This window comes from Trichosurus vulpecula, chromosome 8 (assembly GCF_011100635.1).
Source record: "Trichosurus vulpecula isolate mTriVul1 chromosome 8, mTriVul1.pri, whole genome shotgun sequence".
Classification (NCBI taxonomy): domain Eukaryota; kingdom Metazoa; phylum Chordata; class Mammalia; order Diprotodontia; family Phalangeridae; genus Trichosurus; species Trichosurus vulpecula.
In genome coordinates, this window is record NC_050580.1 from 132,476,673 (window position 1) to 132,548,761 (window position 72,089).

The window sequence follows — 72,089 nt, forward strand, 5'->3', positions numbered from 1 at the left end:
TCCAATCTGGTTTGCCCCTCCTTAGGCAGCCTGTTGGCCCTCTGTGCCCAAGAATTCACCGTATAAGTTCTGGATTTAATGTAATCCACCAGCCTCAGTCTCCCTAGCAGCAGGGATTACCTGTGTGCACTACCACACTCAAACAAATAATTTGAAAAGTAGAGAAGAGTAGTACAAGGCCAATTTTTAAATTTTTGTGTATGTCATGGACCCAATCTGGTGAATACTATGGACCACTTCTTAGAACAATGTTTTTAAATTCATGAAATTGTAAAAAAAAAACAAAAACAAAAAACAAAACAACACATAGGATTACCAAGAAAACCAATTATTTTGAAATATAATCATCATTTTTTTTGAGTATTCAGATTAAGAACCCCTGGCCTAGGGCATAATGGATCATGTAGCAGTTTTAACTACATTCCATTCAGAACATCTTCTGTATATTCCTCTTCAAACAAAACTTTACGGTATGAGATGAATATCCATAGAGTTCTAATAAAGGAGAAGATAATAAACCTAAAATATAGTCCTTGTCATGACTATATTATCAGGGCTTCTTAAACTTTTTGGTCTCTTTACACTATTGACCCCTTTATATCTGTAAAATTTTCTTAGGAACTTCCCCCCATCTCCCATGAAGATCTCTTTTTTTTTTTTAAATGAGTCATATCTATCAGTTTTTTTCTTTATCAGAATGTAAAATGTCTTATTCTCATTATGAAAATAGTTTTCACCTTAAGAACCCCTTGAAAGGGTCTCAGTGACCCCTTAGGATCCCCAGACCATAGTTGGAAAACCACTTAAGTTACTTGACATCATTTTTAGATTGGTTATGACTATGAAGATGCTATCATAAAGCAGACTGGCATATAAGTTCAAAAGGAAAGGACTGAAAAAATTAGAATATGTAAAACACTAGATTACCTGGAACCTATATTCATCCATTATGCCTTCTAAATCCTTCATTTTTAATTTTATTTTATGTTAAATGTCAAGATGTTGATACATTTTGTTGTCTGAATTGTGAACAGCATTACAGGTAATCATTTAGGCCTCACTTGATGTATAAAAAGCAAACAAAATTGCAAATCACAGTAATGCTCCACCCAGCCAGCCCAACACCCATAACCACCACCAATAAAATCATTTCCCACAATGACAGATACCCTGCCAGTGTTTGTTTCCCAACCAAGCTGAGCAAAAAAAGAAAAAAAAAACCCTCTCTTGTGTAATTCCCTACAATGCTAATGAAATCCAGACAAGCAACTTGAAACTTGAAACAGAAAAGAAAACAACAACAAACAACAACAAAACAACTGTCCAATGGAAATCTTTCATTAAAAGTTCTTGGTTCACTGAAATTAGCAAAAATTAGCAAAAAATAGAGAAACATGCCCTGAATGTGTCATTGGTGATAGTAATCGCATATCTATATAATGCGTCTCTCTAGACCTTTCCAAAACATTTTATAAAGTGTCCTGAGATGTGACAAACAACTAGTTGTCTTCTACTACAGTTTAGTAATCCCTTTAAACAAGGTAATTGTTGTAAAAATACCTATCTATCCTGCCAACAATTTTATAGAAGTGACTAGAAATTGTTTAAGTAATGAAGCAAGATAGATTCTAAATACTCTCCTTGCTTGGACAAGTTTCACATTAGACTTGCTCTCACCCTCAAACATAACATGCAAGGACGTCACCTTTTAAAATATTACTATTGTTTTGAAGTCCGGGTCATGTTTGATTAAATAGCTTTTCACTTCTGATTTTATTCCAGCACTTAACCTGTGGGCATTAAAGTCCCACAAAATGAATCATATTTTGCATGAAACAAATACTGATGATGTGGAACTTTCCTAAACTTGGTCTATTGCCAATATACATTGCTCCATCTTCACCCCTTATCCCAATCACAACAAGAGAAGATTAGGATCAGTGAAGATTAATGAGAGGCTTAGTAAATATTTGTTGTATTGATGTCTTTAATTCATCAAAAGATCTGTGATGCGATCAATCCCAGTACTTCTTGCAGCGATACAGCTCACAGCCCATCCATACTTTTTTGAACTATGCCAGTTTTATCCATGTCCTGGTTGCCTTTTTAAAGGACTCAACACCATGAGGGAACCAAAACAGTGTCATGGAGGATATTCATCTATTATATCATATTTCTGTTTCACTTACCTGCCATTTCACCAGTCCTCATGTTGCCCAGAGCTGTAACTAGATGTCGTCTCTTTTATACTCAGAACTCCCATCCTGAGAAGTGAGTGCTGATTAATCATCAGCCATCCTTTACTTTAGAACCAGTTCAAGATATGATTTACTTACTAGCTAATATATCAGCCACAATGCTGTCATGTGTGTACCTTCTGTCTCTAGCCCCTCCCTTCTTTCCAGTTTTGAAATCGTAATCAAGCCGACTCTAGTGGTTGCTTCTGGAAAGAGTAAGTCAATCTATGCCCTTAGGGATCATTCACTACACCTAAGATTTTTTGAGGCAAATATATACCTCCTTGTCTACCACTCTATTGTATGTATTGTTTCACCATGAGAATGTAAACTTGAAAGCAAATCTGTCTTTGCTTTTGGATTTATATTCATGACACTTAACATAGTGCTTGTCATACCATAAGTGCTTAATAAATATTTTTTTTCCATTCACTTAGTCATACCTATTAGATGAATATCCCCCAAACACCCTCAACCCCTATGTTGTTCTGTTGGTTTACCTCTTTTATGGTATCTTTTAAGTCTCTCACCTTCTACCTTTACGATATGCTTTATGACACTTTTCAGTCCTACAATTGTTCATTGGTGGTAGGACAAGACCTATTTATGTCCACCACTGTTTTTAGATGGTCCCCAAATTATGATCACTTAGAGATTGAACTAATTGAGCCATTCCATGAATCATAGAAAAGCAGAATCACCAGAAGAATGTTCCAATGGATGTGTGATATCATTGATGTTTCTATTACTTCAAATAATGCAGAGTGCAGTCAGTCCATGCTTGCCTGCCCAGTGTAATTCCTTGTCATGCCCTTCCATATGGCCACCAAAGGGGTCTGTTTAACCTACTGGGGGCCCTCCTTGCTTTTTCTTGACATGGTGAGGATATCAAAGGAATAAATGCTGTATTGGTAGTGATGGAATAATAAAACACATGGAGAAAGGCCTCCAGTACATTGGATAAATTCTTTATGGAAGGTTTATGGTAGGTTATTGACAAAAATTGCACGGGATGAAAAGGTTTTCATTTGTATTGCTGGAAGAAGTACCCACATCAGTGAGATCACAGACGCATTGGCATCTTATCACTGATTTCACTGATTAATGTTTTTTTTTTCCTCTTTCATAGCTAACTGTAATGAGACAGTAAAAAGCAGAAATGTTTTGATGGAAGGAAAGGGAGTAAAGAATTTTGGAGCAGGACACTGCCAATGGATACAGGCTCAGGAAGGGCCTTGCAGCAGTGGGCAACATGAAAAGAGATTTGGAAACTAATAGCAGCATGACGGCACTAGATCCTTGGGAGTGGGTGGAGAGGAGCAAAAGAAACATAAAGGGAACAGAAATAGGAAGTGGGAGGATGCTGGATGCAAACTTCACCTATTTCATAATCTTCCTCAGGAGAATTCCTGGAAAGAGAATAAATTATATAATCATAAAATTGGAAGCAAATCATTTCATTCATCTGTCTTTTCATAAGCCATCCAGTCCTGAGTGGTTCATCCTATTCTAAAACATCTCCTGGGAAAGAGTCTAAGCCTCCCTCTGCAACCTGTTTCTGGAGTCTAACCTTTACACTCCGATTACCAGGTTTCTGACTAGATGCATTCATTTATTAATTATTAGATTTTAAAAAGTTGAACTCTTTGAAAAAAAGCCTTAGGGCATAGCACAATAAAATCATTCATTAAAGTCGAAGCTAACAGCTGTAATAATAACAAAATGAGGATTATCCACATAAAACAGCATGCTTCACTTACTATTTCTTCTGGGCAGACCAGTTTTAAAAAGTCAAGTTTAGCCACTTGCTCCTAAAAAGTAATATTCTGGGGTTCTGTTTGGCATGCAGTTAATTGGATACGGATCTTACATTCTTGTCATATAACATTTACTGTTGCATCATCTTTTATTTGTTCCTCAAAAATTCCAAATTAATTTCCCCTTTTCATTTCATATTTATTTAGTTCTCACTGGGGCAAGTTGATTGTGGAATTTAGAGATGGCGTGACCCTTGCTCCATGTGGTCTTACAATCAGGCCTCTATGTTACAAAGTATTCAATGATTAGACCACACTTTTTTCATATGCAAAAACCTTCCAGAAATAATTAGTTTCAGACACAAAACAATTAGGTGGTTGAAGTCTCATAAAATGTAGTTGTTGGTTAATTGGCTCATATTCACATAAAAATATTTGCATCTACAACCTTTGCACCTGCAAAATTTCAGCTCACAAAAATGTAATACAAATAGGCAGTAAGACCCAGATTTTTCCATGGGCACCCTTTATTGTACTAAAAAATATTGAACCATATGGTAGTATAAATGCTATTATTCTGACCACAAATTCTTTGGTGTATGGATAATTCATACCTGCAACCTAAAGCAACACCAGCACCTTACCCTGCGTCTGTCCAAACCTTTATTCTTCAAATGGTATAATCATTTCAGTACTTGCCAGAATGGAGGAATAAGATTATTTCCTTTTAAATTTTGTCCTTGATGTGGAAAACTCATCTTCTAGGGTCCTTGAACTATATTATTCCCTTAGGAAATTCCTCATATCCTCATTAAAAGAAGTGTGCTGTCCTTATAGGAATATGAGTATGTTAGTCACCAGAGCCATAACTAATGCAGGGCACTTGGGGCTTTGCCCTAGGGCACCAGAATTTAGAGGGTACTCATAACAGTTGAAGTCCTTCAACAGCTTAGAAACAATCCAGTTTAGCACCTAGTTAGCAATAATAATTAGTTACAACCAGAAGTAACCAGATTTCAGGCTGTTGCCTGTAACTGAGGTCAGATCTTTTCATGACTAGCAGCTGCTCCAGATCTCCAATATTTGAGGGTAATATTTATATTGTTTGTCCTGAACACAAGAATTGATTGTTAAGCTTTGCAAGTAGCCCATCAGTAACACATTTTTGTTATATTTTTTTCAGTTTATGGTGATACTTTGCTTCCAAACTAGCCATACTCTCTCTGGTGACCAAATGCACACATTTGCTGGTGAGGGTTAATTTGTAGCTACAGAACACTGTTCTTCTGTGTTATCTTAACTGACTCATACAGGAATCAAATCCCTATACCTTAAATCCTTAACATCTTGCTTTAAATAGTTGAGGCTATCAAGCCAAGCTCATCAAATGGTAATTTAACTGGCTTTAAACAAACTATTTTATTCTGAAAACTGTGAAGCAAGTAAAACTGAGATGATGCTGTATCATCTCGTTTAGAATCTACTTCACAAGGTTGCAGCAAAGGTATAAATTAATATATAGAAATGCTTTGCAAATCTTAAAATACTTTGTAAATGATGAATTATCTCTTCTCTTCTCCCTATTCCTCCATCTCCTTCTCTTCTTTCTCCTTCTTCATTTTCTCCTCCTCTTTTTCCATGGTAGTAGCGGTGGTAGTAGTAGTAGTGGTGGTGGTAGTAGTAGTAATAGTAGAAGCATTGTTATTATTTTTATAATTATTACCTAGACTAACCATGAATTAAAGTACTCAAATCCATGTGTAATAGTGGATTGAGCATCGGCCTTGATAGTCGGATGACCTAAATTATAGTCTAGGTTGTAGGCCTTGACAGCTATATGACTTTGGAAAAGTCTGTTTTCCTGTCTGGTTTTTGGTCCCTTAACCAATAAAACAAAGATAATAGCACCTATCTCCCAGGCCAGTTGTAAGGGAGGCACTTTGTAAATACTAGAAAGTATTATCATTATTCATAAGGTAAAAAGACCTTGAAATCCCCAGTTCTGAAATCACAACATTCCAAAAATGGCATGATTTTCTTGTAAAATATTTGCCTTTTAAATAATGTACACTGGAAGAGTGCTCAATCCTCCTTCCTTCCCCCGCACTGGAGCTGTTGTGTCCCTCTGTGGCTACTCCATAATACTACTTACAAAGCACTTGAACTGTTACTAGAATACTATGGCAGATGTTATTTTGATCAGGGACTCCTTGACTCCTAGCCTCAGCTTTTGCTGGGGGTGATAACATCATATTACAGCTATGCTGGATTGAGAACTAAGACAGCTTATCAGAAATCCAGGCAGTGTATGCAAGGCCTTGAAGGTACACAAGGAAAGGATGTTTCTAAAAAATAAACAGGACTCCCCTACCCTCTTGCTCACAGCTGTTCCCCTAAACCCTGATGAAGCATAAAGCAACCATAGTGCAGATTGCACTCTATGGCAAACATGGGTTTCTTGTTGAAGTTTGGGCAATTGTCCATAGCCTGTAAGTGCAGCTCACCATTATGGGTATCTACAAAGTGATGTGTTTAAAAAAGGGCCCTTTGAATATCAGAGAATGCCAATATGGCCTGAGTCAGATGCAGAAGGGAAGAGATGAAAGCCCAGAGCAGAGAGATGTGCCACAGCTGGTGGGGATGTGGGGCTGAGGGGAAAGGAATTCAGAGGTGGTTACCTGGACAGCTGCTCTAAACTCTAACTAAAAGTTCTATTTACCCTTTACTGACCAGAGTGCACTATGTTTTAATGTGGAGGAACATTGTTTTGGTGATTTGAAAACCCAAGAAATCTTCTTTTGATCCAGGAAGATCCTTTAAAAAGGTTGAAGTTTTGGCGGGATTGTAAATCTGTTATTTTTTAGAGGATGAGAAGGACTGAAAAATGCACCTGTGTTCCATTGGGGTGAAGGGGAGAAAAATCTGGTACTTTTCTTCTCTTAACTTCTAATTATTTCCAGAAAAGGAAACGGCAGCAATCTCTTTGCCAAAAACACTGAAAACTTAATTTGACAAAGGGGAAAAATATGCCATTTAAAAGTGTTGCTAATATGGCTCGAGTTTTAAATTAGATAAGATTGTGAACCTGACAGATACATCTTATTGAACAAAAAAGAATGGGAATTTTAATATCATCTACTATCCATATTTCTAGTTAAGCCTTTCAAAAAATTAAAGTAACCATATTTCTGACCAGTTAACACAAGATGGGGGTGATGGTGGTGAGGGGACATAGGAAAGATGAAATCAGTAACTAATAAGAGAGAAACCTTACATATTTATTCCCTTATGATGTTTAAGACAAGTCTCCTCTGGGAAAGCGATCCCAGGCTCTAATGTGTAAGCAAAATGTTAAACATGATGAGTTACTTTGTGAATAGTCTTTTCACCAGCTTACTTAAATTTTCAAATATTCTTTATTTCGTGGGTTGCAATGGCCATGAATTCTTCAGCAAGAAGCCAACTTACCATTATAAGACCTTTCATATTTAGCTATGCAGGTTCTTCAAAAGCAGATTGAGTCTGTTTCTATAACCATAATTGAAGACTTTTCAGGATAGTAGAACCTCTGAAAACTTCTCCCAGAATACCCTTCAAGAACACAGGACTGCTTCCAAGGCATAATAAAGATTCAGATAGCTCTTGGTATTTTTATATATACCATGTAAACTGTAAATAGGCATATGCATACATTTGTACAGATATGTGTATTCACACATCCACAATTTATTTATGTGTCTCTCTATCTCTCTAGATATTCCAAATATATATGCTAATTTACAATTTGCCTGGTTTTTCTGGTAATTTGAAGAGAAACTGGAAAAAAGTCACAATTTGTCTATATACAAAGGGACCAGAATAGTCTGCCCTCGCTCATTTCCTGAGACAGCAATGTTTCTGCTACTGATTATCCAAAATCTGTCCAACCAATCAACGTTTCTGATGTTTGCCTATGTGACCTTAGTGTTATTCATTTATCCTCCCCAGATATCAGTTTCTTTATCTGTAAAATGAACACATGGACTAGATGATCTCTAAAGACCCTTCTAGCTTTTAATAAAATCCTATTAGTAGAGTAGCTGGCCTCTGAGGTCCTTTCTAACTCTAGAGCTATGACCAAAAGATTTCATTTTCAAAAAATCAAATGGAATTTAGTACTGGCAGCTAAGTGGCAAAGTGGAGAAGTCCTGAGTTTGAATCTTTCCTCAGAACACTTAATAGTTTTTTGACCATGCACAAGTCACTTAACCCCTCTCACCCTCAGGGCTGTCATATGTTGAATGGGGATGATAATAATCCTTGCCTTACAGAGTTGTTTCAAAGATCAAGTGAGATAATATTTGCAAAGCACTTTGCAAACAATAAAGCATTACATAAGTGTAATCTGTTATTACAAAGATTTGTCAAAGTTCCTGAGTTCTGACTAGCTACTTTAAGAATCTTCCAGAAAATTGAGGTGTGACTCCAGCTCCTTTTTAATTCTTTTGTTCTCATCACATTGTATGCAGAAAAGAATTCAACCAAAAGGTGATTTTTCTTACCTCCCTAATTTAATCATCTTCATTTCACTTTCAAGACAGAGAACAGCTTTCATCCAAACCCTTCCATAATTCTTCTCCTGCCATGCTCTTCACTACATGATAGGAAAGTACTCCATGGAATGCCCCAGTTGCTCAACTCATTCCCCTCTAACTGAGTTTGGTGTCATAACAACTATGTGAATAATACATGTCATTCTTCTCTGAGGGGCTTAGTGACATATTTGTTCATTTCACACCACAGGTAGTACAGAAAAAAGTCTCTAACGCAATGTTTGCAATACTCTGGAGTCTAATAGAACATGGAAATGGCAGTGTTTCATCAGGATAGGTGCTGTTATGTAGTATTTAGTGAGCATTATGTGTTGTTAGTGATATCTTTGCTATATTTATGGGACACAAGTGAGGCAGAATAGCCCAAAATAGAATACTGAAGAGTCTGTTCACCTTAATGGCTGATATTACAGTGCTTTGCTGACTGATTTGTTGCACAGGAGAAATCTAAGTGGTTGTACAATTTAATTTTTGAGATGAGGACAAACAGGATGTGATCCTGGGGAGAAGGCTTTTGGTGGTCAATGCATAGATTTTGATAACTGGGACACTTAAGGCCCATTGAAGTGGCTACTTAAGTTCTGGCCCTATTTACATGCTTACTAAGTGTAAAGGTGAGGGCCAGTCCATTCTAATAGAGAACAGAAAACTTGGACTTCTCCAGTCTGTGAATTGGTCACCCCAATGCAGCTATCAATGTATTTTACTGCATGATGACTCTATCAGGCAAAAATACCCCTTCCATTGAGTTACACAATCCTTCCATGCTGTAAAACAGGTGTGAGTGATTCCACAGACACTTTAAGTCAATCAAAGGCATAAATTAAGTATGGAAAAAGTCCTTAATCATATTAGGGAAGTAAAATTCTTCTAGCTATTGGTTGACATAAGATGAGAATGTATAGGAAGTATGTTGGATTGTTTGAAGAGAATCAGTCATTCCCTGTGGAACACAGTTACTTTAGAATCTAGCATTCCAATAGCAGGCTGATTAGCAGTGCAGCAGTTCCAGCAAAACCCCTGAGAGGGAATCACTTGAGGTGAGGAGGAAAGGTAATCTATTTCCTCTTCTCACCATGACCAGAGGAAAACCTTACAAATTCGAATAGTCAGAAGATTTGACTCTCCCATCAGTGTTATGAATGATGTCCCCAGCAAAGCAGTTGCTGATGACAATATCTTCATAGGAGGCAGAGGACAGACGAGAAACACTATGGAAAGGCATTTTCAGGACTCTCCAGGAGAACTCAAATGTCAGAGCCCAACAAAGAGTTACACCTCTGGCAAACTTCATGAGGACCCCAAGACAGGAGAAAAGGATTTGGAGCCAACCAGCGGTAATTATCCCTTTGCATCACGTGTTTTTTATACTCAAGACCATTTTCCCTTGCCTTCCGTATATACTTGTGGGAGAATGTGTCCTAGGCTTTGGGGGAATGTGTTTGTATTAAGTATTCTTGCTGTATCAACTTAGTAAAAGCCCATTTCTAAAAGCTAATTAACTCTGGATGGATAATTTATATCAACTGATAATCAATGGGAGCTTTGTGCAATGATGTTGGAAACTTCAATCAGTAAGGATTATTCCTAATTACTCTACTAACCAGTCACTGTCTAGGGACACAACCTGGTAGTGAGAGTTGGGACTGGGAGAATGAGCCAAGAGTTTATGATAAAAAAGTATAGGCACAGTAATTGATTAATAGAAACATTTTTAGAGGGCTTATAGTTTGATCATTTGAAATTCTCAATTACGGATTCTTAGACAGCCAGCAACAGTCATTTCTGCTCACTCTGACATTCTGTACATCCCTCCAGGCAAAGACAACCATTTTACTTTTGATCACTTGGTGGCTCCTGAGATTCTCTGTAAAGTAGACCCCTTCTCATAGCATCTTTTTGTTCACACATAGGGATTTTCTCTGTTTACCATTTTCTGTTGTGTTCCATGAGTGACTTTTCATCCTTCCTTCCTTCCTTCCTTCCTTCCTTCCTTCCTTCCTTCCTTCCTTCCTTCCTTCCCAATCTAAAACAAATAAAAATTATTAGCCTTTATTCTTCAGATAACTCATATAGTTGAAATGTAACTGCTATTCCATAAATATATTTACACTAATGCAATGTTCAAGCTTCAGGTAACAAGCATCAGAACATAAAACACATTTATCACTACAAAAGTAGGTAGGTAATATTCTGTATCAGGAGGGCAGAGTTTATAATCTCAAAGAGGATCATAAACATGTCTGAAAAGTTCGGAATCGCCGGATATAAGAAACTCTCAAAGTAGAAGGCAGAAGAATCAAAACATTTATTTAGGCTCCACAGTAACCAACCCATGAACCAGCAGCCCCACCTTGATACATTAATGAAAAGTTTCCAGGCCCAATAAGTACGCCTTGAAAGAGTAACCAGGAGGCTACAGAGAAACATGATTGCGTAAAGCAAAATCATGTTTCCCCCTTTTATGGTAATAAGATTACCCACTGGACTGAAGTCTTTGTTCAGCTTCCTCCCGTAGGTCAGCTCTGCTACTGGCAGCTCCTGCCTCAGCTGTGTCTGTGTCTGTAACTGAATCTGCAACTGTAACTGACGATGTAACGGTCGCTGTAACTGACGATGTAACTGTCGCTGGCTCCAACCGGAAAAGGAAAGAGAACTCTTCAAGCTGTCCTCTCCCCTCTTATAGGGCTTTTGACATCATCAAGCTCCGCCCAAATGACCAGGGCCGATTGGTTCTTGAGTTGGCCCCTCCCCCTAGCATAGCCGTTAACACCTCCCCTCAGCCAGCCCCATGACTCCTCACACAGGAAGTTGTCTGCTTCCCGGCATGCTCCCCGGGCCTCCTGCCCCGGAAGAGCAAGCCACAGTGTCCAGAGGCTCAATGAGGTAAGCTGAGTCATTCAAAGAAAACAAAGGCCATTATGGCTACATATTCTCAGTTATTTCCATAAGCTGGCTACATGTCAGAGGTTGGAGTATTTAAAATACTTAGTATTTAGCATAAAGTAATCCAAATCAATCATTCTTTACCCCAGATGACCTGGTGCCATAGAGAAACAACCTTAATGTAGTAACTGACAGCACCGCCACTTCACTGTCTGACACAAGAAAAAACAAATGAAAGGGAAAACAAAACAGTTGCTGCTACCTACATTAATCTAGAGCTCCCTTTTAGAGCTGACCCTCCAATTCAGTTGGTTCTCCAGGAGGTGACAACTCTAGACAATCTGGGTATACTGTATATTTATAATCCTAAAACTATAGTTCAGGAAGCCCCAACATTGCACTTCAGTCAGTAGATACAACTAGCTCAAAGCAAAGTCACTCAGGGACATGGCAGAGTAACAGCAATTGGTATAATAAGTACCCTAGGCAGCAAAATGATACAGTGGATCGAGGGCCAGACCTGGAATCAGGAAGACTTATTTTGTGAGTTCAAATCTGGCCTCCGACACTTACTAGCTATGTGACCCTGGGCAAGTCACTTAACTGTGTTTTCCTCAGTTCTTCTTCTGTAAAAGGAGCTGGAGAAGGCACTGTGGCAAAGCACTCTAGTATCTTTGCCAAGAAAACCTCAAATGGTGTCATGAAGAGTCAGACATGATGGGAATGATGGAACAACAAATAATGTATTCCCTACAAATCTGGATACATTCAACCACAAAGACACACAGCATTAGTGAAATGAATGGGCATATACATAGGATATACTGGTTGGAAAATGCACGTGTGGCCAAGCACACCTGATGTCCTTTCTTTTCTCATGGCATTCTCATGCTGCTTCCCCATTGAACATAACATCTCTGCTATACAGATTTTTTTTAGCTGAGATTCCTGGGCCTGCTCCTCTTTACAGCTACATGTTCAAGCAACAGTATTAATTTTCTCTCAAATTCATAGCTGGCTCTTCGCTGCCAAGGGTTACACTCTTTTTTTTAATATCTTTTTTTAAAAAATTTATTTAATATATTTAGTTTTCAGCATTGATTTTCACAAAAGTTTGAATTACAAATTTTTTCCCTATTTCTACCCTCCCTCCACTACAAGATGGCATATATTCTGGTTGCCCCATTGCCCAGTCAGCCCTCCCATCTATCACCCCACTCCCCTCCCATCCCCCTTTCCCTTCTTCTCTTGTAGGGCAAGATAAATTTCTATGCCCCATTGCCTGTGTATCTTATTTCCTAGTTCCATGCAAAAACTTTTTGTTGTTGTTGTTGTTTTTGAACATCTGTTTTAAAAACTTTGAGTTCCAAATTCTCTCCCCTCTTCCCTCCCCACCCACCCTCCCTAAGAAGGCAAGCGATTCAACATAGGCCACATATGTATCATTATGTAAAACCCTTCCACAATACTCATGTTGTGAAAGATTAACTATGTTTTGCTCCTTCCTAACCTATCCCCCTTTATTGAATTTTCTCCCTTGACCCTGTCCATTTTCAAAAGTGTTTGCTTTGGATTACCTCCTCCCCCTGTCTGCCCTCCCTTCTATCATCCCCCCTTTTTTATCTTCTTCCTTCTTCTTTCCTGTGGGGTACCCAATTCAGTGTGTATCGTATTCCCTCCTCAGATCAAATTCAATGAGAGCAAGATTTACTCATTCCCCCTCACCTGCCCCCTCTTCCCTTCCTACAGAACCACGTTTTTTGCCACTATTATGCAAGATAATTTACCCCATTCTATCTCTCCCTTTCTCCCTCTATCAATATATTCCTCTCTTATTCCTTAAATTGATTTTATTTTTTTAGATATCATCCCTTCATATTCAACTCACCCTGTGCCCTTTGTGTGTATATATATACATATACATATATATATGCACACCTACACATACACATACATAGACACACACATATGTATATATATGTATACACACACACACACACACACACACACACACACACATATATATATATATATGCATATTCCTTTCAGCTACTATGATATTGAGGTCTCATGAATCATACACATCATCTTTCTATGTAGGAATGTAAACAAAACAGTTCAACTTTAGTAAGTCCCTTATGATTTCTCTTTCTTGTTTACCTTTTCATGCTTCTCTTGATTGTTGTGTTTGAAAGTCAAATTTTCTATTCAGCTCTGGTCTTTTCACTGAGAAAGCTTGAAAGTCCTCTATTTTATTGAAAATCCATATTTTGCCTTGGAGCATGATACTCACTTTTGCTGGGTAGGTGATTGTTGGTTTTAATCCTAGCTCCATTGACCTCCAGAATATCATATTCCAAGCCCTTTGGTCCCTTAATGTGGAAGCTGCCAGATCCTGTGTTGTCCTGATTGTTTTTCCACAATATTCAAATTGTTTCTTTCTGGCTACTTGCAGTATTTTCTCCTTGATCTGGGAGCTCTGGAATTTGGTGACAATGTTCCTGGGAGTTTTCTTTTTGGGATCAATTTGAGGAGGCAATCTGTGGATTCTTTCAATTTCTATTTTACCCTCTGGCTCTAGAATATCAGGGCAATTCTCCTTGATAATTTCTTGAAAGATGATATCTAAGCTCTTTTTTTGATCATGGCTTTCAGGTAGTCCAATAATTTTTAAATTATCTCTCCTGGATCTATTTTCTAGGTCAGTGGTTTTTCCAGTGAGATATTTGACATTGTCTTCCATTTTTTCATTCCTTTGGTTCTGTTTTATAATATGTTGATTTCTCATCAAGTCACTAGTTTCCACTTGCTCCAATCTCATTTTTAAGGTTGTATTTTCTTCAGTGGTCTTTTGGACCTCCTTTTGCATTTGGGTAATTCTGCCTTTCAAGGCATTCTTCTCCTCATTGGCTTTTTGGAGCTCTTTTGCCATTTGAGTTAGTCTATTTTTTAAAGTGTTTTCTTCAATATTTTTTTCAGTATTTTTTTGGGTCTCCTTTAGCAAGTCATTGACTTGTTTTTCATGGTTTTCTTGCATCATTCTCATTTCTCTTCCCAATTTTTCCTCTACTTCTGTAACTTGCTTTTCCAACTCCTTTTTGAGCTTTTCCATGGCCTGAGACCAGTTCATGTTTTTCTTGGAGGCTTTTGGTGTAGGCTCTTGCACTTTGTTGACTTCTTCAGGCCATATGTTTTGGTCTTCTTTGTCACCAAAGAAAGATTCCAAAGTCTGAGACTGAATCTGGGTGTGTTTTTGCTGCCTGGCCATGTTCCCAGCCAACTTACTTGACCCTTGAGTTTTTCGTCAGGGTATGACTGCTTGTAGAGCAAAGAGTACTTTGTTCCAAGCTTGAGGGGATGCACCGTTGATTTCAGAGCTATTTCTATATAGCCAGCTCTGCCACCCCAGCACTCCTCCTTCCTCAAGAACCACCAACCTGGACCTGACGCAAATCTTCAGCAGGTTCTTCACTCCTGCTCTGATCTGCCACTTAATTCCTCCCACCACGTGGGCCTGGGGCTGGAAGTAACTGCAACCATAGTTCTGTAGCTGCACCTCCCCCGCTGCCCCTGGGGTGGTGGCTGAACCGAGAACTCTGTCCCCTGCAGCTTTTCCCACTAACCTTCTCTGTTGCCTTTGGTGTTTGTTGGTTGAGAAGTCTGGTAACTGCCACAGCTCACTGATTCAGGGTGCTAGGGCCTGTTCTGCCTGGCTCCTGGTCTGGCTGGTCCTGCTGCCTCCCATGCTGAGCTCTGCTCCCCTCCACTCCGTGTGCGATAGACCTCATCCGGTGACCATCCAGGCTGTCCTGGGCTGGATCCCTGCTTCCCTCTGCTATTTTGTGGGTTCTGCAGTTCTAGAATTTGTTCAGAGCCATTTTTTATAGGTTTTTGGAGGGACGTGGTGGAGAGCTCACGCAAGTCCCTGCTTTCCAGCCCCCATCTTGGCTCCACCCCCGGAAGTCTGGAATTGAATATCTTTAAGGGAGAGTTAAAATAAAGCACATTTTCAAGGGTTACACTCTTAAAAGCTCTCAGGCTGCTACTACCTCCAGAACTGACAACTTTGCTTTGCAAAACTTCAGGGGTGTTGCTGAATTTTTGGCATTCATTGGCAAGCTCCTTTTAACTTCCATCAAAGAGAACTTCTCCATATCTTGGGTAAAAGGGTAAACAAACTGAAATCCCTTCTTTGCAAATCATTAAGATATTAATAATTTCTTGTCTCTGTTATCTGTCCCTTACTTTCTTTTATTTTCACTTAATAGTATTAGTTTTCAACATTCATTTTGTAAGATTTTGAGTTCTAAATTTTTGTCTCTCCCTCCTTATTCTTCCCCCTCCCTAAGAAAGCAGGCAATCTGATACAGGTTATATGTATATAATAATGTTAAATATATTTCCATATTAGTCATGTGAAAGAAGAATTAGAATCAATGAGAGGAACCATGAGAAAGAAAAAACAAAAAAAAATGAAAATAGTGAGGTTCCATCTGCATTCAGACTCCATAGTTACTTCTCTGGATGTGGTCAGCATTTTCCATCACGATTCCCTTGGAATTGTCTTGGATCATTATATTACCGAGAAGAGCAGAGTCTATCATTGCTGATCATCACACAATGTTGCTGTTACTGTGTACAATGTAATCCTGGTTCTGCTCACTTCATTCAGCATCAGTTCATGTAAGTCTTTCCATATTTTTTCTGAAAGCCTCCTGCTCATCATTTCTTTTTTTTTTTTTGGAGGGGGATAGGCAGGGCAATTGGGATTAAGTGACTTGCCTAAGGTCACACAAATAGTATGTCAAGGGTCTGAGGCTGGATTTGAACTCAGGTCCTCCTGACTCCAGGGCCAGTGTTCTACTCACTGCACCACGTAGCTGGCCCTGCTCATCATTTCTTATAGAACAATAGTATTCCATTACATTCATATACCCCAACTTTTTCAGCTATTCCCCAATTGATGGTAATCCCTTCAATTTCCAATTCTTTGCCACTACAAAAAAAGATGCTATAAATAGTTTTGTACATGTGGGTCCTTTTCCCACTTTTATGATATCTTCGGGATATAGATCTAGTAGTGGTATTGCTGGATCAAAGGGTATGCAGTTTTATAACCCTTTGGGCATGGTTCCAAATTGCTCTCCAGAATGGTTGGATTAGTTTACAACTCCACGAATAATGCATTAGTGTTCCAATTTTCCCACATCTTCTCCAACATTGATCATTTCCTTTTTCTGTCATATTAGCCAATCTTGTAAGTGTGAGGTGGTACCTTATAGTTGTTTTGATTTTCATTTCTCTAATCAATAGTAATTTAAAGCATTTTTTCATATGGCTATAGATAGCTTTAATTTCTTCCTCTGAAAACTGCCAGTTCATACCCTTTGACCATTTATCAATTGGGGAATGGCGTGTATTCTTATAAATTTTACTCAGTTCTCTATGTATTTGAGAAATGAAGCTTGAGATACTTGTAAAGATTTTTCCCCCCAGATTTTGGCTTTCCTTCTAATCTTGGTTGCATTGGTTTTGTTTGTGAAAACAAACTTTTTAACTTAATATAATCAAGATTATCCATTTTGTATTTCATAATGTCTTCTACCCCTTGTTTGGTCATAAATTCTCCCCTTCTCCATAGATATTACACGTAAACTATTCCTTGCTCTTCCAATTTGCTTATGGTATCACCTTTTACGTCTAAATCACATACCCGTTTTGATCTTCGTATAGGATGTGGGATGTTGGTTTTTGCTAGTTTCTCCCATACTATTTTCCAGTTTTCCCAGCGGTTTTTGTCAAATAGTGAGTTTTTATCCCAGAAACTAGAGTCTTTGGGTTTGTTAAAACAGTAGATTACTACAGTCTAGGTGTGGGGAACCTGTGGCCTCGAGGCCACTTGTGGCCTTCTAGTTCTTTGGGTGCAGCCTTTTGACTGAGTCCAAGTTTTACAGAACAAATACTTTTATTAAAGGGATTTGTTCTGTGAAGTTTGGATTCAGTCAAAGGACTGCGCTTGAGAACCTAGAGAGCCACATTTGACCTTGAAGCCACAGGTTCTCCATGCCTGCTATAGCCATTTACTTCTGTATCTTGTGTACCTAACTTATTCCATTGAACCACTACTCTATTTCTTTAGCCAGTACCAAACAGTTTTGATGGTTGCCACTTTATAATATAGTTTTGGATTTGGTATTGCAAGAGTACCTTCCTTTGCATTTGTTTTTCATTAATTCTCTTGATATTCTTGGCCTTTTTTTCTTCCAGATAAATTTTGTTATTATTCTTTCTAGCACTATAAAATATTTTTTTAGCAATCTGATTGTTATGGCACTAAATAAATAAATTAATTTGGGTACAGTTTTCATTTTTATTATATTAGCTCAGCCTACACATGAGCAATTGATATTTTTCCAATTATTTAAATCTTATTTTGCAGTTGTGTTCCTGGATTTGTCTTGGCGGGTAGACTCCAAAATATTTTATATTGTCCTCAAGTATTTTAATGGAATACTGGATGGAATGGAATCTCTTGCAGCTGGGCTTTGTTGGTAATATATGGAAATACTGATGGTTTATGTGGGTTTATTTTATATCCTGCAACTTTGCTAAAGTTGTAAATTGTTTCAAGTAGTTTTTTGGTTGATTCTCTAGGATTCTCTAAGTATATCATCATACCATTTTCAAAGAGTGTTAGTTTTGTGTCCTCATTGCCTATTCTAATTTCTTCAATTTATTTTTCTTCTCTTATTGTTAAAGCTAACATTTCTAGTACAATATTGAATAATTTTAGTGATAATGAGCATCTTTGTTTCACCCCTGATCTTTTTTTTTTCTATAGAGAAATTTTTAATTGAGAAAACAAGGGAGAATAGAGGAGAAGAAGAAACCCAACCTCAGAGGCCAAGGAGGCTCCACACATTACTGTGTTCTGAGTCCAGCACAGGCTGGGGGAGACTGGCAAGAAACTCCTAGAGCAGCTTCTGGGAACAGTGGATGCAAAGCAACAAAAGACATACTGGCCACTGGAAACTTGTTTTTACTTTGGGGATAGGGATGGGGCAGAAAACATAGCCCCTGCCTCTTTGGCATGGACTTCCAACAGCATTAAACTCTCAGTATCTCCAGACAGTTGCTGTAGCAGATGGCTATCCAGTCAGGCTGAGTTGATGCCCACTGTACATTGTTGATTTCACCTTCTGCTGTAGGCTAAGATAGTGTCCTCAATGGCTCAGGGTATTTGCTGGATATCCCAGATGAGAGCCTGATGGTCGTCTGCTGCAGTACAGATGTGGCAAGATGAATGTGGGGCCCAGGCAATGCCATTGACACATGCTCGGTGGTTGTTTAACCTGGCAACAGGAGTTCAGGGAACTCATACATCCAAAATTACCACCTCCATTCCATCCATGGCCATTGTGGCTAGATAGGGTCCTGCTTATTCCAGCACAGACAGCAGCAGTGGGTGAGGCTGTGGGTCTTTATAAATGATGGTACTGTGTTCCAGGTGGCAGAAATCAAACATCCACACAGAACCATCCGCACCCACTGAAGCAAACATGTCCCTGCTGCCCCCACCCGACTAAATGCAATGTCATAGACCTCTTTGTCATGTGCTATCAGCTGAGTCATCACATGGCCAGATACTAGATTCACTCTCCCTAGAACCTGACCAGTCTCCAGACCCCGGATAGTGCAGGTTGTATCAATGCTTGACATACCTAAGAGATAAGGATCTACCTCATTCCAGTCAAAGGAGGTCAAGGGAGGACAGAAGTCAAAGTTCTTGTTATTGTTTAACAAACACTCTAGTCTGGTCTCTGTTTCACCAACCCTCCACACATGGAGATAGTCACCACTGGTTGCCAACAGATCTGGGTAGACTCCTTTCATGTCAGGGATCCACATCAGCTTTGTGGTGGAGTAAGGATGGTCAAAAGTATTTCTGCAGATAAATTCGGAACTCTTCTCATCTAAACCTACAAGTTGGACCTTGTTGTTGTACTCCTCCACAAAATTGCCTAGTGCCAGGCAGAAGCGCTTGTTGAGCCGCATGCTCCAGTTCAAGGCGTAGCACTATAAAATATTTTTTTTTAGCAATTTGATTGTTATGGCACTAAATAAAGTGTCCATGGTGCAGACCACTCATGGTGCTTCATACTTGTAGATCTCCTTACACTTTCCGTGCAGGGACATAGTGGCGGCAGCAGGGCCGACTTCCAGACTTGAAAAGCTGGAATGTAAAACAGAGACCGGGCTGGACCCAGCCGAGAGACTCGAGGTTCACCCCGATCTTATTGGGAATGCTTCTAGCTTATCCCCATTATATACAATGCTTGCAGCTGGTTTTGGATAGATATTGCTTATTATTTTAAGGAAACCTCTGTTTATTCCTATGCTCTCTAGTGTTTTCAATAGGAATGGGTGCTGTATTTCATCAAAAGCTTTTTCTTCATGTACTGAGATAATTATGTGATTTCTGTTGTTTCGTTATTGATATGCTCAATTATGCTGATAGTTTTCCTAATATTGAACCAGCCCTGCATTCCTGGTATAAATCCCACCTGATCATAGTGTATTATCCTCATGATAAATTGCTGTAATCTCTTTGCTAATATTGTATTTTAAAATTTTGCATCAATATTCATTAGGGAAATTGTTCTCTAATTTTCTTTCTTGGTTTTGGCTCTTCTTGGTTTAGGTATCAACACCATATTTATGTCATAAAAGGAATTTGGTAGGACTCCTTCTTTGCCTATTTTTCCAAATAGTTTACATAGTATTGGAATTGATTGTTCTTTAAATGTTTGGTAAAATTCACTTGTAAATTCATCTGTCCCTGGAGAATTTTTCTTAGGGAGTTTATTTATTGATGGCCTGTTCAATTCTTTTCCTGAAATGGGGTTATCATTACATCAAAGTCAATTTATGCCCACACTCTCTATGTATATGCCTTCTAACTGCCCTAATAGAGATACAGTTCTCAAGAGTTAAAAGTATCATCTTCTTGTGTCAGGATGTAAATAGTTTAATCTATTGAATAACATGGCATTTTTTTTTCTTTCCTATTTACCTTTTTATACTTCTATTGAGTCTTGTATTTGAAGATCAAATTTTCTGTTTGGCTCTGGTCTTTTCATCAAGAAAGTTTGAAAGTCCCCTATTTAATTGAATATCTTTTCCCCTGGAAGATTATGTTCAGTTTTGCTGGGGAGTTGATTCTTAGTTGTAATTCAAGCTCCTTTGCCTTCTGAAATGTCATTCCAAGCCTTCTGATCCTTTAATGTAAAAGCTGCTAAGTCCTGCGTAACACGACTGTTGCTCCTTGATATTGTTTCTTTCTGGCTGCTTGCAGTATTTTTGCTTTGACCTGATAATTCTGGGATTTTACTACAATATTCCTTGGAGTTTTGGGGATATCTTTTAGGAGGTGATTGATGGATCCTTTCAGTGACTATCCTAGAACTCTAGTTCTAGGATATCAGTTTTCCTAAATAATTTCTTGAAAGATACTGTCCAAGTTCTTTTTTTTTTAGTCATTGCTTTTAGGTAGTCCAGTAATTCTTAAATTGTCTCTCCTGGATGTATTTTCCATGTCAGTTGTTTCTCCAATGAGTTATTTTTCATTTTCTTCTATTTTTCCATTCTCTTGATTTTGTTTAACTGATTCTTGATGTCTCATAGAATCATTAGCTTCCACTTGCCCAATTCTAATTTCTAAGGAATTATTTTCTTCAGTTAGCTTTTGTACCTCCTTTTCCATTTGGTCAATTCTACTATTAAAGGAGTTGTTTTCTTCAGTGGATTTTTTTTCCAATTTAGCCAATTCTATTTTTAAAGGAGTTGTTTTCTTCAGTTAATTTTTGCACTTCCTTTTCTAAGCTGTTAGCTCTTTTTTCATAGTTCTCCTGCATAACATTCATTTCTTTTCCAAATTTTTTTTTCTATTACCTCTCCTACTTGATTTTTAAAGTCCTTTTTGAACTCTTCTAAGAGGACCTTTTGGGCTTGAGACCAATTCATATTCCACTTTGAGGCTTCACATGTAGTCATTTTGACATTGTTATCTTCTTCATAGTTTGTGTTTTGATCTTTCCTGTCACCACAGTAGCTTTCTATGGCCAGGGCTCTTTTTGTTTCTTTGCTTATTTTTGAAAATTGAGCTCTGCTCCTGCAACACAGGGAGCACTGCCTCAAGCTTCTTTGGCTAGGAGTCAGGATCCTGGTCACTGGCTTTTTGTTCAGGGGCCTCAGGTGCTTGTCGTTTGCCCACTCCACTGGGGTGGCCCAGCCTAGTTGCACTTGTTGTGCCAGGGTTCCAGGGCTGGCAATTTGCCTTCTGTGCTGGGGCTGGAGGCCTCACAGCTGGCCTGCTGTGCCACTAGCCTGCTGATCCAGGACTGAGGGGCCTTCGTTGCTGATCTGTGCTGTGGTCAAGAACCTCATGCTGGCTTGCCCAGACACCTTCAGTTCTGGAATGTGCTATCCTTTTACCCAAGTGAGACAGACCTTTCCTGAAGTCCTTCTAAGATATCTTAAGCTGGAAAAGTGTTTCACTTTGTCTTTTTGTGGGTTCTGTCACTCCAGAGTCCATTTAGAGGCTTGATTTAATGTTATTTCTGAGGAAAACTGGGGAGAGCTCAGGCAACTTCCTGGCTTCTCCCCACCATATTCCTTACTTTCTATGATTACATTAACTGAGTTGGTGGGGAGTGGAGGGAGTCAATAAATTAATATCCTGAAAAACTCCCCCCCAACTATGTTAGTAGAGAATGATTTGTAAAGAATTTAATATTGGACATCTTTCAGTCTGAAAGAGAAAAACCAAAAGGTTTCAAACAGGTATCTTTTTTTTTTTTTTTTTTTTTTGCTTATCAAAATAGACATATTAAAAGTCGTCATGAGAAGGAATTTGTTACAATCGTTTCCACTCAAGAAACAAGAATAAATATGGAACAATGAGATGCAGCTCCATAGAACAATCTGGATATAAACACGAAATGATCATCACATCTTTGTGACTCTCCTCTGGGTCTATCAGACCTCAGAGAGAGGACCTGTTGGCCAGAGTTGTACAGTTCAGGATGGCAGCTCACCAGCTCTCTCCTACAATGAAAAACACAATACTACCAGACAGGATGTTCTGCAATGTAGCAAAGGAGGCAGGTACTTAAGCCATTTGCTGCTATGGTTAAGTGTCAAACCATTTGCTCTTCTTTCCAAAAGGGGCTCCCTTTGTGGGTCCTAGTATTTTCTGCTTGTACTGTTCGACCAGCTGGTTGAATCGAATTTCTGACTTATTTTCCTTAGTCTTTTTCTTTGGTACCTGCAAAGACATGGCGCGCCGCTTCTCCTGTTTCTGATGTCTCATCTGGACCTTTGGCTTTTTGGGTGGAGGAGGTTTAGCCTTCCCTTTGTCCCGCATTCTGATTTTTGGACCTCTATGTGAGGGGAGCATCAAGACCTTTCTCTGCTTCTTCCCATCTGGCAGCTCCACATGCTCCACTTCTGCCTTGGTCTGGAAACCTGCCCATGAACCTGGAGCCCCTTTTGGTTTTAGGGGAAGCTTGCTTGGGCCCTGTGTGTGACTGTGAGTAGCCTCAGGCTTCTGGAACTTCCCAGGCTGTTGCTGCTGGTCTTTTGGGGGCCCATCAGCTACAGACTTTGATTTCATTTTCAGGTTTCGCTGGGCCCTCAGTTCCTTCATCTTTAGTTTCCTTCGATCTTCCAAAGAGAACTCTACTATTGGTCTCTTCTGAGGACCAAAGATCTCGGGGTTGTTGTTGATGTGAGGAAGGGCTGCCAGCACATGCTTGTGTTCTTCAAACTCCACAAAAGCATAACCCAAGGACTGACCCTTCACATTCCCATGTGCACCTTTAAGATCACGCATCACACGACACTCCTTCAGGCGCACAGCTCTTCCAGCTCCAGCTGCAGTCAGCACCAACCTCCTGAGCTGTTTGTCATCCAGCACCTTTGGAAGATTGTGGAGACACAGCCCGGTCATGGAGACAAAGATGTTCTGATCCTTCAGTTTCTGATGTTTGAGAAGCTCAAACTGTTCTCTCTTGGCGATATCAGCAGCACTCAGCCCTTCTGCAGCTTTCGTCCCAGCACGGATCAAGCCTTCTCTGGCCAGATAGAGGTTCCAGGTTCCTGTTTGCTTCTTTACATTCCTGGTTCGCAATTTTTCAGCTTCATCCCGGGTCACAGCCAAGTCCACCTTGAGCTTCCGGCCATCCAGCTTTAGCCCTCCATCCTCAGTCTCTGCAGAAGCTGCTGCAAGACATGCCTGAGCTGCTTCCTGAGTCATGAACTGGGCAAATGCACAAACTTTGGAATGCTCTGTGTCTCGGTGTAGGACGATACGAACATACTTAAGGTCCCCAAATTGCAGGAGGATCTCCCCCAGGTTGTCTTCTTCTGAGTCAAAGGACAGGTTTCTGATAAACACAGTTTTCCCCTCATTCACATCAGACGGCAACTTCCTCTTCTTTTTCTTCTTTGGAACTTCTACATCTTGGTCTTCTTCATCTGAATCCACTTCATTCTGATCCTGATCCTCTTCATCTTCATTGCTACTTCTTTCCTCCAGGTCACTGTCTTCATCTTCCTCACTGCTCTCTGCATCCAAAGTTAGTGGTCTTTTGCCTTTCCTCTCCTGAGTCATCGCTGACTCAGCTGCTTGTGATTCTTCTTCATCCTCTTCATCTTCATCCTCATTATCCTCATCCTCCTCCTCACTGCCCTCCTCTTGACTTGCATCTTGCTCTCTGGGTTCAGTGGTTTTTTGTTCCTCACCTAAAGCAGAAGACTGTGTTGCATTATATTTATCTTTGGCCACAGCCCAATCCACAGCCACTGTCCGTCCTTTTATCTCTTTCATGTTCGTGCCTTTCAAGGCTTTTCCTGCTTCTAAGAGATTCTTGAACTGAACAAAAGTGAAGCCTCGCACTTTTCCATCTGGCTTCCTAGGAATGTTCACCTCCAAGACAGAACCAAACTGAGCAAACAAGGTCTTCAAATCATCTTCTAAACACTTAAGACTTAGGTTCCGAATGATCAGTCTAGCTTTTTTGTCAGCTACTTTCTTTTTTTTAGACTTGGGCTTTGGTTCTTGTTCTGGTTGTTCTTGTGGGGTCACTGAAGATTCCTTCTTCTCCTTTTCTTTTGTTTTGTTCTTTATTTTTCTCTTGGCAACAGTCACGTTGATCTTGCAACCTTCAAAGGTGGTAACTTCTTTGAGGGCCCTCTGAGCATCCTCCAACATGGAAAAAGTGACATAGCCAAAGCCACGACATGTCTTACTGCCTTTCTCGGTGACCACGAAACACTGCTTCACGGGCCCCACTTGACTGAAGAGACGCTCCAGCTGCGGGCTGCTGGCCGAGGCCGGGAGGCAGCCCACGAATAGGGTCTGCCCCGCCATCCGGGCCAAAGGCTGGCGCCGCGCCTGCTCAGAACCTCCGGTGAACCACCATCCGGGGACCACGCGTGGCGCGAAGGGAAACGTTCAGCGTGCCAGCTCCGCCATCTTGGCCGCCTCAAACAGGTATCTTACACAAATAATTAAAGTTTATACATATACGCAAAGTTCTTGTATACATATTTTTGTTAATTGGATTTAAGAATTTCTCGAGTTCTAATCTGAGATACTCTTTAGATATACATCAACATGAACTATAGGTGAGAGAAAGAAGAAAATAAAGTGAGGGTCAGCTGCATATATAGTTTATTCATTACTCAATATCTTTGCTATTAAAACACATTATTCCTCACATTATTTCCATCAGGATCACAGACATAGAATTAAAATATATCTTCAAGATCATCTAGTAAAAATTTCTCCCTTTATAGATAAGGAAACCAATATCCAAAGAGACCCAATGTCTTATCCAAAGTCATTCAGAGAATAAATGGCAGAATCAGGAGTCAAACTGAGGTCCTCTGACTTCAAATCCAACACCAGTACAATAAAACCTTTATTACCCAGAGCCTAGCTTATCAGAATTCTCCATCATTTGGCATAATTCTAAATCTAGAAGTCAGTGGAAGTGTTAGGGTGGGGAGAATGTTTCTGAGAGTAAGGATAGAACTTTTGCAAAGTGAGTAACATGATGCAAAAATTATAAATTACAAAATTTCAGAATAAGAAAGAATTTCAGAGGTTATCTCATTTAACACCTACATGAACAGCAAATCTCACTGCAGTATCCCTGACAAGAGGTCACTCAGCCTTAACCCCCCAAAACCTCTACTGATAAGTAGCTCCCTGTTTTCCGCAGCAGCCTTATTCTGCTTTGGGATAGATTTCATTATTAGGGAATATTCTTCTTACGTATAATCAAAATTTTTTCCCCTTGCTTAACTTAGTTCTGCTCTGTGGGTCAAAGCAGATAACAACAACAAAACAAACCAAACAAAAAGCCAACTTCTTCCACATAATAATCCTTCCAAAATTTGAAGACAAATATATTCTCCCTAGTTGCCTCTCCTGCAATCTAAATATCCACAGTTGCTTGAACCCACCCTTTGTGTTATAGTTCCTAGTTCTCTTCTTAACCTGGTTACTCTCCTTTGGATCAGCTCAAGTGTGTCAATATCCTCTGTAAAATGGGGTGCTCAGAGATGAGCACAACATTTCATTTGTCTCTAGACCCAGTAAGAGTACAGTAGGATTATCACAACCCCTTTTCTGGATAAGAACAATGTATTCAAGCTGGGCAACTGAGAAAAGGACAACTGGAATTATAAATGACAAAATGCAAGGGTGAAATTTCAAATGAGGCTTGTGATTTCTGAGCCAAGGTTCTTTAACTCCAAATCCGGTGCCTTTCTATGTCGTGTTCACTTTTTTGGCTAATTGCTGATCATTGACTATATAGAATTTGCAACACACTAAGACATTTAAATCTTTACTCTGCATAAACTACAGACCTCCTTCGTCCTGGAGTTGTGCATTTGGTTCTTTGAGCTTGTGTCATTTTATATTTATTACTATTCCATTTTATTTTATCTATTGTGGCTCATTGTCCTAGTTTTCCAAGATCTCTTTGGATTGTGACTCTGTCATCTGGTATGCTAGCAGTCTCTACCTACTCTGTGTCATCTGCAAATACAAAAACAAAACAAAGCATGATACTACGCTGTTATCCCAGTCATTGCTAAAAATGTTCAACAGAGAAAGGTAAAGGACAGATCAGCAATGGTGGGTTTTTTGTGTTTTTTTTTCTAAACTAAATGACTCCTTCCAAGCTGACATTGACCTATTAATCTAGGTCTGGCCATTCAACTTACTGTGAACCCACCTAACTGTACTAATATCTAATTCACATCTTTGTAGAGACATTGGCCAGTTTGCAAATTGGAAAGAAAGAAACCCCTTGATTGGATGTTGCTATCTATAAAAGGCCATCTTTTTATCACAGAGATCAAGAAGCACAGGAAAAGCTTCAGGGAAGACAAGAGACAAGAAAAAAAAGCAGAGGAGAGGGGAGAGAGTGCTGGACAGCAGAAAAGGGCAATTGGGATTATAACTGGCAAAAGGCCAGGCAGTGGCAGATAGCCTGATAGTGAAGAAGAGACTCAGTTATGGCAGAAGAAAGAAATCTTGGCACTTCAGGGAGAAGGAAAGGGCAAATAGTGGCCTGGATCTTAATACTGTAGCTTTTGAAGGCAAAGCAATAAAAAAACCCATGCTTTGGGGTGGAAGTGTAGCATAAGAAAGTCATACTTCAAAAGATCCTAAAATACCAGTGTCTCTTGTTAGAGTCAAGTCAGTCAGTATAATTCACCATTAAGGCATCGAGTTAGGGGGATATTTACCATCTACAATTGCGCTACTCCCTTACTCAACCAACTATAGTGGTTTTCTATGGCCTTTAGAAAAAAAATAGCTCTTCTGTTCAGCTTCTAAAGCCCTACACAACATGTCACTAACTCAGTAGACATCAATCCACCTTTTCACTCTATAATCCAGCCAAAGTGGCCTTTTCTCTATTCCTCACTCACAGCACTTCATCTCTCATCCTGTACCTTTGCACACTTTGCATACTTGAAATGCACTCTCTCCTTGCTTCCATCTTATAGGGCCCATATGTTTTTTTAAGATGGATCTTGAGCATCATCTTCTGCACGAAGCCTCTTCTGATACCCTAACCCCAAATCCTAAAGCCAGCCCATTGTACTTTGCATTTTACTACATATTATGTATGCATATATTTATGCTGTGTATATGTGTGCATATGTGTATATGTGTGTATATATATACATATTTTCCTCCCCCATTAGAATGTAAGGTCATTGTGAGTAGGGATCATTTCATTCTTTGAATTTGTATGCCCAGTGCCTGGCATGGTGCCTGCCACATGGTGAGCACTTAACAAATACTTGTTGAATATAAATAGAATGAATAACAACACATCAAAAATCACAAGTGAATGTGAAAAAAATATAGAGATAAGTATGACTGAAGAGATATGTGAAGATACCTCCAACCAACCCCTTTTGGAGATGGGAGGTTCCCAGTTGTTACACATTGCACATGTGTAACATGTGTAACATGTGCATGATACATTTTCAATGTATCAATTAGATGTACTGATGTTTTTCCTCTGCAAAAAATATTATTTATTATGTGGGATGGCTCTCTGGAAGAGTTTGGGGAAGGAATTCTGAGGCTAACTATGATGATGTAAGAAATGGAAGATGTCTATAAAGGCTCATTTAAAAAAAAACAAATCTTGTTGATTGTATATGAGTATGCCAGTGAGCTAGCATGTTAAGTTATTTATATATGCACCTATGTGTGCAAAAAAGTTTTTACTAAACTGGCCTCCCAGATGCTCCACGAGAAAAGATCCTCCATCTCTTAGCTCCAGGCATCATCTCTGGCTGCCCCCATCGTGCCTGGAATGCTCACCCCAGTCAATTTTGCCTCCTAACTTCCCTGACTTCCTTTATGTCCCAACTAAAATCCTGTCTTTTAACAGGAAGCCATTTCTAACACCTTTTTATTCTAGTGCCTTCCATTTGTTAATTATTTCTCATTTCTTCTGTATAGAGCCTTCTTGCATATATTTGTTTGGATGTTGTCTCTTCCATTAGACTGTAAGCTCCTTGAGGTCAGGGACTGTCTTGTGTCTCTTTTTGTATCCCCAGTGCTTAGTACAGTGTCTGGCACATAGTAGGTAATTAATAAATATTTATTGATCATAAAAGAAAAGAAAAAAAACTTGTCAAATTAACAAGCAATGCAGTATAATATGCTAAACAAATGCACTATCCAAAAAAATTCTCTTTCCAAAAAGTCATACTCCAAATTAGTTTTTGAAGCAGAAGTTTTAATATAATTTCATATTTTATTACAGTGAATATAATATTCTATGTATGAAAATGCAAGTCAATTAGACTGCCAGTAGAACAGTTACCTTGATTAGTTTTAAATAATTGTGATAGTCTGTACTGATTTATCCTCTATATTCAGTATAACAAGAAAATCACTAACTGGTCTATATGGAAATTGAACCTATAATCTTGGTCTCACCAGACCATATTAAAAGGCTGCAAATTCCCTGAAACAAAGTGACTATAAGGCTGTTTGATTTGTAAAATATGATGAATTACGCTAAAGATGCGTATTTTGCAGGCACTCATAGGAACGGAGGAGAAATGTTTGCAAGTGCCTTTTGAATGATGTAAAAGTGTGCATGAGCCTCCTATGTGGTGTAATGGAAAAGAGATTGGACCCAAAATTAGGTGACCTGGGTTTTGTGGGTTGACCCTGACAGGAGCTAGTGCATTTTACCTTTCTGCTTTCACTTTTCCTAATCTGTAAAATGAAAGGGTTAAAATAGATGATCTTTGTGGTTCCTCCCAGCTCTAACATTCAAAGATTATATGGGAAGTCACATTTCTTACATGTAAAAATGCCTGAATTTAAACAAGATATGAAACAGTTAAAGACAGCTCCAAGCTTAGGAAAGGCATATTTGCAACCACATGTTTTCCCAGACTTGTGACCTGCAGGCACACACCTGGTATCAGGTCAGGTTACAGCCAAGCTCCTTGGCCTACAGGTCAGGACCTGGCTGATGATAGGCCTCCAGCCCTCCTAAAGCATACCAATCACTTAAAGCAACAAGAGAATATTAGGGAATATTAGATGTCAGTCAGTCTTTCTTTTAGAATTCATTTCCCTTTAATTATTTCAAAAGAAAACACTGAACGTTCAAAAGAGCCACAGCTGGCAGCAGGGGCAGAAACCAGTTTAAGGAATATATCATCTTGAAGGTTAAGTAGTGGCTGCAAGAATTTATAAATTGTCCTATGGAAGTTTGTTTGCTCCTGATTATGATGGTGCATTGAACTTGAGCAGCTCTGGATTCTGTATTCCAACTCTTCCCTACTGGTGCCTCATTTGGAAACTATAAGGAAATGTCAATGATCAGTCACCATCTGGTTTCTGAACTGAAACTCCTGAAGAAAAGGTTTAGAAATTCTTCTCTGATTCATTTTTTAAAAAAACATCTCATTGGTACTTTTTGAAGCTAAAAAGTTAATGAAAACTTTTAAAAAATTATTTAAGTAAGTATTTTCATATTTGTTGAACCTCTTCTGAAAGGTCTCTAAATCACAGATTGTTCTTCAGAATCCACAAAATCGGTGGGTTTGGGATAAGAAGAGGTAAAAAATATTCCATTCATCAAGGGAGACTTTAGAGGTAACCCAGGTATACTGTTTAGAAAAGTGTTATCTCAAACTTGAAACCTACTACCTGCTCCATATGCCATGGTAGTTTGTAGGACTAGATTGTAATAGAGGGCCATAGAACACTGCACCTGGAGTTAAGCCTAGGTTTGAATCCCAGATCTTACTACTTTTCTAGCTCCAATCAAGTTCCTTAAACTTTCTGAGCCTCAGTTTCTTAATCTTTAAAATAGTAGTAATTATAGCACTAGGGCAGAGGTAGAGGAGAAAGAAGGAAAAAAAGAGAAAGAAAGAAATTTACACAATAATTTTATTATATATTTAAAAGGAATAGCAAGTTGTATATAATAGATTTACAGTTTCATGCACAATCATCTTTTAAAAAAATATACTATGTTATAGAAACGCTTTTTATCCCATAAATTAAAGACAAATAAAAATTTAAAAATAGTGATAGCACTGATCTCACAGGGTTGTTGTGAAACTCAGATGAGATCGGTACCATGCAAACATTAAAATGATGATATATAACTGTCAGCCATGATGATGATGAGGGTGATAATGATAATATTGATAATCAGTTACTACGAAGCGGAAGAACTTAATTTTTATATCCTAGAATCATAGAGCTAAGTTTGTCAGATGACTTAATAGTAAACTGCAGAGGAAAATATTCTTCATTTGTAGACAATTAGTGTTAATCTGCATTATATATTTCACCTCAGTCTAATCTTAGGTTTGTCCTTTGGTTAGCATAGGGTTCTCCAGGAAAGAGTTGTCAAACTCCTTCCTGTGAAATTGTAAGTGGGCCTGAACCAGAATAAAATGTAATTGGGAAATATTTAACAAAATCAATAAAAATATAGCATAACATAGATATTGTTAATTTGTGGTGTTCCAAGTCAATATGTAACCACAGGGGTCCATCGCTATTTGATTTTGACACCACTGCTCCAGAACACTGCTGATGTGTGGCCAATATGTTAGCTTAACCTTAGATATCATCATGGATAGTTCGATTTTTAGCAGAACTATTTACCCTTTCAAAGTTTCTCACATCTTTACTCTGTCCAGCCTGGCAGTTGGTGGCATCATGCTCTCCAGGGTATACAATACAAACCTATTTTCCTTAATCCATGCCCCATTCTCTGAACCTTTCACTACATCCAAAGATCAGCATTTAACTATCCCATGTCTCCTTTGCCTGTGGTCTTTACCTTGACTTTCTAAAGTGACAGCTCTTTAATCTGATAAATTAATCTTCATGAATATTGTCTTTCTTAAAATCTAGAACTCTGATTTCATCAGAATATGAACTTCCTCATCCTTAAATATACTTTTTTTTTCTGACCCAGAAGCCACTTCTCTATGGAATGCTCTCTAAATGTTTCTTTCCAAATGAATATGTTAGTGCATTCTAGTGGCTTGCCATATTATCCTACTTAAGCAGTATTTATATTTTTACAAAGTCCTTCCAAAAATGGCATGATCTTTAACCTAAAACATCATAACTTTAAATTCTACGCTAATATAGGAACTACAAGTCAATGGAGGAATCCCCTACGTAAAAAAAAGATTTTGCTTTAGGGTTATTTTTTAAGAGGGAGGGATGTTTCTACCCCCAGATTATTTTATATTTGTAAAGCCAATTGAAGATTCCTGTCCCTAAGGAGGAAATATTTTGAAGAATTCAAGAATATAAAATTCAGAAAATCAGAGTACCAGGTATTTCTTACAAAATATGGGCCTTCTTTCATTCAAATTTTCTAATATCAGGATAACAAATGAAACCTCATAAGGAAAGATGTTTTGCTTTCTTAAAAATTAATGCTAGAGTTTCAAATTCAACTCTGCCACATTAAAAGTGAGTTTGACTTTAAATCGTTCCCAATCTTTACAATAAAAGTTATAGTTTCAGTGAACAGGCTCTTTCCATTGAAACTATAAACTTCACTGGCATAATTAAGACTGATTTAAAATAGAATTAACTTTGACATGTGGCAGAAGAGGCCTCAGTTAACTCTTATTGCTTATTACCTGGCAACACATGATGAGCTGAAATGTGTTCTTGGAATGCAACAAGGAAAGTAGGGGGGTGGGGGCAGTTTTCCTTAATTTTGGCTCTGTCTTCTTGCTGTATTTTAACATATTGCTGTTAGAAATATGAGTTTTCTTTACCTCTATTTGAATTTGAATATTCCTCTATACCCAGTAAATTGCTATGTCATCTCTGCCTTCCTCCTACTCTGTTATCTGTTGAATCACTGAATCTTAAGATTAGACAAGACCTATAAATTCCACCTCTGTCACCTTGGACAGGTCAATCATTGTGTTTATCTGGGCCTCAGTTTGCTCATCCATAAAATCAAACTAGATGGCAGATTCTAGAGTCCTGCCACTTTTTAGATTTAAGATACTATGGCTCTTTGACCTATTTCCTACCCCTAAACCCCTCTCTAGTTAGATCATGCTTTATCTCATTACTTGACAAGGATCAGAATTCAATCTGGGCAAGACTCTAGATGTTTCATCAGACCAACATGCTGGAAATTGCCATAAAAAAGCAGGACCTCTTTCCTAATAGCAGTTGCAGAGTAAGAGATTTAATTCTTTATAGGAGGCCAAGAAAGTGTTTGTTGTTGCTGTTTGTCCTTTGTTCTGGAAGAGGACCATGGTGTCAGGAAGGTGATGTCATGACTTGCAAGTGAATTGTATTTAAGTGAGGCAGAGCTATGCAGAGTCACTAGCCTCATTCTCTCCTCTGTAGTCATCTGGATCCAGTGGCCAAATATAGATCAGGACAACTGAGATGGCCCCATTTGCAGTGTCTTTTCCAGGTCTCAGTTTGTCTGAGGCAATTTCGCATTCAGTGATTGACGCTAAGTAAGAAATGAGGCAAAGAATGGCCTCTTTTACCTAGTCAAAAAAAAAAGAATCAATCTGGGAGGGGAAGATCCTCAGCGTTTCTGTCCAAAAGACAAACAATTGCTATTTACAAGGTAGTAGTTACTTGAAAAAACTTATATCGCTCTGTCTTCAGTGCTCCATGTTGTAGTGAGTTCATTTTACCAAACATAAGACCAGGAAGTTGTGGCTAATTCCAGAGAAATAAAACAAAAATTTTTACTTTCAAAGCAATGATCAGTCTGTTACTTATAATGTTAGGTAATTGTTCAGGGCATTAAGGGGGCAAGTGATTTGTCCATGGTCACACAGCTAGTATGTTTCCAGGGGCACAACTTGAACCTAGGTTGTTTTGATTCCAAGGCCCTCTCTCTATCCACTTTATTATGCTGCCTCCCATACTATTTATCTTCAGGTAGACAAAATGTATGGTTCTTGGAATTTTTGTGGGATTCTATTCCTCTAAGGGAAGGGTCTAAGTGAGTAATTATTTAAATAGGGTGAGATGCCATCTTAGGTTTTATTTCACTCATTTTTTTAGTTGATTCTGTTTTTCACATCATGTTTGTTTTTGAATGTCCCCTGCTTTTTTGCCCTTCATCCACCCAGTGAGTCTTTCCTTCAACGAAAGAAAAAAAGGCAGAAGAATGGACACAATAACCATATCTAATGACATAAGCAACATTATATACCCATGATGCTTTACCTCTCCAACAGAATGAAATAAAAGAAGGGGCAGTTCCTTATTTCTTCTCTGGGTCAAAACATATCATTATAATTATATAGCATTCACCTTTTTTAAAAGTGTTCTCTTAGTTTACATTTTTCTAGTTGTATATATTCTTTTCTAGATTCTAGGAGGCAGCATGTTACAGTGGAAATGACACTTGCCCTGGACTCTAAGGACTACTTGCTATCTGTGTCACCTTAGGCAAGTGGGTAAACCTATATAAGCCTCAATTTCCCAATGTGTACAATGAGAGGACTGAATTAGATGTCCTTTGAGGTTTCTTTAAGTTGTAGATATAGTCCTATGACCCATTTTATTCTGTGTCAGTTCATAAAAATCTTTTTATATTTCACTGAATTTTTCAAATTTCTCATTTTTCTGACCTTGGGGATAGACATGGCCATTCATAAAATGGCAAGATAGTACTAAGCCATGGCAAACTGCTTCAATGGGCAGGGTGACACTATGATTTGTTTTTGATGGTCACTTCCCAGATCCCCAGGGCTTACCAATTGCCATGTTGTAGTACCCTCTGTTATTCTAGAACTTGTCATCAACCCTGCTTATGTGATCCACCACACATTTCTATCTATCCTGTTGTTGCCTTCCACGCAATTCAGCTTTGCCACCTGCCCTGGCTCTGTGACATCTGGATTTCCTGGCTTAGCCATTTAACCTCTTCTCTCAGCCTCCAGAGCACTGAAAATTGCCATCTGCCTTACTATTGAACCCTCCAGATATTGGACTTTGCTATCTTCTCTGATATGATGCCTTGTAAACCACTAGGACTTGCTATATTGCCTTGATGAATGAAGCACAGGACATCTACGCCTTGCCATCTGCCTTGAAATTGCACACTCCTGTATGTGTTATCTCCCTTGAGGCAATCAATAAATCAACAAGTATGTATTGAGCACTTATTTTATATAAAGCACTGGGCTAAGTGCTAGGGATTTAAAAAAAAAGCAGCAATAACCCCTGCCCTCAGGGAGCTTACATTCTTTTGTATTTTTTTTTTGTATTTTTTTTCCACATAGCCAAGCAGAGTGCTTGGCACAGCATTTCAATGTGTAAATGCTTTTTTGCTATTCATTCATTTCTTATAGTGCAAATATTCCATCAAAATACAACACCATTATTTATTTTGTCATTCCTTAATTGTAGACACCCACTTTGTTTATAGTTTCATCAGTCAGCTCATCAGTCAATATGCATTTATTAAGTGCCTACTATGTGCCTGGCCCTGTGATAAGCACTGGGGATACAAAGAAAAGCAAAAACAGTCTCTGTTCTCAAGGAGCTCACAGTCCATTGGGGGTGACCACATATAAACAAGTATGTACAAGCAAGCTATGAATGGGACATATTCAGTAGCAGAAAGACACTGCTATGAACATACTGGTACATATAACACCTCATTTTCTCTCTTTGACCTCCTTAGGATACATGGCTAGAGGCTGTCTGTTAAGTCAGAATTTGTACAATTTATCTATTTTAAAATCTGTCTTGAGTATGCCACTGAAAGTTCTATTTCAGCAGGATCCTAGAATTACCAGCTTTCCTCAAGGCTAAGAGCTGGAATGGCTACTTGAAGCAGTTTGAGGGTCAGTCAAACCCTCAAGTCTCATCTGTCTTCTGTTATGTAACCTTACTGAGCTATTTATAAGGTCTAGGGTAGGGGCTAAGGTAGTCTTGGAGCCATTCACTTCTGATTTATCATAGAGCAGCAGACTTGGAGTCAGGAAGACTCCAGAAAGTTCAAATCCAGTTTTAGACACTTACTGTGTGACCTTCAGTAAGTCACTTAACCCCAGTTTGCCTTAGATTCCTCATTTGTAAAATGGGGATAATAATAACACCTACCTCTGGGGGTTATTGTGAGATAATTGTAAAACAGTTTTAGCACAGAGCCTGGCACATAGTAAGCACTTTATAAATGTTAGCTGTTATTCTTCTGCAATCCTTAAAACACTTCTGAGCAGCCTATCTTCAATTCTTTGGCAGAATTCATGTGTTCTTTCGATGTTGTTACTGTTTGCTTTTCTTCTGCCAGATTTTCTTCCACATCAGTATTTTTGTGCTCTAGCTTTTCTGCCTTCTTTAAAGGGATTATCCAATGTGGATTTAAAACACTTAATCTGTTAATTATTCTTCTAAAAAAATCTGCACTGAAGTCAAACTTCGGACCTATTTTGAATTGAATTTCTTTTGTGAATTCTATTTCTCTCTCGAACCATTGTGGAATTACTCTTTGTGGTTGTAGCTACTCTGGAGAATCCATAGAACTTTGTATTTCATCAGTCCATATTATGTTTCATATTATAATGCTTGATATTTTACTCATTCTTCCTTCTGGTTTTAGGATTCTCTCTGCCCATTATCTTTATGAGGGCCGGGATATTAACTGAAGATGTTTTATCAATATCTTTTACCTTTTAAATGCCATAACTTACTTTTTGGTTCCTTCTCATTGGATGGTGAGCAATACCCTATGCTTTAAGGCTAGGCTGTAATCAGCCTCAGCTTCCTCATGTTGGAGGATATTGGGTTTACCATCCTAGACACCTGCCTTGAGTACTTTCTAGGGGAATAGGAATGATCTCGTTTGGATTTCAGTCTCATTTCCTTCATGCCTAGTATATCGAACCAGTTTATCCTTTTTCTGTCCTTTCCTTCGTGTGGTTAGGCAGAATCAGTCTCTGTTGCTTCTTTCAAGTTGGGGAAACGAAGCATGGCATTTGTATAGAATGTAGCTTTGGTGGTACTCTAGCATTGGGTCATAATGTAGCATATTTTCAGCCTTTCTCCTCTCCATGTTGCTGGGCAGAATCAGCATATGTCACTTCAGGAAGGATGGGGGATGTACAGGTGCTTGCTTAATGCACAGGGAATATAGAAACTCAGGTACTTACTCTATGGTTGGTCCCAATAAAACCCTGTGGATTTATCTGCATTTCTCCTACTGACATGGGGGTGGAGCAGTGAGGCTTGTCAGAGAGGGCCATTGAGTAGGCACTATAAGCATTAAAAATCTCTGGTGTTAACATATAAATATTTTACCTTTTCAGGATTCTGTCTTCTATGGACTTATCTGTAATCTATATCTGGCAGCTAGATGGCTCATTGGATAGAGTGTAGAGCTTAGAATCAGAAATACTCCTTTTCCTGAGTTCAAATTTGACCTCAGACACATACTGTGTGACCCTGGGCAAGTCACTTAACCCTGTTTGCCTCAGTTTCTTTATCTGTAAAGTAAGCTAGAGAAGGAAATGGCAAACCACTCCCATATCTTTGCCAAGAAAACCCCAAATGGGGATGACTGACTAGCAACTTCTTGTTAGCTGAATCATGATTTTCAATTAACATAGCAAATAAATCAGGATAGTCCTATAATTCTGTTTTAAATACTCTCTTTATTCTTAGAATCATTGAACAGTGTATTTAGAGCTTGAAGAGACTTAAAATCTATCTAGTCTAAACCCTTCATTTTATAGAGCAAGAACTGAGTTTCTAGGAGGTTGAATGACTTGCCAAGGGTTATTTAAACATTAAGTGGCCAGAAACAGGATTTGAATCCAAGACTCTCTGACTCTTAGTCCAGCATCATGATACTTTTCCCTGCTCTATTTATTAATTTATTCAATAAATATTACTTGCTAGTGTGCTTTGCCTCAGCTCACAGCCATTATAATAATAATGTAGTACTTTATAATAAAATAATAAATAATAATGAAATAATATAGTACTTTATCATTCAAAATATATTTCACATAGCTCATTTTATTTATCTCTCAGAATAGTCCTATAAGCTATCAAAGGCAATTTCTATTATTCTGATTTTATACTTCAAGAAACTCAGTCTGAGAACAGTCAAGTGACTTGTCCAAGGCAGCACAGTAGCTACAAAAATGTCTAGGGGCCAAACTGGAAACCGTGACTTTAAAAACCAAGTCAAATGCTTTTTCCTTTTTACCATATGGCCTCTGATGTTTTCATTATTAAAATCTACCAGTATCTACTAAGTAGCCAGAGTGGGGTTAGCAAGTCTTCCTTCAAGACCTACCCATTGCATTGCATTTCAGAGATGCGTGCCTCAGTATTTCAGCCCTTCATTCGTAGGGTGCGAAAGACAGCGACTGGGGAAATCATCAGCAGAGTTTTTCTTGATAATGCTATAAGTACAACAGGACGGCATCTCATTGGGTCTGGGAGCCCTGGTCAGCACTTCTTTTGATTGATTGGAACACAGATGTGTCTTGAGTGGCGGGGCTAGATCCCTTGATTCTGGCAGTTGCTCAACCAAAGATTTTATTTCTCTCCTCCAAAACAGCTTCATCCTCACCTGAAATAAACTACAAATTCAATTACAAGAAAAAAAAAAAACGTGTGCCCACCCATCTAAAGATTTTACACAAAGCAAACCAGATGTTTCAACTATGGGGAGAAAGCTTTGCTTAGCAGCCTATGGAATATTTTCTTTTTTGTAAGGCCAGTGACTGATGAAAAAAAATTGCAGTACCAACTCCCCACATGCAGAGAATCACTTCCATTTCTCATGAGCCTATAATTAGATTTACTTCTTTAACCAGAAGAAGATTGGGTTAAAAGAGAAGGGGAAAACTCTATAATACTGGTGAAAGTTTAGGAAGGTTGAGGGGAGAGGGGTTTGAGGTTTATTTTGTTTATTTTTCCCCTTCACATAAAGCTTTCTTATTTACTGCAAGGTTGTGCAGTTTGAAAAAAAATACTAATAAAATTTATTGCTTGGGGTTGTGCAAAGATCATACCTTGGTTCTATTTTCAGCTCCGAACAGATTATAGGACAATGGAGCATAAATGGAAATTAAAACAGATTTAGAACAGACGTTAGGAAGCACTTTTTCACATCGAGGATAATAAATGTGTGCAATGGCCTATCAGGCAAGGTTGTAAAGGCAAAGACACTGGGATCATTCACGCAACAACTTGGGAAATAGAGTACTAAAACAGAATGAGCCTAGATGGGCTTAAATGGCCTCTATTTTGTTTCCTGAGCTGTCTCAAGTTTGTGTGGGTTTTTTTTATCTCTTTTTTAATTTGTATTTGTTTAACCAGGATAAAGAGATCCCCAGAGATAGAGACAGCTCAGCTAAGAAGGTGGGCCAAGCTTGCAGGATGGAAGCAATGAATTATAAAAGCTAAAAGCAAACCGTTCTCCCCAATGCAGTTATGTCTATTACAAATTAAGACTAAGCCAACCTGTGCGTGCACAAGTTTCCATGTCCTCCTATCTCACATGTATGTCCTGTCATTCATTTCCACTCATATTATAATAGTAAATAAGGAAAAGACAAACTTCTAGCCCATTAAAAAATAAAGAAGGAAAAAAATAAGCTAATTGCTAACAAATAATTAAGAAGCATCCTTGATTAAGCAACACGGTGACTGTTGTAATAGAAGCAGTGTGAGGCTGAGGAATGAAGGCACTCATGGTCTAGTCTTATCTCTACCTTAAAAACTCCCAGTGTGACCTTGGGCAAATTTCATCTTTTTTTTTTTCTAATCTCAATTTCCTCTTGGTTAATATGAGCAGGTTGGATTGTCTGTGAAATACTTTCTAGTTTAAGAAAATTGTATGATAATATGCAACTGACCAGGAAAATAGATATAGGAGCAGGCAGTTCATGTTGATGTTCTTTTGATTGAAAAGCTAAGCTCAAAGACCAAGGGGTTCTGCTTGATAACTGAAAAGGGCCTATGGTCCAGGACTTTGAAGAGCATTTTGGGCTTTTAGGACAAACCAGAAACAAGGACATTAAGGATATATAAAGGACTGATGGATGGATAAGACAGCAATTTGGCAGAAGTCTGGAAGTACTTTTGCAAACTAACATCTGATTTCCTAGGTTGCAATCAGAATATGTTGCCTGTCATTACAATGGCTAGAGGGAAGGTAGTGCTGCTGCTGTTTTGTTTTTAGAGGAAAACACGTTTCCATTTTTTTGTGGATGCTCTAACTAAGCCTGTATCTCTACTTCAGTAACTAAGCCATGTTATTCAGATCCTAGCAATCCACTTCAGCTATCAATAGTATTAATTTTCTGAGCCCCGAAGTACAACTAGTGATATCACCATTGCACATGGCATATTCATAGCACTCACTGCATTTTGGGTTATTTAGTGTGAGGTGCCTAGAAGGTCATTTGAATCAGTTTTGTGAGTCATTTTTAACCTTTCACACCTCAGAATAGCTATATAACCTCACCTTGGTTCAGAAACGCTTAGGCACTAATTTACATCTTGCTGCCCCCACTGTATTTATGTGAAAGAGAATCTCATCTCAGTACCCAAATCATTAACAAAAATGAGGAAGATAACAGTGGACCTAGAAATATAACTGGTATCCATTGTAATTAACTTTTGAAAATTATTTGCTTTCACCAAAAATCTGCTTTTTCCCCACTAATGGTTGACAATAATAACCTGAAATGTAGTTCATAGAACACAGATCCCTTAGCATGAATCTTATTTAATATTATAGATTTGAAAGTATATAACATACATCTACTAAACGGTTGTTTTGTATGATTTGAAAACTAGTTTTAGAATGGAAAATATCAGTTAATCAACTGGTTGTTTTGTCAAGATAGTAGCAAATAATCATGACTTATTTCCTTTACTTCTAAATGCCTAAATTATTGAAGGGATTGACCTACTGTTTTTAGTTGAGGAAAGTACAACTTAAATCTTTAAGCAGCTGGCTAAAATGTGGTTTACATTCAAAATCTTGGGTCAGCAACCAGAATTTTCAATATGACTGCTGGTGATCTGTATGTGCTGTTCTTACCAAAAATGCAGCTCTCTCTTCTGGCGTTCTAGTGCTCCTCTCATAGCACAAGTAATTTTACAGTGTTCTTGTCCTTATCACCTATGTTTAATTCTATATGAACATAAATGCAGGTTTGAAGGGACCAAAAAAAAAGGCCATATATTTTGAGTTTCATGTTTTTGTCTTAGAGAGAACTATGATCCTACCAAATCTGAAGTTTGTTACTTCTGCTGTTGGTGTTGAAAAAAATTAAAAAGGTCAAGATGCTATTTTAATGTGGAGAAATATTTTTTTCAGCATTAGCAACTGAAATGGGGCTGGACAAATTTTGAATAGGCTTAACGCAAATCAGTTTGGGACCTAGGAAATTTTTAAACCAAGAAGATAACCTTTTTGCATTTTTTCTTTTAATTCCAATTATGCTTCTTCCAGAATAATTTGCAGATATAAATGTGCATGTTTATATGGAGAGACATGCTTTGCGAAATGTTCAGCTGTTTTATAGTATATCTTTAAGAGAGCAATCTTCCATTCAGGAGGGAAAGGGGAGAATAAATTTATTGAGTGTGAAGAGGGGGTCAGCAACTTGCCTTGATGGCCAGGCCTTTTTCATACTGTTTATCATATCACCTCCACTGATTTTACACAGTCTCTATTTCCCTTCCACAGTCACCACTGACTTGTGGGTATTACAATCCTCACTGACATCAGTGACCTGGCATCACTGATTTATTCCTTGCCATGGTTTACAGAGGAATAAACCGGTAATTAATTATATATCAGAACATGAGAATTGATCTGGCAATAACATACTGGTGAAGAATGCTCTATTTACATATGTAGGTTATTTAAAATATGGCCTGTAAAATAAATATTTAAAATGCCTCCCTTATTTTGCTTATAAACTGTTTGGACTGGGGCCGCAATGTGAAAGGCCGCTGACTGTACCCATGAGGTAGTTTAGATTAATCGATGCAAGACATACTCAGGTACTAAAAATTCTTTCTACAGTATTTCAACTGCTGAGTCACCCTGAATATTAAATGCAATATAAGTTTTTCCTTTTTACTTTTTTAAGAAAAATTCACCAACTATAGCAATGAAAAAAAGCAAACAAACAGGAAGCAAAAGGGTGCATTGGCCCTGAGAGGAAAATTATTCTTCTGGGAATCAGAGAACTTGCGCATTTTCCATTAATCAGGTCATAACAGAAAGCAGTTCTGCGTTTCTTAGTATCACGTACAGGGAGGGAAGAATCAGTTGGTGCTGTTGGGGTTTTTTTTCTATTTTTTTTTTGGCGGGGAGGGGGGGAAATACAATGAGGGAAAAGGAAATTATTTTGTAACATGCTGTTCTTTTCTGTAGTTTTCCTCCACCCCACCCACACAGAAAGATATATATTTGGAAGAAAAAAAAGGTTTCCAAGTTTCCCATGTCAAATCAGTGCAGGGCAATGATTTCGAAATAGTTACAATAATGAGAAAACATGAGGCAACAAAGGCAGTGTATATATAAAGGCCAGCTCTTTTCTCACCATAGGAGGGCCACTTTAGACATCTGCTGGACACCAGGCCGGGGCATTCGTTTATTTTCTGGGGTCTGGAGTTTGAGTAATTCTGGGAGATGCATTACTACACCTGTGAAGGAACTCAGCCTGGCCAACTGCACTTTTTAATGACAGATTGGACTCACTAACATGTCAATTAACTATCCACCAGGGGGAGCAAGTTACCAGCACAAAAAAACCCTTTACAGAAGACAGTCAAAGAATTTCCTTGGAGCTCTCAATTTACAAAGCTGACAGCGACCCTGATTTTTATCAGTTCTACAAGATTTGAGAATCATGCACCCATTACTGATTTTGCATGCTTAACATCATTCTGGTTATATGTGTATAAACACACACATATGTCTTACCCACACAGGATTGTAAATCAGTAATTGTAATTTATAGAAATTACTTGTTTTATCAAAGGAAACAATCCAGTCCCCTGACTTGGAACAGCTGTTAGACTAATTACCTATGGACAAAACTGATACATTTATCAATCTAATCAGCAGAAAGCTTATTTATAGAATCTGATAATGAAAGGGGCCTTAGAGATCATCCAGGATGATGCCTTCATTTTACAGATAAGAAAACTGAGGCCCAGGGAAGTGAATTGATTACCTCAAGGAGACACAGCTTGTCAATTGCAGAAATGGGACTAGATTCTTGGTCTCTTCCCCAGGGATTTTTTTAAGTCAAGGTCCACGATTCCCCAAGAGATCTGTAGATAAATTTCAACTTGGTGCAGAGATAGGGAAGAAGGGGGAAGGGAAACAAGCTTACATTATAATTTTCATTAACCTCTAACTAAAAATTAGCATTTCCTTCAATTACGAATTAATTTTAAAAACATTCAGTGAAGGGATCCACAGGCTTTACCAGTTGACCAAAGATTCTATGACACACAAAAAGGTTAAGATCCCCTGATCTAGATGGTCTCCAAAGTGGATTTTGTGGCCTGATCCCAAAGGATTGATGATCAACCAATTAGAAGGTGGGGACATGAGTCTTATCTCACCTTCTCGTTGAAAACCAACCTTGGACACACTCACACTCACCCTTATCCCTTCTTTTCTCTCTGCAAGGCCTGAACTTTTCTCCTTCTGAGCTGGCCCTTCAGGATGGTTATAATCAAACCACTAGATGAATACCCTCAGCAACAGCTGTGCAGATGCCATTGGGGAGGGGAAAAAAAAACTTTTCCTTCTACTATTTCCTTCCTTCCTACTCCCTTACATTTCATGGTTGAGCAAGGTTCTGTGCTCTGGGGCAGTGAGTGGTGAGTGAAAGCCCTTTCCCCCTACCCCCCTTATTTTAGAGTGTAACAAGAGTCCCAAGGGATGTAAGGCATGCATGGGTTGTACTTTTTATCTCAGATATTATTACAGTTTCTTCCCCCCTAAAGCTACTCCTCTTCCAATCTTCCCTATTACTGTCAGTAATTACCCTTACAATCGCCCAGGTTCACAACCTTCCTGTCATCTTTGTTTTTTTACTTTCCCTTAATTCACATATTCTATCAGTTGCCAAATCTTGTCATTTCTACCTCTGTAACATCTCTTACGTCTGCCCCCTCCTCTCTACTTAAAGAGCTTCAATCCTAGCTCAAGCCCTCATCATATCTGACCCGAGCTATTATAAAAGCCCAAACTATTACAAAATTGTCCTCTCTCCATCCACTCTCCCTCTTTTCCAATCCGCCCTCTATATAGATGCTAAAGTAATTTTCCTAAAGCTCAGGTCTAGCTAGATCGCTCTCATACTCAACAAACTCCGAAGGTTCCCTATTGACTCTAGGATCAATTATTATTTAATCTTCATATCAACTGTTAAAATGTCTTTTTGTGTAAGTTTTATAATATAAATAATTATTAGTAATCTAGGGGCAGCTAAGTGGCACAGTAGATATAGTGTTGGACTTGGAATTAGGAAGACTCATCTTCACGAGTTCAAATCCGTCCTCAGATACTTACTATGTGACCCTGGGCAAGTCACTTAACCCTGTTTGCTTCAATTCCTCATCCATAAAATGATTCAGAGGAGTAAATGCAAACCATTCCAATATCTTTTTTTCTGAGGAGGGGAAGGCAAGACAATTGGGGTTAAGTGACTTGCCCAAGGTCACACAGCTAGTGAGTGTGTTAAGTGTCTGAGACCAGATTTGAACTCAGGTCCTTCTGACTCCAGGGCCAGTGCTCTACTCACTGTGCCACCTAGCTGCCCCATCATTCCAATATCTTTGCCAAGAAAATCTCAAATGGGGTCAAATGGGGGATGTGACTGAAACAACTGATCAGCAACAACAAAAAGTAGTATATACAACATATAAATAAGTTACTATAAACACACTGAGGGTATGCGCTCAAAAATGTACTGACATAGGTCCTTGATCAAAAAAAGTTTGAAAACTACAGCCCTAAACTCTCAGTCTAATGTTCTTTCTCCTACACTACACTTACTCTTTTTATCCAACTGTCTCTTACATATCTTATGTGTTGTGTTCTCTCTTATTCTAGCAGTGTAGGGCCTTAGGATTTAGGCCTGGAAACAAAGTCTAAAATGATCTAGTTCATCTACATTTCATAGTTGAAGAAACTAAGGTCTGGAGAAGTTAAATGACTTGCCAGAGGTTGCACAGTAACAAAGCCATCACAGTGCTCTGGCTACAAATCCAGTGACTCTTCCTTTCCAACACGCCACACCTCCCTGCAATACAGACAGAAGTGTATAGATATAATATACTCTGGGTGTCTCTTGGAGAAGGTAGTTGGGGGATGGTGTCTACTTCTCTTTTGTTTTTCCTAATTAGATTACCTTCCCATTCTGTATCCTAAGAGTTTTGTAAAATGGAATCTATACCTTGTTGATGCTATTAGCCAAAGGCACTGGAAAAGGAAAAAAAAACTGTCCCCCCCCAAACCCCAAACAAACCAGTGTTATTGATGAATCGTGTTTGAGATGGCAGAGGCCTTCCCAGCAACATATCCAAAGAAAACAGCTATAAATTTGTGTGGATGTGGGGTAAAGCAAGTAAGAGAAAAGGATGAGCAGAATAGTTAACAGTAGAATTTTACTAACGATTCTACGGTCCAATGAGTGAAGCTCCCCTAGGGAATCCAAGTGGTAACTCTGAAGTTTAACCCTAGTTGTAAACTTAATCTGGGTACTTTAGCTTTTTCTATTTCCAAAAATCAGTCAATAAGCATCATTGCTGTTCAGTCTTTACAGTCGTGTTCGACTCTTCATAACCCCGTTACTGGAGTGGTTTGCCATTTCCTCCTCCAGCTCATTTTACAAATGAGGAACTGAGGCAAACAGGGTTAAATGACTTGTCTAAGGTCATACAGCTACTACAAGTCTGAGGCTGGATTTGAATTCAGGTGTTCCTAATTCCAGGCCTGGTGCTTTATCCACTGAACCACGGTAGCTTGCCCAATAAGCATTTATAAGTGTCTATTATGTGTTAAGCATTGTACTAGGCTCTGCGGATAAAAAAAGAAAAAAAAATGAGACTCCCTGTCTTTAAGGGGTTTATATTCTACTGGGGAACCTATAAAGCTCTCTACACAACTACTAAAGAACCCATCTTCCTGGGCATCTCTCTTTCTGTTGGGTGCTTTATATTGAATAATAGACCACATCTTTACCTTTGTCTTACAATTAACTGAAAAAAATGTAGAGAATATGATATTCCATTGTGTTTGTCATTTAAAAAGCAGTTAGGTAGAATAAAGGGCTACCATAAAGACTATTTTATTACTAGGTATCTTCCCCCCAAACATGCAAATCTTTCAGGATTTCTTGGAAGATGTAACAATAGAAATAACTGTTCAATGATCTTCTGTTGATAAAGATCAGGCAAGCCATCAAATAAGCAGAAGTATACTTGCAAAAGGTATTTGCCGTGGAGATGAAGAAGATCCAGCGCAGAGTCCAGGTCAAGGAGGAATTCACTGTACATTGCATCAAGCCTCAGGATGTTGTAGAGCTTCTTGGAAACGATCTACAATCACTTAAAGGACTTTGGCCTGACACAGGAGAGGCCAAGTAGATGAAAATTGTGTATTGTCCAGATTTCACTTCGTATTTGAGTCTCCATGCTTTAGAATGTTTCCAACAGACAGCATGCATATCTGGGACAGATAGTACATGTGGACAATGAGCTGAGCCCAGAGCTGAAAAGGAGGAGGAGAGTAGAATGAACTGTTCTTTAGAACTTGCAAAGTTCTACGGACCTCAAGTTTCCTTACGAGAACACAGGTTCATCTTTTCAGCGCTAACATTTTACCAGTATTGATATATGCCTACAAGTTGTAGGATATAATTTCCTCTGAAGAACTAAAGATAAATATCACAAAAAAGGCAATAGAGATAATCCAACTGTACTCCACTCTTGCAGACCTCATCTGGGCTTTTGGTTCACTTTTGGGTGCTTTGGTTTAAGAAAGAGATGCTGGAGAGGGTCCAGAGGAAGTCAACCAGGCTGATGAAGGATGATGAAGGTCCTTGAATCAATGGCATAGGAAAATCAATTGAAAAAATTAGGGAAATTTAGCCTGCAGATGAGAAGAATCAGAAGGAACATGACAGCTGTATTTAAGTGTTTAAAGGACTGTCATGTGGAGGGAAGAGTAGGTTCATTCTGTTTGACCTCAGAGGGCAGAATCAAAAGGAACTGGTGGAAACTATAAAAAGAATCAAATTTAGGCTTCATGTCAGGAAAAAAAAAGGCCCTAATCATTTGTGCTGTACAAAAATATGGGTGCCTTGAGAAGTGGTATAGACTCCTTTGAAATCTTCAAGTAGAGGCTAGTTGACCCCTTGTCAGGTATACTATAGTGGGGGGTTCCTTAGAGTACTTGGACTTTGAAGTCCTTTTGTACATTCAAATTTTGTAATTCTCTCAGAGGTTAATTGTGTGCATGTGAGTACCTGCAAGATAAAAGCAATAAGGAACTACAAAGAAGAACAAGAATAAAAGACAAAATTAGGAAACCGTATGACAGGAAGTATATGGACTGGTCATCTAGCAAGAGAGAGGGATGAAAAAGCCAGAGTGGTCCACCGATACTCTTGTAATGTTTGGATAAATACAGGAAAACCTCCAGCATGTTGGATAGACCTTTTGTAGCAAACTTTTGGAATAACATTGATAAGAGTTGCACAGGACAAGCAGGTATGAATGGATTATCATCTACAATATTGGAAGGAACTCATAAATCAGTGATATAACAGATTCACTTGAATATCCGAGTACTAGGCAAGATACAGTCAACTCAATTATTCTAGAGCTGACTTTCCAATGCATGTTATCATCCTGTTCTCTGGCTCTTAGTTCTCCTTCTCATGACAGGGCTTTTGTTCTTCATTTGTCTATTAGTAATTTTTCCATAGAATTAGGGTACTAAGGAAGAGGCAAGAAATTAAAATTGACTTGTTGCATTCCTTAGTAATTTTGCTGAAGACGTTTAAAAGGAGAAAGTTGAAACTAATGGCTAAAATAAAATTGTAGATTAAGAGATTTAAATGATCCATACTATGTCTCTCACCCAAAACTATAAATAATCATGTGATGGTAGTTCTTGAAGAAGAGGAAACTAATAAAATTACAAAGAAATGAAGTCACTTTTAGCGTGATTCTACAACTAATAAGTTTTCTGTGAATATGCTATGAATGAGAGGCATTGTGGCATAGTAGGTAGAAGGTCATCCTCACAGTCACTATGACCTTGGTTCAAATCCCACTTTTGAACATATTGTCTGTGTGACTTCTGGCAAGTCACTTAACTTCAAAGCCACCTAGGCAACCCTCTAGGACTATAAATCGCAGAATAGTTATCAGTCTACAATGGTAAAAGAAATTTCCTCATTAGGAATTTTCCTATACCAGAGAATTATAACCCCAGATCCACGAACTTCCTTGGCTTTAAAAAAATGATAGGTATATAGGTATATTTGAATGTAATTTGTGTTCTTTGTAATACTTTATATTATGTTTTATGCACTTAAAAACTTTCTTCTCGGAAGGGGTCCATGGCTTTTGCCAAATTGCCAAAGAAATCAATGACACACATATGAAATAAAGTTAAGAGCGCCTGTCCTAGACCAGTGAAATTCTATGTACAGACCAACAACACTACAGGCTTAGTAATCATACCTTGGATACTGTTAGGTGGGATTATGATCCCAAACACTGTATTTTTGCTCTTTGCCTTTATTACATCCCAACTTCAAAGAAACTGACCTCGATAAGTAGTACTCATCGTTTCTCACCCACGTACTTTCCTGGACTTCATGGTCTCTGGAAACTTGTCATTCTGCAACATGAAATCAACTTGGCACTGACTGCCCCCCTGGGCCCCCTCCATTCCTCTGATTAGAGAGGATGGAGGATGGACACTGGAGAGCTACTCTCAGACCTTCTACTATTTAAAGATGACACCAGGGAATTCTAATTGTTTCTCATCCACCTTCTTTCGCGGACTTCATCATCTCTGGAAACTCACCATTTTGCAAGCTGAAAATAGCTCAGAAACATATACTTCCTCAGACCATTTCCCACCTTGGCTGCTAAGTACCTTCCCTAGTCCCTCCCTGATTTTCAGATTCCCTCTATGTGTTGTCTCCTCCATTAGATTGTGAGCCCCTTGAGGGTAGGAACTATTCTTCCTTTCTGTGTATCTCCACCATTTAGCACAGTGCCTGGTATGTAGTAAGCATTTAATAAATGCTTATTGACTCTGACTCTACTTGTTTTCTGCCCTTCTTATTTTACTTTACATGTTATAGTGGATAGAATTCTGGATTTGGAGTAAGTACCAACTGATTTACTCAGTCAGTAAGCATTTATTAAATAATGACTACGTGTAAGCATTTTGCTAAGCACTTTTGATACAAATGTCAGCCCCTTTGTGACTTCTACCTACAGTCTACTGATCTGCAAAATGGTGATAAAAGTAATGCCTCTAATTCATACCTTATCAGGTTTAGGGGATACTCAAGTGAGTCAATGACTACAAAGCCTTGTTTAAGGGTTATTGTTATTATTCATATGATGTTACTGATTTTGGAATAATATACTAGAAAGTTAAACCATCCTGAGTAACCATCATTATTTCATTTCTAGAGTGAATTTAGTGGTAAATTTAAGAATTTGGAAGAGCTAAAAAATGAAAACTGGTTTCATTTATAGATAAGGTTTAAGGGGAGATATTGCTCCAGTTTAAAGTGATGGGTCTACTTAGGTAATGCCAATATACCCAGAGGTCTGAATGCACCCTGGGGAGCAAAGTCATGTCAAAGCTGGGCATTTTTTACAAAGTTACAGTGGAGATAAGAGTGTTGGATGTCCAACAAGCTCAAAAACAGGTATCTGGACATAATTGGGAGGCAGATTCTTGTAACTATGTGATGCCTATAGAGCCAGATTCCACATGCTACCAGTTGATCTAATAATCTACCAGACTGTAAATAACAGGAGAGCAAAGGAAACGTTTTAAGCTAAATTTAGTTTTTTCCTAGAGGAACCTACTAGAGTTGTCTATTTACACTATGCTTGTAAGAAATGTTTATTGAATTGAATTTGCTTGGAACTCTTCTCATTCACCCCTTCTTTCTCCTACATCATATTCCCCTTTGCTCAAGCAGAAGGTTTACTTACTCTTTTGAGAAGGACCCATGTGTTTCACCTTATATTCCAGATCTATGGCAAAGAGACTTCGAAATCTGCTCAAGTATTGATGACTTGTTTTTCCTCTAGCAGTTGGAGCTTCATTTTTCAAATAAGATTTTCAAAATAAATATATTCAAAGTAAACATTCTAGGGCAGTTCAAAGACCATTACTCTTCCTTTATATTTTGTTTTCTGCCTTATCTGAATTAAATGGTTCCATCAGGGAAAAGAAATGGGAGATCAGAATTTTCAAAATGAAATCTGATCCTGTGATATTTCATCTTAGACAGAAATCGGAACAATAAACATGAGATGAATGTTTCTCATTGGTTCTCAGTCTAATTGGGCAAAATCCAAGTGGTTGGAAATATTTAGGAGCAGTTTGTGTAGCATGATGAACGTGCTTTTACTTTTTTGATCTGGCATGACTTTGTGTCAATATATAATTTAAATAATTACACAAAAATAATAGCATTTATATAACTTTTTAAGGTTTGCAAAATACTTTACATCTATTATCTAATTTGACATAAAACATGTTATCCCTAGCAGTGACAGTGTAATTTAGGATTTTAATATTTGACCCATATTATCAAAACTTTTTTTGAAGTTGGGGGAAGGAATGGGATCTTCCTAACTCACCGGGCTGGAAATATAGCAGCCCCACTCACAGTAGCTGGGATCCCAATATTAATTGGCACGGGATCTTTGACTTGCTCTGTTTCTGACCCAGGTTGTTTATCTCTTCTTAAGCAGCCTTGTGGTCCCTTCCCTGGGACTCTGCATGGTGATAAATGTAAGGTCATTTGATTGGCTTACCCTACTGGAGCTGAGAATTTCTGTGATCAAGAGATCCAGCAGCCTCATCCTCCTCAGTGGCAGGGACTACAAGCATGCACTACCATATCTGACCAAAACTTAAAATTTCAAGTGAGCTATTTATTGTATGTGAGCCATTGATTTTCTGGTTCCTCAATTTTTATAACCATTTCCAAAGGAGAAAAAAAAGTCTCTTTTCTCTTTTGTCATTTTACATGTTGTATAACGAGTATGAGTTATCACTATGCTTATTTTAAGGCAAAACCCACATCTACAAGTATAAAAGTTCTTTAGAAGATGAAAACAACCTCAGTTAACCATAAATCAAGTATTACCAACATCTAGCTAGAAAGGATATATATGTATGTATGTATATATGCATAGACAAATATATGTATGCATGTATATACACATATGAGACTGCTCTTTAGCGAATGTTCATGTATGTATGTATGTACACAAACACAATCTATATCTGTTTTATATATATATACATATATATGTGTATATATATATATATATATATATATACATATTATGTATATCTGCATACACACATACCTGTATGTATGTGTGTATATATACACTGACACTGACCATCTGGGCTCTGACTGCCTGGAAGGTCAGGTAGGTTAGATTTTTCCTTTCCCCCTAGGGTTTTCTGATACCCTTAAGGAGGATTGGGGATGTCTAAACTCTCTGCAAGTGACTCTGTCTCCCACCATGATGCAGGTACTGTATTAAAATGTAATTGGGAAATATTTAACAAAATGACTGAGATGTAGCATAGGGTTTTGGCCCATAAGGAGACTTTAGGGCATCATAAATGCACTTTGTATTGTTACTATCAGCATAAAACTAAATTTCATCTGCTTTCTTATTGACCCAAGAATCCTGCATCTCTCTGAGCTTCAAGTGCACTTTACTTTTAATGGAGTTAAACACTCCCTTCTTAGACACAGACAAACTATCCTCTTGGTAAAACCTATGGAGTTCTCATTTTTCACTTGGCGGCTTCTGAATTTCTACATCGTTTTCATCAAACCAGTCTTGATATTTGTGATTGTTCTGGCCCAGAGGAGTCATTGCAGTGCTATACAGCAAATCTCTTAAAGCAGCCCACTCCTTTTCTGCTATGTGTTGACTCAGCTTTCCCTCCAAGTTAGTAATGAGCTGTTCACACTCAGAGAAGTGCTCTAATCTGTTGACATTAAATCTTCTGGTAGTTGTCTTGTCTTGGGACTGTCTGTTTAGCTTGGAGAGGATAAATCTGTGGTCAGTCCGGCATGCTGCCACATGTTGTCTTTGTCACTCTCACATCCATCTATCTCTTCTCTTGACAATGACATAGTCTATTAAATGACAATATTTGCTACAAGGGTGCACCCACAAAGGTAAATGGAAGACAGCATCATGAAATACACAAATCTTCAGTAGTAAGTGACTTGCTATTGCTGTTTCCAACTCCATTCCTCCCAAGGACTTGCAGCCATGTCTGATAGTTTGTGCCTCCTCTGGCATTAAAGACACCCAGAATTACAAGTATGTCCTCTTTCAGCACACTGATGATGAGGGTCTCCAGGTCTTCGTAAATTTTTTCTTTGACCTCATCAGGGTTTGTCATAGTGGGAGCAAACACACTGATGATGGTGGCATGGTGCTTTCCTGCAAGTGGCAATCACATTGTTATTCATTCCTTTTGGGAGGCATACAAGCTTATTGACTAGATTAGTTTTGATTGCAAACCGACGTCCTTCATTGTGCTCCCCACAACTGTGGCCACTCCACAAAATGCGTATCCAGCTCTGCCTTTGATAAGCTGACCTTTCTTTTCCAGCCTTGTTTCACTCAGGGCTGCTATTTGATGTGATACCTGCTGGATTCTTTTGCAATGAGAGCTGCTCATCTTTCAAGTATAGTGGATTTTGTGTTATTCATAACTGTGTACACATTTTTTTTAGTTTAAATCATTATTTATTTATTTAATACTTTTAGTTTTCAGCATTAATTTTCACAAGAGTTTGAATTACAAATTTTCTCCCCATTTCTACCCTCCCCCCACTCCAAGATGGCATATATTCTGATTGCCCCATTCCCCAGTCAACCCTCCCTTCTGTCACCCCATTCCCCCCATCCCCTTTTCCCTTACTTTCCTGTAGGGCAAGATAGATGTTTATGCCCCATTGCCTGTATATCTTATTTCCTAGTTGCATGCAAAAACTTTTTTTTTGAACATCTTCTTTTAAACTTTGAGTTCCAAATTCTTTCCCCTTTTCCCTCCCCACACACCCTCCCTAAGAAGGTAAGCAATTCAACATGGCCACATGTGTATCATTATGCAAAACCATTCCACAGTACTCATGTTGTGAAAGACTAACTATATTTTGCTCCTTCCTATCCAATACCCCTTTATCCAGTTTTCTCCCTTGACCCTCCTCCTTTTCCAAAGTGTTTGCTTTTGATTGCCTCCTCCCCCATCTGCCCTCCCTTCTATTGTCTCCCCTTTTTTATCTCCTTCCTCTTTCCTGTAGGGTAAGATACCCAATTGAGTGTGTATGTTATTCCCTCCTCAGGTCAAATCCTATGAGAGCAAGATTCACTCACTGACCCTCACCTGCCCCCTCTTCCCTTCCAACAGAACTGCTATTTTTTGCCACTTTTATGTGAGATAATTTACCCCATTCTATCTCTCCCTCTCTCAATATATTCCTCCCTCATCCCTTAATTTGATTTTATTTTTTAGATATCCCTTCATATTCAACTCACCCTGTGCCCTCTGTCTATATGTGTGTGTATATATATATATATATATACACACACACACACATATGTATGTTCCCTTCAGCTACCCTAATACTGACGTCTCATGAATTATACACATCATCTTTCCATGTAGGAATGTAAACAAAACAGTTCAACTTTAGTAAGTCCCTTATGATTTCTCTTTCTTGTTTACCTTTTCATGCTTCTCTTGATTCTTGTGTTTGAAAGTCACATTTTCTATTCACCTCTGGTCTTTTCACTGAGAAAGCTTAAAAGTCCTCTATTTTATTGAAAATCCATATTTTGCCTTGGAGCATGATACTCACTTTTGCTGGGTAGGTGATTGTTGGTTTTAATCCTAGCTCCATTGACCTCCAGAATATCATATTCTAAGCCCTTTGATCCATTAATGTGGAAGCTGCTAGATCTTGTGTTATTCTGATTGTGTTTCTGCAATACTCAAATTGTTTCTTTCTGGCTGCTTGCAGTATTTTCTTCTTGATCTTGGAGCTCTGGAATTTGGTGACAATATTCTTAGGAGTTTTCATTTTGGGATCTTTTTCAGGAGGTGATCAGTGGATTCTTTCAATTTCTGTTTTTCCCTCTGGCTCTAGCATGTCAGCATATCTTTCTTGAAAGATGATATCTAGGCTCCTTTTTTGATCATGGCTTTCAGGTAGTCCAATAATTTTTAAATTATCTCTCCTGGATCTATTTCCCAGGTCAGTGGTTTTTCCAGTGAGATATTTCACATTGTCTTCCATTTTTTCATTCCTTTGGTTCTGTTTTATAACATCTTGATTTCTCATAAAGTCCCTAGCATCCACTTGCTCCATTCTAATTGTTAAGGTTGTATTTTCTTCAGTGGTCTTTTGGACCTCCTTTTCCATTTGGGTAATTCTGCCTTTCAAGGCATTCTTCTTCTCCTCCTTGGCTTTTTGGAGCTCTTTTGTCATTTGAGTTAGTTTATTTTTAAGTTGTTGTCTTCTTCAGTATTTTTCTGGGTCTCCTTTACCAAGTGATTGACTTGTTTTTCATGGTTTTCTTGCATCACTCTCATTTCTCTTCCCAATTTTTCTTCTACTTCTCTAACTTGCTTTTCCAAATCCTTTTTGAGATCTTCCGTGGCCTGAGACCAGTTTATGTTTTTCGTGGAGGCTTTTGATGAACGCTCTTTGACTTTGTTGACTTCTTCTGGCTGTATGTTTTGGTCTTCTTTGTCACCAAAGAAAGATTCCAAAGTCTGATTCTGAATCTGAGTCTGGTTTTGTTGCCTGGCCATGTTCCCAGCCAACTACTTGACCTTTGAGTTTTTTGTCAGTGTATGACTGCTTGTAGAGTAGAGAATACTTTGTTCCAAGCTTGAGGGGATGTGCTGTTGTTTTCAGAGGTATTTCTTAAGCAAGCTCTGCCACACCAGCACTCCTCCTCCCCCAACCCAACCTGGACCTGACTCAGCTCTTCAGCAGGTTCTGCACTCCAGCTTTGATCTGCCACTTAATTCCTCCCACCAGGTGGGCCTGGGACCTGAAGCAACTGCAGCTGTAGTTCTGTAGCTGCATTGCCTCTGCTGCCCCTGGGGTGGTGTCTGAACCACAAACTCCTTTCACTCTGTCCCTGAAGCTTTTCCCACTAACCTTCTCTGTTGTCTTTGGTGTTTGTGGTTTGAGAAGTCTGGTAACTGCCACAGCTCACTGATTCAGTGCACTATGGCCTGTTCTGCCTGGCTCCTGGTCTGGTTGGTCCAAGTGCAGCCCACGCTGGGCTCTGCTCTGCTCCACTCCCAGCTCTGTGCAGAATAGACCTTACCCAGAGACCATCCAGGCTGTCCTGGGCTGGAGCCCTGCTTCCCTCTGCTATTTTGTGGGTTCTGCAGTTCTAGAATTTGTTCAGAGCCATTTTTATCAGTGTTTGGAGGGTCCTGAGTGAGAGCCCTAGGCAAGTCCTTGCTTTCCAGCTGCCATCTTGGCTCCATTCCTTGTGTGCACATTTAATCTACTGATGGTGAGTGGAATTATCTTTGCAAAAGTTTTTTGTGCATTTTTGTGTATTTCAACCACAGAGTGGGATCCCTGCATGCCATGGTAAGCAAGGCAGAGTTGGGAGAAGCAGGCATTTTTTATGGCATCTTTTCTAACCTCTTCCTCCTGCCAGAAGGTAAGCAGTGCAGTCCTTAAAAAGGCTGCTCAGATACCCAGGGGCTGCCAAATCCCACTGCTACTCCAGTCCAATGAGAAGATGAACCTATGGTCTGTGCTGCCTATGCAGGGCTGTGATGATAGCTCCCAGTGTATCTGCTCTGGTTACTTGCCTGTTGCCATAGGCCTTTGAAGTAGATAAAAATGGTAAAATGGTATGGATTATGTCTTTTGACTCATGCGTAAATTAAATTTAGTGATTCAGAGCTGTGTGAAGTCTGTGCCTTCCCTCTGTCTTCCAGAGTCATCAGAGTTCAGCAGCAAGACAAAGTGAAGATGACTGGCAATGACTCAGGATGCAGTGGATGACCTGGGCATCTTTGACATTTAACCAAGCTCTAAGTGGTCCACAATGCCTACTTTAGCCACCTTCATAGCCATTGGAACAAATTGTTCTCATTTGCCCATTCCACTGGAGGAAGTCTTTACATCTTTAGGGTAAACACCCCCTAACTCACAGATGGGTTTGAGATTCTTTGGTTACCCTCAAACTGGTGTAGCTGGTCTGCCAAAAGTATTTACTGGGGTGCGGCCACAGCACATGCTACAGCTTCTTGGTTCCACAGATGAGTGTTGAATGAATCAGATGGACATCAAAGATGGAAATCAGCCCTGAAAAGGGTTCAGCAGCCCTCATACCAGAGGTGCTAGTTTTCCCTGAACAGCACTATACCCCATGTACAGATACATGTAAAAAACAATATATATATATATATATATATATATATATATGTACATACATATACATACATACACATGCACACACACTTCTTTGGAGAAAGGAAATTTATATCAACTTAGGGATTAGTAAGAATAAGAAAGATCTTTGCATAGGCTTTAGTTGGTACTAATTGATACTTTTACCACCTTTTTGCATGAAATTTGACTGAATGGGTCCTGAAGTATCTCTATATTGCAAATGAGATGGATGACTCAGAGAGAATGATTTTGAAGGTCCAAACCTTCTCTTATTAAGAGTGGTTTCATTCAAAAAAGGTTTTGCTTCATCCCTGGGAATAGTAGTGCTTCCCTCATTCCCCATCCCTTTGCCCCTAGACTGTTAGCCATACTTCCAGCTAAGCCCCTGCATTCATAATGCAGGGTGGGGGTGGGGTGTTGAACTCTGTGGAGAATGAATATGCAATCCTCAATAACTCCTACAACAACCATTGACCAACTGCCATCAACAGGTAGTTAAGCCCCAGAGCTCTGGAAATAGGAGTTTTCCCCAGACTTCTGTCCCTGCTTCAAGTCTAGTCCCCATAGCCTTTCTCCAAGGGAATAACCCAATGAAGAAAGAGACAGTTAACTCTACCAACTTCCACCAACAGCGCAGGCAGGCCTGATTAGCTTAAACAGAAAGGTACTTTGAAGGAGAGTATTAGGAAGTTACCCTGGGTCATTGTAAGGTCACGTGACTTGTCCCTCATCACACAGCAATTTTTTGAACCAGCTCTTCCTGACTCCAGGGTAACTCTTCAGTTGTTACTAGCTCTCGCAAAACTAATTAATTTTCAAAAAATGATCAACTGATCTCTATATATCAAGATAATGGACAAAGTAAGCAACCCATAGAAAATGTTGTGTATTATCTTGATAGATAAATGCTAAAGATATGAATATTGTCCTGAATACTATCCTGACAGTATATTGTCCTGTGAAAGTTACTGTGCTTTCCAGAAGTTATAACTAGCTACTCAGAATAGTCTTGGGAACTGGGAAATGAAATGGAAAGACTCATCGTCTCAAATATATATATATATATATATGTGTGTGTGTGTGTGTGTGTGTGTGTAAATGCATATATATGTATAAATATATATATATGTATAAATATATATATATATAAAATTTATTTCCAAGTTTTGTTTTAACTTTAAGAAATTTAAACTTTATGTATTAAATGACCTTGAATAAATAGCTATGCAATAGAATTTTGGAAAATTGTTTGAAAATGGCATATAATTGCAATATGAAATATTTAACTGAGACACGTGAGTGATTCCATTTTTTGTGCCTGGTTGACTTTTGGAAGGGGGGAAAAAGCAAAATTAGGTCATAAAACTAGGGAGAGATCACACAATAGGAAGACTTAACAAAAATAATAGAAATCAAGTCAAAACTAATAGTAAACACTGTATCTAACTCCACTGTCTAAACATTGGGGGACCATAGAGCAATGCATTCTGTGATGTTAAATCTGAGGGATAACATAGGGAACAAAAGGTGCATTTATGAGTCTGTATCCAATATCTAATAAACATTTATTAAGTGCCTTCTATGTGCCAGGTTCTGTGCTAAGTACTAGGGATACAATTAATTCAAAAGCAAGATAGTCCCTGCTCTCAAGAAACTTACATTCTAATGGGGGGAGACAGCACACAGAAGAAGACAGGAACCTGGTGGGTGGGAGAGGATACCACAGGACACCTGATGCAGGGGCATCTTATTCTATGGAGTTAAAACCTAGAAGAGAAAAAGACACTGAGTGGAATGAGTGTCTGCCCTCTATAAAGGAAGGCATTGGGTGAAGTTTGATACTCTACACTTCATCCCATCCAATCAGTGGGAAGAGGAGGCTGAGGGAAGTGGTGTCAATTAAGGCAGGAGTTAAAAGATTGTTAATGAGATTAGAGATGATGAGCTTAACCTGAGAGGGGCATCTTGTTCCCTGGACTTTAAACCAGGCAGAACAGTAGATGAAGTGTATTAACTTTATTTAATAAAGCTTGTATTTGATGTGTAATATAATGTTGTTATATGTAAAACAAGGCCTCAGTTACCTTGTCACTTTAATATGTTCCCAAATTTTTTAAGCAGGGGAGAGAGTGAAGCAATTCTAATAAGAGCTAATAAGGACACAAGTTAAAAAGGGAGATAGATGCTAATAAGGACAAAGCATTCATACCAGGTTTCTATCACTGAGGATGAAAAATAACCATATGTAAAAATTCGGGGAAAAGCTATACTGTACCTCCAACTGAAAGCAACAAGTACTCATTAAGAAACACTTATTGTGTGCAAGGCATTGTCCTAGGTACCTAGGTATACAAAGAAATATAAAATGTTTCCTACCATCAAGGTACTTATATTTCCTCACTATTTCCAAAACTGGACTCTGCCCTTGGAACAGCCATGGGTTCTGATAGATGATCTTTCACCATGCTTACTTGGAACCAGACCTCTATGTCACTTGTTAGCTATTTCCAACCATACTTTGGGGGGCATGTATCCCTTCTCCCCACCCCTACACCCCCATTAGAATGAGAGCTCCTTGAAGGCAAGGACTGTCTTGTTTGCTTGTATTGTATCCACAGCAATTAGCACAGGGTCTGACATATAGTAAGTGCTTAATAAAGGCATTATCATTATCATTAAGGACAGAAGCTCTGTCTTTCCCATGTATTCCAGACACTGGATGGGCATTTTGGAGTTGCTACACAAGAGCTCTGAGAAGACAGTGGTATTGCCTCACAGCAGAAGCTTCTGATTCAAGCCACAGAATATCACAACTACAAGAGACCATAGACATCAGCAATGGAAGAGCCGAAGGCTTGGAGAGATGACATGATTTGACAGAGATGACTTAGGACTATCAAGTGGCAGAGATACTTGAATTCAAATGTGCTAGTGGCAGCTTCAGAATTCCTTCCACTCTCCCTGAGAGAAAGCATAATGTAGTAGATAATGTGCTGGATGCCAAATCAGGAAGAACTGAATTCAAATTCTTCCTTACATGTTGTGTGACTCTGCAAAAGTCATTTAACTTTTCAATATCAGCAAATGAGTACAGTAATAGCATCGGGCTCATAGGTTTGTTATGGGTATCAACCGAGATTTCATATATACATACATAAATATATACATACATACAGAGAGAGAGAAAGAGAAAGAGAGAACACTTTACCAAATTCAAAGTGATATACAAATGTTAGTTACTAGTATGTGTGCCCTCTAAAATCCTAAATATCTGGCCACTGTGCTAAGTGACCAAGAATGCCAAGATAGTAATGCTTCCTTCTACCCACAGAATAGCTCTGTCTTCTAGAGTAGCTAGTACTTATTTCTAAGCCTTTTATAATAATTACAGGAACTGAATGGCTACAAGTAAAAAGTATAAAAGTGGGGGGATCTAATGGAAATTTACTGTGCCATGACAGATATAAAAAAATCTGAAGCGATATTGCAAGATCTCTAATAAAATAAAATAAAAAAATGAAAGTAGACTACAACTGTGCAATTGAAGAGTAACAGCTCCATGTTACATCTACAGAAGTCTAAAAAGATGATGAAATGGCCATCTATCATTTCAAGGCCAGGCTAGCTAAGTTCACAGAGGTTCATTAACCAAAATTTGGCTATCAAGCGAATTTTTAGCCACAACAGCTGATCCAACCATTCACTGAGGCATGTAAGTTCTGTGATCTGTGTCCATAAAAGGAATATATCCACACTGATGGAATTATAGAACATTTGAAATACTGAATAAGAAGAGTCTCAAATGCCATGGAGACTGTTGATCACGAAGAAACAGAAAAGCATCATTAACTAACAGCAATTCAGAAGCTACATATAGAATATGGCTTTTAACAAAGACTCATTATTTTTTTTCTTTCTCACATTAAGGTCACATGAGTTCTGACCAATCAATTCATAAATTTGTCTCACAGTCAGGTCTGGAAAGATAGGCTGGTGTCACGTTATGAAGCACATTAAAAGCTCTTTTTGTTCTCCTTGGATTTTTACATCCTGGGTGCCATACTTTTATATTCATCCTGAATTACGTGTCTTTTAAAAAACTATGATGATCAATGAGTTTCATGGGCATCCACATTGGTCACTTGACAACCCCTTTTTCTTCCTCATTAGAATAGAGGGGTGTGTGTGTGTGTGTGAGAGAGAGAGAGAGAGAGAGAGAGAGAGAGAGAGAGAGAGAGCATATTTTATTTTGGGGAGCAATCCAGTTCATCTTGAGCCAACTTCCCCTGTAACATCTTAGGCCACAGCATCCTGCCTATATGAGTTCTGAAATCTAATTTCCAAAAATCTAGGTTGCATACCAGAGTATTATTGGCTTTCTCCCCCTTATCTATTATGGAGTCAACATTCACTTCCTCCTAAAGTTACCCCTCTCCTCCAGCAAATCACTTTTAATGGATAATCAAAACACATGTTCGTGTGATTTCTCTCTCCTTTGAATGCTCATGGCACACTATTTTGACCTTCTCTTATGTATTCATGATCTTTTTTCATTATGTTTGTATACATTTTATCTCCCCAAAGTTGTTTCTTTTGTTCAGTAACTATGCCTTATTTACAGTACCTCACACATTATAGATGTTCAATGTTCATTGACTTGAAATTTTAAAATGTGTTTTTCACATTCACAGTATGGTATGGTGGATAGAGGGTACCCTCAGAAACAGAAAAATCTGGGTTGAGGTCTTGCCTGTGACACACAATGACCCTGGGAAAAGTCACTTAATCTCTCAGTGTTAGAGGGACTCCTTTTAGTGTCCTCAGTTCAGCCCCATTTTCTGATACCTCCAACCCTACAAGAAACTTAACATCTCCAATTCTGATAAGTGAGTCCTTTGTCTTATGTCACCAGGAACCAAGCCACAATGACTCTTCCTACAATCTTCTCACCTTGCTTAGGGAGAGACTCCCCTTTCTCTAGCATTCTGTTATGTGTTACATTTCCCGTTAGAATTTAAGTTCCCTAAGGGCTAAGACTGTTTTGTTTGCTTGTATTTGTATGCCTGGTACATAGTAAGCACCTAATAAACACGCTATCATCTAGGTAACATCTTGAGATCATAAGTTGCAGAGAAAGCCCTGATTTGAATTGGTAGGAGGAATTTTTTCATTTGGAGTGCCCTGTACCAAAGTAATCGCTGGTTCCACCCCTATCCTTATCCCCATGAAAAATAGCACATAAGAAAACTTGTGCTACCTAAGAACCCCATCTTAATTTAGAAGAATGTGTTGTTAAGTCATCAGTGAACTCCATCCCTTTCCTAATTCAATCCTTGATCATGTGTGCATCTCTTTCTATTTCTCTGGCCAAGGATATTTTTACTTGTTTTAAAGTGATCACTCTTGAAATTTCTAGTAAAAAAATCATCTTTTCCCCTTTTTGGATCTGTAAGTCTGGGAATAATATTGCTTTCAACTGTCTCTCTATTTAATAACTGCCTAACCAAAGAGGGATGCTTGAATATCCCAGGGATTCAGAATTTGGACTTCTGTTTTAGGCTTTGGATCTCTATCAGTCACTTCACATTCTAATAAATTATTTGGGGGTTGAGAGATCTTTATTTTTCCTTCTAAATTTATCTCTGCACAACACTCAAGTGCAAGGTCACTGGCCACAACTTTCCTAATTTGTCCTTTTATAGCATCTTCCCTCCCCAGCTCAACCAGCTGCAGCCTCTTTGCTTTCAAGTGTTGCCATGCATCAAACATGGAATTCACTTCTGCTTAGCACATCAGTTGACTTTTTAGATTCAAATGTAATTGCTGACATATTTTAGGAAAACTTTAGGGACATATAAATGTGTAGCTGAATTTATGACAGTAGCTTTGTTTTATTCTTGAAAGTTCTTAGTACGGGCTCTGGAAAAATGTATATGTATCATCCCCTCAATCATCTAACAATGTGTCAGCAAGTTTGGTCTATAGATAAGAGCATACAGAGTGATTCTTGCTATTTGTTTTGAAGTGTTGAAATGCCACAAGGGGGCTGTGACATAATAGAGGAAAGTAGGAGTTAAGATTCCTGTTTCTATTCCTAGATTCTCTGTTGACTCATAGCACAACAATTTTTCTCCTTGCCTTAGTATTCTCTATTACTAAACTGGATATAATATTGCCATCTAAGTACTTTAATCTTTGCGTGAAAGAATATTCTAGACCAAAAATTGAGAGGGGGAACTACTGTGGAATTACTGTCCCAGCATATGGTTGAGACTTCTAGTCTCATTCCCAACTTTTTAATGTCTGTTTAAACCATGACCCCCAAACCCAGTCTTGTGTTTATATGGGTTTGCTTCAATCTTAGGTGCTTCTCATCAATCACTCTTTGGCTCATTCTCCCACTCAGGATTTCCCCTGGGAACTTCCCAATTTGACTCAAGTATAAGTTTCTACAGAGAAGGTAAAAGGTAAAATGACCTCCAGTCCCTACCCCATGACAGTGCTCTGCCTAACAGAATATATATATATATATATATATATATATATAAATGTATATATGTATACATATATACACACACATATATAGATAGATAAAGATATAGATAGAAAGAAATAAAGAGATAGAAGTATGTGTGTATGAATGGATAGAAGTATGGATATATGGATGTATGGATGTGGTGTATATGGGAGGGAGAAGACTGAGACAGAGGGAAAGAGAGAAAAGAGAAAGAGAAATAGAGAGAGAATATCATTCAATCTTTCACATTCTAGAATTTTTAAGAACTCATACTTGAGCCCATGCATAGACAAGACAACTATAGTTTCCTGTCCTGAACCCCTCTCAAGGGAACTATAGGAGTTTCCAGATTTATAGGACTTCCCTTTGGTTGAGATTCTGCTGAAGGAGAAGGAACTGTGGTTCTTAGAATGTCAACCCCTTTATAACTCATGGTATAAGGACAAGATCCAGGTTTGCTCTTCATGTTCTTGTAACACTCTGCTTGGTCCTGGAACTCAGTGCTATCTAGGAACTCATCCTCTTGCCTCTAGAAGTCTTGGACTAGGAATTCTTGTTCCTCTTCCAATGCTTCAGCTACTGTCCTCTCTTGAGTCATTTTTTCCTCCTCTTCTGAAACCACATGACTCCTTCTCCAAGAACTCCTTCTGTAATGTGTCACTGGATTTCCATGGCTGCCACTTCCGGGGCCAAGGGCTTTCCTATGGAGGGCTGCATGAGTAACCAGTATCCTCCACAGGTATGTAAGTGTACTCTATATGTGTGGTTTTTCAGTCAACTCCAGTCTGTCTGTACTTACATATCTCTCTGTTGTACTTGTCTTCTCTCTTTTTAAAGTCCAAGGGTATAGAACAATCCTTTCCAAATAGCATGACTCAATCAATCACCCTCAATGGTAACATGTACACAGAGCAAGGATCTTTTTTACACCCCACAAGGGAGATGAAATGAGGTGTCATGGGAGATCATCATACTTTTTATGAGGAGATTTCTTTGAGACCAGAACAAAGGAACTCTCCTCTAACTTCCTTTAACACCTTGCATTTGATTTGACCATATTTGGCCTTCTTAGTTATAGAGTAAAGTTTGGCAGTATAAAATGTTTTGATTCAGTTGCTCATTCCACTACATGTGATCTTGGGGGTTCCTAGTGGATAGAAGTAGCTGCGTAACAACCCAGCTATCGTGGGTGACAAGCTGAAGTCAGAATGAAAAGCGGGAGAGTAGATTCACTTGAATTTGGTATGTGCTGGAATCTAAACTATGATAAGTACAAAAGTTCCCCCTGAGGAATTGCTGTTATTCTACAGTTTAAAATATCCAAGCAACTACACCAGGGCATGCACTATTAGCAACCTAACAATCATAGCAATGTATTCAACTTATCAAGACAACCTACTCATGCTTCCATGTCAATTAAACGATCTAGAGGAACATCATCCATTAAGGCTTGGGGAAATTCTACTCTCCTACCTCCACACTTCTGAATCCAAAATCACTGGCCTTAACTAGTCTTTGAACAAGATGGTAAAAGCCACTTAGATAGCTGAGCCTAATGCAGAGGTTACCAGACTTTGGAGGTTCATGTCACCTTTTGTGTCACCTTTCCTCAGAAGTTTTTTTTCATAGCACCTCTAGGACAAAAGGAATACCTAACAGTTCTGTTTATTAAGTAATTAGTTTGAAAATTTGTCCCTGGGAGTTTTCTCTGCCACCCAAGGTGTCACAGTACACAGTTGGGATCCTCAGGGCTAATGATTTATTCTTTCAGCATGTTTGTTTTAAACTCTCCCTGCCAGTGACTAGAAACTCACTTTAGTTTACCTCCCAATTTTCTATTCCTTGGATCCCTGTCATCTAAAAAACTACTAAAATTCTCAATAGCAGAATGAAAGATGTAAACAACTTTCTCCCACTACCCTTGTCTTTCTTCTCCTCTGATCTATCTCAACCCTACCCTTTCTCAGTCTTTGCCTGTACAGCTGTACTCCTTGGAATCTCTGCTATACTGTCAACAGTCTATCCGTTATCCTTTCTCTTACACTCCTTCTACTTTTTTTTTAATTTTGTGTTCACTTAAGCAAAATTTTACTTTCACCTCATCTTTCATCATTCTTTACTGTCCCTAGTGCTGGACAACTTCTCTCATACTATGAGCCAGGTAGAGGTGTTATCATAGCTCCATATGCCCCTTAGAGACCCTTCTCTGCCCCTGCCAGTCAGCAACTTCTTTGAAGTTCTGGTCGAGTGATGATACAACTCTTTCCTGCTAATTGTTAAAGCCATCCACTAATCCACTAAAATCCTGGATAGCCTCATGCTTTTCTTTTTGTACATACTTCAAATTTAGCACGATAATTTCAACACTCCTATGCTCATCTGTGTTCCTTTCTGAATTTCATTCTGCTCAATTCTATGTATTTTTTTTGAATGATTCATTGACTCTCCTCAGTGATTTTGGCACTTAATTTAAGTATTCTTCTCTTACTTTTCCCTTAGCATTATTCATAGAAATTTCAATATTTGCATTGATGACCTTTTTAACACCCTGATCTAATTACAGGGATCTCCATTTCCTATATGTTCCTGCCATTCACTGAAATGACTGCAACTCAATCAGTCAATCAATAACATTTATTAAGTGCCAGCTATGTGCCAGGCACTCTGGTAAATGCTGGAGACACAAAAAGAGGCAAAAGACAGTCTCTGCTCACAAAGTGTTTACAATATAATGACTTGGACCTAACCATCCTTCCTAATTGCTCACCTTCCATGACATTAGATTTTGAAGTTCATTTATTTGGCAACAAACTCCTGTTCTACATTTTAGCAAAAAGGTGGAAAGGCAGAGGAACATGGCTGAAGTTGTTGTTGAACCTTCATTCTTGAAGAGAACCAATGACATTACAAGGGTGATGTCCTGACTTGGATTTAAGTGAGACAGAGTTGAACAAAGTCATCAGCCGAACTCTCTCCTCCAGAGTCATCAAAGTCCAGTGGCAAGACAAAAGTGAAAATGACTGGTGATGGCCCAAGAAGCAATGGGTGACCTTGGCCTTTCTAAATTAGTCCAGAAATAAACTTTAAAGCAGGAGTACTTAATCTGTTTTGTATTTCATGGATCCCTTTAGCAAACTGGTAAAGCCTATGAATGTCTCATAATAATATTTTTGAATTAATAAAATAAAATACATAGGATTACAAAAGAAACTAATTATTTGGGGATAGTTATAAAAATAAAAATAATAAAACACCATGTTTACTGGCTCCTCCCCCTTAAACCAGGTTAAGAAGAACTAAAGGTTTTACTTGCGTATAATTCAGGAAAGAAGAGGTAGTAAGCTAGGTTTACCCTGGATTCATTACTCCTGTACATTTTTCAAAATAGTTCATCTTTTGCTAGGCTCATAATTATGTGGGAAAGTGCAAGAATAAACAGCTTTAGAGAGCCAGCAATAACTCAGCAGTGGCTCTCTGTAGTTCCCTTCTCATTTCCACTATGCTTGTTTTATGTAGCCTTTATGGAAGTCGCTCAGGAGTTCTTTGAGTATTATTGTGATAGCCCTGGGGTACTGTGTGTTGTTTATGGCCAGGCCCTGGGCCAAGGTGGGGAATTTGTGGCCTTGAGGCCACATGTGGACCTCTAGGTTCTTAAGTGCGGCCCCCTGACTGAATCTAGCTGGGCCACACTTGAGGACCTAGTGGTGCACATGTGGCCTTGAGGCTGCAAGTTCCCCACCCCTGGCTTAGGCTGATTTAGAGTCAGGACACTGAGTCCTTCAAAAAGAGTATCTGAAAGGTGATGATGGATCTTGTGTATATATGGCGGAAGAGCTACTTATCTCATTCTCTGTAGTTAAATTTAATACCTTGTCACCTGAGAAGTTTTCCCAGCAGCAGGTATGTTAGATGACACCACCTCTCCTAATCCTCATTACTCCTGAGCCTGCTGTTCACCCTCATCTTGGCTTCTGGTCCCTGGATTATTTACAATTCTCCAAGTTCATAGTTCACCTTCCTCCCTTCTTAAATTGAAGTCCATGACTAGTCATTTCAAAGATACCTTCTCCTCTATCTTTGAATCCTTCACCATCTTTACCTGTTCCTCCACTGTAAATTCCCAATCCTGAATAACCCCTAATATCTGCCTTCTCTTTTCGACTCCCAAGTGTGCAACAAATTTGGAGGAAGTCACCAAAACATTGCTGAATCACTGCATATTTATTCTATTTCACTTCACTTTGGCTTTCATGACTGCATTAAAAATTATTTTGTTTACTTCTTATTGACATTCTATCCCTTTTCTTCACAAAGGTCATTCTGAATTTTAAGCCATCAACTCTACCTCCAATTCTCTCTATTACAAGATGTCCTCACTTCCTGTTGCACTGAGAAGATTGATCCATACGATGTGGTAGCTTTTATCTTTACTGTTCCTCCACATTGCTGGGGATATGGTCTTAATATAGAAACTCTATGGGCACATTTCTTCCTTTAGAAACCATCACAGGCCATTGTTTTCTTAACTTCCAGATTTTTTCAGCAATGAATGCACAATAAAATACTTGCTAACTGAACCCCATGAAATAGAAAATTTTGCTCAAAATAAAAAAAATAAACATGAAATAAATGTGATTATACATGCTCACTATCAGAGCCAATCATGGAAAACCATCAAAATATAATCCTAAATACACAGTGCATACAAGTATTCTTAAAAGGGATGACAGTGGATTATCTCCCCGGGGCCCATTTTGAGCCTTATTCCTATTTGGGGGATGGGGGTGAAGAAGGACAGGAAGGAAAAGACTGCCAGTCATTCCTCTGTCCATCAGGCAAAGAAAGGAATTACTGTACCCACCCAGGTCAACTAGGAAGACTTTCTATGAAAAAATGAAGAATTATTCTGGTCTGTGCTTCTATATCCCTTGGGAAATCATTAGAAACTCTGAGACGACAGCCAATCATTGCCTGCTACTCTTTTGCCCGCTGGGTAGAATGGAGGAGATGTGCTGGTCAGAATAATGCTCCACAAAATACCTGCACTTTTGAATTTCACTTACTACTCATGGTATGGTCAGGTCATATACTAGACCCTCCCATGTTTCCAGCTCTGCCAATTTAAGGACTAGAGCCAATATCATGTCTTGTACATTACAAATTCCATGCCACTAAGCAGGTGAATGGAAGCACCCTTTACAAAGAGACAAAGTGTTGAATCAAGGGGTTCTTTCCTGTGAATGGAAAGCTGCCCATTCGATCCAGCCAATGACATTCCTCTTGGCTCTTTTCCCCTTGTCACTCTCTAAACACGGCCAATCCCAATGATTTTGTCCTCTATTTTCTTCTCTTTCTCTGTACTTGTTCCTTCAGCAATTTCATCCATTACCACAATCTTATGGTTGTTTTATACAAATTCTCACAACTAGCCTCATTCTCTCACATTTAGACCCATATTTCCGAACTTCATTCCTAACAGCTATACTTCTCAACTTGGACTATTGTTTGGACAAATCCCATTCCCTTCAAAATTACCCCACCTCTTCTAATTTCCACCTTTATGATTGTTGGCATCAACCATATCCCTCATCCCCCAATCCTGAAACCTCAGGATTATTTTTTACTCTTTAACTTCCATCACTCCATAGATACAGTTGCTCAGACCTAGACACGGAACTCTTTAAATATTTCATATAGCCAATACCTGTTTTCTACACCTACTACTCTCATGTTAGTTTAGGCATTAATTACCACTCTTAAACTCTTATAATAGTCTTTAAACTGGTACCCCTCCATTCTCTCCTGTCTTCAACCCATTCTTCATAGAGTTGATCTTTCTTAAGCTTAGATAGACCATTTCACTCCCTCAATTCAAAGACCTCTGTTGGTTCTCCATTACCTAATGAAGAAAGTACAAACTCCTCACACTAGAATTTAAGACCCATCTGAATCTGAGTGTACTTTTTCAGGCTCATTTAGTACTGTTCCTTTGTCACACACATTTGAGCAAAAATGGACTGCTTTGTTCCCCGATGACATTCTGTCTTACCTAATTTCTATGCCTTTCCACAGATCATACTTCATATTTAGAAGTGATACCACTCCTATCTTCACCTTCTCCCCAAGGCTCAGTACATGTACCATCTCCTCTGAGATGCTTTCTTCCCCCAAGGCCTGATCACTCACTCCTCGAGTCTTTCAGGCCTTATTATCTAACCTATGTTTATACTTAACCTTTTTTTCTAATGCATGTTATCGTTGCATACAGATAATACCTCCCCCTCTTCTAAGAAACTATCAGTTTCTTTAGGACAGAGACTGTCATTTTTCATTTTTGTATCCTTAACATCTAGCATAATGCCTACATGATAGGCACTTAATAACTATGTGTTGAATTGAATGGAAATGTGAGTTTTCATTTCTGCCACATACCTTTCTAGCTTTATTAATAAGTAACAAGATCACTTATCATTCACATGCCTTTGGATGCTTGAACAGAAGTGATAGGACCAAATTTCTACCAGGGGATCAGAAGCTGGTAAGATGAATCACTATAAAAAATAGGGGCTTGGTAAATCTCTTTAAAGACACTACTGTCCAAGCTTTTCTGAAATTTTTTGTATTCTAAGGTTGTGCTCTTCTAATAAACTCTCTTTAAAGTGAGAATGGTGGTGCAGAGAACCAGGGAGATGTTATTTATAACAAGTAAAATTTCTTAAGTGTTGTTTGTCTATCCTAATTAGGAAGGATTCTGGAATCTTTTCAAAATTGTGGGATTTAGCTCTAAATGGGTTCCATGTAAGGAGATCTTATTGTACTTCGTTTCCAGCTGTTGGTGCTTAACAATACTAAGATGCTCTTGGGTACAACAGATGGAATTTTAAAGACTAGGATCTAAAGTCTCTGGAACTTTCAAGACCCAAGATGCATTAGGCTGCCCTCCCCCACCTTATTTCTTATGTTTCATTATTTTTACAAAGAAATCTAAATAGTAACTTTGTTCTTTGTGTTTTGTATCTTTCGGTATAGTATAATGTTACTAGATACTACTTATTAATTAACTGCTACACTTTATTAATTCACAGACCTTGCTCATTTCCCATAATCTAATTTTGAGGTTTCCCTATTTTTAAAATGCCATTAAAAGGATGCAATTTTGAAGTGTCTTTAAGATGAATTCGTGAGACAACCATGAAGGTTCAGTATTTGAAAAAAAAATGTTCTTACTGTGCAATAGTCAGTACCTCAAGGGAAGTGGGAGAAATCCCACTGGCTGAGTCAGATTGGTTTGGATCAAACTTTGGGGGATGGAGTACAGAACACAAGCCAAGAAGGATTGGCTTGATATAACCTAACACGATTTTTCCATCTCTAATTTCTGAGTTTGTGATTCTTGTGGGAATATTTCAACCCATAAAAAGTGCCCTTTTTCTGTCCCTGGTAATGGCCTAATGAAATAAACTCTCATAAATATATTAAGTTCCCAGAGATAAGATCTCAACATCAGCATCCTTTTTACCTTACAGTGGATGGATGTTTTACCATCTGAGTATATTGGTCACATGACCTTTTAAAGGTTCCCTTCCCCCAACTGAAGGTCAGAACGATTGTCATTTGATTCTTTTTAATGCTCCCAAGCCTAAGTGCCTGGTAATTAAATAAATTTAAATTTTATATACTTTCTAGCACTCTGCAAAGAGAAATCTAGGTTTTATCAGCTCCCTGCGATTCTGAGCTATATCACAGAAAATTTGATTCAGAACAAGTTCTTCTTTTGAGGGATGGTAGTGTCATATGGTTGTAACAGATTAACAGAGACAATGCCATGCTACCTTCTTCACCAAAACTACATTCAAAAAGATTCAAATAGACAAGGAACCTTCTTACCCTCCCTTTCTCCCTCCCTCCCTACTTCCTTCCTTCCTTCTTTCCTCCCTTCCTCTCTACCTGTGACCTTCCTCACAGGCTCAACATTTTTCTAAACCCCTTGTCTCGTTTGATCATCGTCTCCTCACCTATGCTTGTCAATTCCATACCTTTTACCTTCATCAGAGACCATGTTCCATCTTTCCTTTCAGTTCTTCTCCTCTGATGTAATATTCATGTAATAGTCTTTCCATAGGCAGCATAGTACAATGGACAGATAGAGCTACCCTCATAAATAGTAAGACTGTGGTTCCATATACTCGCTATGTGACCTCATGCTATCCACTTTACTTCCTAGTGCCCTAGGCAACTCTCTAAGGCTATAATTTGCAGAGCATATGCTGATCTGAATTGCTAGAGGGAGTTTTCCCATCCGAGGGTTCCCTATACTAATGAAATTACGAGCCCAAAAGAGGAGAGGGGGGAATGATGCATAGAGTCTCTCTGGTATGAGAAAAGTGTGTTCTATATTACTCTGCATAAGGAGTCATGGTTTGATCTTCAAAATGCCTGAATCCATAGTCCATCAAAGCTTATTCATGAGGCTTCATTAAATATACTTCCCATTATATTTTTGACATAGCTGAAGGAACTGAGAACCATAGTTTCTGACAAGAGTATATCATTCAGTCAATATTGCTGATTACTGTCACCTACTTGCCAAGCACTAATTCTTAGATGTATGCCAAAACCCTAAACACCAGAGGAAAAGTGGCAGAGAAATTTACAGTATTTCCTTCTAACTTCATAAGTCAGAATTTCTAATATTTGTAATTTACAAGAATAAACAATGAGGTAATGGTCCACATTGTTGTCTGGAACCAATTTGGATTTAAAACAGTGATGGGTCATGTTAAAAAAAATTAAGTTCACATTCAGACTGGATCTTTCCAAGATATTTCAATAGACATTTAAAGTTTTTGACAATCTTGGGAGTTTAGAAATTGGTGCTAGAAAGCTCATGAGAAAATGCTTTTTCATGATGTTTTTGGTAATTCTGGTTCTAGTCTATGGTGTAAATGGAAGGGAATAAAATTTATCTAAACATTTCATATTCTCTAAAAAAAATAGACTCAAGAGCCTCATTTAGCCAGGAGTTTGTGGCACAAGCTGCTGTACTTCATGGCCTCTAAACAGGACAAAAGATTTCCTTCTCATTACTCTGTATGTGGTTTTACAAAATAGCCTTTCATCCCAGTGTGAGGTTTGGCTTTCTCCAGCCACTGTGACCACTTTTACCAGGAATCTTTATGAGAGGCTGCATCAAACACTCTATCAAATAGAAAATGTCTAGAACCTCTGCTCTCTTGGTCAGCCAATA

The 72,089-nt window shown here is 38.6% G+C and overlaps 1 protein-coding gene and 1 pseudogene across 1 annotated transcript; both read right to left on the reverse strand.

Annotated features, from left to right (window-relative positions):
- Window positions 1–18,579: 18,579 nt before the first annotated feature.
- LOC118830247 lies at window positions 18,580–19,668 on the reverse strand (annotated as a pseudogene).
- A 2,947-nt stretch (window positions 19,669–22,615) lies between these two features.
- LOC118828971 (RNA-binding protein 28-like) lies at window positions 22,616–24,904 on the reverse strand. The gene has a single exon (XM_036735887.1). The coding sequence runs from the start codon at window positions 24,902–24,904 to the stop codon at window positions 22,664–22,666; it is 2,241 nt and encodes a 746-aa protein (XP_036591782.1). The 3' UTR covers window positions 22,616–22,663.
- Window positions 24,905–72,089: the final 47,185 nt, after the last annotated feature.

What these genes read in the sequence shown, in the direction of transcription:
- LOC118828971 (XM_036735887.1), bottom strand. Translation starts at nt 24,904, where the DNA reads ATGGCGGGGCAGACCCTATTCGTGGGCTGCCTCCCGGCCTCGGCCAGC.